This window comes from Nicotiana sylvestris, chromosome 5 (genome assembly GCF_000393655.2).
Source record: "Nicotiana sylvestris chromosome 5, ASM39365v2, whole genome shotgun sequence".
Classification (NCBI taxonomy): Eukaryota; Viridiplantae; Streptophyta; class Magnoliopsida; order Solanales; family Solanaceae; genus Nicotiana; species Nicotiana sylvestris.
In genome coordinates, this window is record NC_091061.1 from 89,769,115 (window position 1) to 89,841,203 (window position 72,089).

General features: G+C 36.1%; 4 protein-coding genes across 4 annotated transcripts; 3 read left to right on the plus strand and 1 right to left on the minus strand.

The window, feature by feature from the left end:
* The first annotated feature begins 3,536 nt into the window (after positions 1-3,536).
* On the plus strand, positions 3,537-10,635 carry LOC104230090 (hydroxyacylglutathione hydrolase cytoplasmic). Its single transcript, XM_009782826.2, has 7 exons — positions 3,537-3,784; positions 3,884-4,006; positions 6,179-6,340; positions 6,650-6,728; positions 8,584-8,697; positions 9,165-9,341; positions 10,369-10,635. Exons 1-7 carry the CDS (start codon positions 3,738-3,740, stop codon positions 10,441-10,443), a joined length of 777 nt encoding a protein of 258 aa, XP_009781128.1. The 5' UTR covers positions 3,537-3,737; the 3' UTR covers positions 10,444-10,635.
* Positions 10,636-19,646: 9,011 nt separating this feature from the next.
* LOC104230088 (uncharacterized) lies at positions 19,647-30,442 on the plus strand. The gene is made up of 8 exons (XM_009782824.2): positions 19,647-20,308; positions 23,159-23,235; positions 23,366-23,534; positions 24,408-24,496; positions 24,592-24,756; positions 24,934-25,011; positions 25,993-26,096; positions 29,766-30,442. Exons 1-8 carry the CDS (start codon positions 19,825-19,827, stop codon positions 29,869-29,871), a joined length of 1,272 nt encoding a protein of 423 aa, XP_009781126.1. The 5' UTR covers positions 19,647-19,824; the 3' UTR covers positions 29,872-30,442.
* Positions 30,443-37,194: 6,752 nt separating this feature from the next.
* On the minus strand, positions 37,195-42,620 carry LOC104230087 (autophagy-related protein 18d-like). The gene is made up of 5 exons (XM_009782823.2): positions 42,360-42,620; positions 40,531-41,336; positions 38,204-38,459; positions 37,792-37,915; positions 37,195-37,507 (listed from the first exon to the last, which is right to left on the minus strand). Exons 1-5 carry the CDS (start codon positions 42,601-42,603, stop codon positions 37,414-37,416), a joined length of 1,524 nt encoding a protein of 507 aa, XP_009781125.1. The 5' UTR covers positions 42,604-42,620; the 3' UTR covers positions 37,195-37,413.
* Positions 42,621-60,347: 17,727 nt separating this feature from the next.
* Positions 60,348-68,827, plus strand: LOC104230086 (uncharacterized). The gene is made up of 8 exons (XM_009782822.2): positions 60,348-60,885; positions 65,657-65,804; positions 65,900-66,050; positions 66,140-66,265; positions 66,358-66,438; positions 67,356-67,548; positions 67,631-67,901; positions 68,211-68,827. The coding sequence occupies exons 1-8, from the start codon at positions 60,688-60,690 to the stop codon at positions 68,483-68,485; spliced, it is 1,443 nt and encodes a 480-aa protein (XP_009781124.1). The 5' UTR covers positions 60,348-60,687; the 3' UTR covers positions 68,486-68,827.
* Positions 68,828-72,089: the final 3,262 nt, after the last annotated feature.

Below are 72,089 nucleotides of genomic sequence, written 5' to 3' on the forward strand. Positions count from 1 at the left end.
GCCAAATCACGAGTCAGTATGTCATCTATGGGCAACTGTGTAAGGTCAGGAACATCAAGTTGCTCGTTTTCACTGCACAAAAAGAACAAAATGATAAGTTACTCAACTAGATAAATACTTTACATATAGCTATATCACTTTACTTACAAGTTATACTGTGTTGACGTTTCATGATGGATATTTTCTTATTAGTGATGACTCCCGGATGGACTACCGTGGTCCAATACGTCAGAACTACGCATATTCCAACTAGGGGCGGGGCATTAACTTGTAAAATTCATATCCGGACGGTACCCCCTATGAAAAATATGAGTGTTAATACAAATCCAATTCAAACATAAAATAAACATCGTTAAAGCGTAGAAAAATTGAAGTTTACCAGTTGTCTTGTGGATTATATAAAGTCGAAAAATTATATTGTGGCTGCTCATTCGCCGGTGGTGATAAGTTTAAATCAATGCAAGCTCTTTCATCAACAATTTGTCCGACAAAAACTGCTCCAGAATAACCACTCAATGACTGGGGGTTATCCCTACTATGCACACCCTCATTATTGGGAACGTCTTCAACCTTGACGTACATTTCCAATAATTTTATTACAATAAATTCTCTACATTCATCTGGAATCCGCAAAAAGTCTCTAAAAGTTTCATCATCTTCGATGTTAAATTCAGAATAATAAGCAAACCCCCGCGGAGTCATAGAATACGAAAATCTACCAGTTACTTTAAGGTTCACCGAACGTTTTCTCACACTCATTTTTTTACATAACAACGATACCAATTTATCGTACTCCATTGTAAGCGGCAATTTAACATGACACTATGGAGGTGAACTATACCTCACAGAGTTATTCTCCATTACAACCTCAACCCCCCCCCCCCATATAATAAAACCATTATTTTTGGCTTTTCAGACATTATAAAAAAATGCTTGATAAGAAGAAGAGAGAAGTATGAACGGAAGTCTGAAGGAAAGTTTTGAATAGATTTTCATAAAATTCTAACGCCTTTAAATAAGGCAAGTCCGAGCTTGGGGTGCAGAATTTTTTTATGTAAAACGCAGTATAATACCACGTTTTATGTATCTAAATTATTGTTATGTCAGTTATCCGCATAACACTTATTGGTGGGCCCAAAAATTAGTGTAAAACACAGTATAATAATACGTTTTAGTGTAAAGCATAGTATTATAATACGTTTTACCTAAAAAAAAAATTATTTTTTTCAGTCCTGCAGAACTCTTATTATTGGTGGGCCCAATTTTATAGGGAAACGCAGTATAATACTGCATTTTCCTTAAACGTAGTATTATACTGTGTTTCCCTTCAAAAAAATTTATTAAATAAAACGCAGTATTATACTGCATTTAACTTTAACGGTTAACTTTCCATTAATGTAAAAAGCAGTATAATACTGCGTTTTAGTTAGAAATGTAACTTTTTTTTAAATTGTATATACGTATTTTATGTCCAAAAAGTCATCATTTCAGTTTCGGACTTTTATAATAATGCTATGTGGTGCACATCATCCTTATATGCCGACTCACTGTATTAGTATGAGCTTTTGACCATTCTTTATCCGAAAACATGTTATTATCTCTGTTAATTGTACCTGATCATCTTATACATTGTTCTGCTAGATTCTAGTGTAGTATTTATTTTAGAATATTGTATTCTGACATACTTTAGTTAGAGCTTATGTACTCGTTGACATAAGTTTTTGGGGTTGTATTATTGGTGTTGGTTTTAGACTTATTTATAAATTTCATTTAGATTTGATATAATGCTTCATTTCTGTCATTTGTTTGATAGTTGTGTGATTGGTTTGCTTAATCGGCGTGTTAGGTGCCATCATGATCGTTGGTGGGATTTTGAGTCGTGATAATTAGAGGAGCAAAGTCAATAAAGGTCATGCAACTTCAAAAATATATATGATATAAGACATTTTATTGGATTTCCTAGTATCTATACAAAATAATTAGTGATGAAATTGGACAAACTTTTGTATCCCCCTCTGCTATCTCAATGTTGTTGTTACTCATCAATAAATGCTTTACTTGTCGATAAGAGGGGTGGGGGAAAAGTGTTTCTTGTTTATGTCTTTTGTGAAGTGTTAATTATGCGGAGGACTTTTTACCTCTTAGTTCAATTAGGGACAATTGCCTTTTTTTTTTTTTTTTTTTTGGTCCTTAGTTATTAGAAAATTCTAATTTTTGTTATGAGCTCATTGACCATCAATTTGAGGAATATATATTTTGGTCTCTATTGCAAAATTTCTTAAATTTAATAAACTTAAAGTAAAGTAACCAAAATAAATCTATTTTTTAAATACTGAAAATGTTAAGCACGTAGTTTAAGGCCCTCCGAAATGATTTTGCTTCAGATTGCTTCTTCTAAAGAGTGCCTCAATTCCATAAATTCATGTAACAAATCATAAATAATTTTAGATGAAAAATCTACTTATTAAGGGTGTGTTTGGTACGAAGGAAAATGTTTCCAATTTTCCCATGTTTGGTTGGCTTAAATATTTTGAAAAATATTTTCCTTATGAACTCATTTTCCTCCATTTTTTCCTTATCAAGGGAAGGGAAAATATTTTCCAAAACTCCTCCTCAACCTTCCTCACCCTCACCAACCCATCCCACACCCACCCACCCAACTCCACCCCACCCCCTACCCACCCAACCCCCTCTCTCCAAAAAGGCTTTTTTCCTTTCAAATTTCAGTTTTTTTTCCGTCACCACCCACCTTGCCTCCCCTCTCCCCGCACGCGCAAATTTTTTTTAAAACTTTTTTTTTGTAATTTTAAATTTCTGTTTTTTTTGTTTTTCTGCACCACCCCTCCCCTACCCCCAAAAAAATATTTTTTTAATATATTTTTAGTTTTAGTTTTTTCATCTTTCGGTTTACAGGTTCGAAATTTTACAAGTTGCAAAGTTATAAGTTTAGAGGTTTATGTGTTTGGAAGTTTACGGGTTTAGAAATTATAAAGTTTATGGGTTCGAAAGTTCGCGGTTTCTGAAAGTTTAGCAGTTCGGAAGTTTATGAAATTTGTGGGTTCGGAAGGTTGTTGGTTCGAAAGTTTAGGCTTCATGTTTATTATATCTAAATTATTTATGAATACTCTTAAGAAGTTATTTTCCTTAATTTGCGTACCAAACACCGAAAAATAAATAAAATTACTACTTGTTTTTCAAGAAAATATTTTCCGTTATACCAAACACACCCTAAATTTCTGTTATTTCACTTGGTACACAGCGATGCTCCAAACCACCATTTTAGAATCCCAACATTTATTTTCCACAAAAAGTTTGATAATGAAAATGCACACGAATTCTTAAAATACATTTCATTATCCGATTTTACCTTTAAAATATCTTTTGAATTCTAAAACTTAAAAAACAATTAACAATCCAAGTTAGGTAGAACTTCAAAATAACTATCCTAATTAGGTAAAACTTCAAAATATGTCTTAATAATTTTTATTTATCTAACTTGGATAGTTAAATGCTTGATGCTTCCAATTGTAGGAGCGGCGCGAATCCGAATATTTAACAAAAATTATTTTGGCCCAGCCAAACATACTTACTATTTTCCTTGCCACGTCAGTTGCACAAACGCTGTACGTCATTCTAGTCTCAAGAGTTTAACAGTTATCTGCTACGCGCGCTCGATAATTGCCTTTTTCCAACTTGACAGAACTGAACTGAGTGGTATTATCTGATCGGCGCCCGAGATGAAAGTTCTTCACATTCCATGCTTAGATGACAATTATTCCTATATGTATGTTTCTCAAATTCAGATGTCTATTTTAAATTTTGTTAAATTCATATCAGGTTTAGGGTTTATGTTTATTGTATGAATTTGTGATCTGGTTTGCAGGATCATAGATGAAACAACAAAGGAAGCTGCAGTAGTGGACCCAGTGGAGCCACATAAGGTCCTTAGAGTTGCTCAGGAGAATGAAGTTGACCTTAAGTTTGTTCTCACAACTCATCACCACTGGTCCGTTCCACTTCTCTTATCTTTTTTTTTCTTTTAGTGTTCCGATAATAATGCTCGCTATCTGAAACCTCTTTTTTTTTTCATTTTTAAATTCTACATTTTGTTTAGTTTTCTATTTATTTCCCATTTGATTGTTGAATTTGGCTGGGTTGTGAGAATTTCTTGGTTTTTATTTTAGTTGTTTTTAATTTCTTTGTTTCCTGAGGCTAGAAATCGAGAGCACATGTTTGATCGTTTTTACCATATTAGTGACAGATCAAAGTTCTTATAAAGGCACAGCGGAGGCGTTTGGACAATTTTTGAGTTATAGTTGAAAAAAAGAGTGTTGGAAGTTGAAGTTGAAAAAACAGTTTGTGGAAATCGGTGTTTGGACATGAAATTCACTTTAAAAAAGATGGTTGTGAAAGTTGAAACTAATATGAAACTTGAAATACACCTTTACACTAGCGTTCCAATATTTCTCATATACTGAATTACAATATGCAAATACTGAAATAGGAGTTGTAATCATATATCATACACAGCGGGCCCTTATTGACAGAGTCAAAACAGTTTTGGGTGATAGTCTAATGCTATGTTGCGCGGACTCTCCAAAATGTAGCCGCACCCGTGTCGGATCCTTCAAAAATGCACTACTTTTGGAGGATCCAACACGTATCCGGCCACATTTTTTCGGAGAGTCCGAGCAACATAGGCCTAATGTATGATGATGGATCCATTATCCTGAAATGTAAATTGGAATTTTCAGAAATAGCTATTTCTCAAGTTTACTTTCTTAGAAAAAGCTATTGTCAAGTTTATAAAGAAGGGCAAGTGAATTTTCGCACCTCGCTTACTGGTCGGACGACTGTTGGTGAAGGCATTGTTTTGTAATTAGAACAAAAACATGTGGGACCATTTGGTCATATGTGCAGTTCAAATGGCATTAGTTCTCTTTGAAGAACATGTTTAATTTTTGTTTGTCAGATTAATAAATGGACAAAATTGCTCATTTGATAGAACTTGAAAATCCCAAAATTCTCTTTGTTTCAACCCAAGAAAAGATGTTGATAATAGATGTAATTAAGTCCTAAACACAAATGTATAATCTTGCTTAGTTTTCATTGCAGCGGCAAACTTCTTAGAGCCTGAAGCTATGTTGGACTTTATCTGTTCCTTACATTCCCTGTGATGAACCTTCCGCAGTGTCTGCTGGTTTACGCCAATAAAACTTACCCAAAAAAAAAAAAAAGAAAGGATGCTGATAATAGATACTCCGTCCATCACAATTTATATGATACAGACTTTTAAGATGTGCATTGACTAGTATATTTTGTTGGTGATAGTAGAAGAAAACACTAAAATTGAAAGTTTGTTCGGTAGAGAACATCATATCATAGTATAATTTTGAATGCTAATGAATTTGAATCCTTGAAAATTGTGAAGAAATTGAACTTTATCAAACATTTTTGGGACGTCCCAAAACAGAAAGCCGAAACTGCCTCATCTAAAGGAGGAAGGAGAGCAGTAGTTAATAATATATGGATTAATAAAACAAATAAAAAAGAAATGAGATACTGATAGAAATGATATGTAGCTAATATATTTTGTATTATAACTAAAATGGACACAATCACATGAGATTGTAATATTGCAGCGGGCCTCAACTTGAGCCGTGCCGTGGAAGCAGCCACTAATGCTTGCATTAGGGTAGGTTGCCCACCACACCCCTTAGGGTGCGGCCCTCCCCCGGACCCTACATGAATGCAGGATGTCTTGTGCACTGGGATGCCCCCTTTTCAGCAGGCCTCAACTTAAGGCGTTGAATGTAGTGCATCTGTGCTAGTATATTTATTTATTTTTTTTTTTTTTTTGGGGGGGGGGGGACTCGTTCTTTTAATCTTATTTGATGGTTTGTCATTTAGGTTGTTTTCTCCTTTTTGCATTTGTTCTCTGGATGTTTATTGAGTTTACATGTATCCCAAGGGGGGAAAATAACACGAGCTTGCTCGATGGCTAGCATGAGTTGAACAATCCTCCACAGAGATAAATGTTTTGGGACAAATACATAAATCAGGTCAACTTTAGGATGTTTCTTAACTTTTATCATTCTGCATATGCTGTATAAATCTATTTAGGTTCATCTACGGATTCTGCTTTTGTCTGATCTTGATGAACCCAAACACATTTCAGGGATCATGCCGGAGGGAATGATAAAATGAAGCAGCTTGTTCCTGGAATAAAAATTTATGGTGGATCGGTTGATAATGTGAGGGGTTGTACTGATAAAGTTGAAAATGGTGACAAGATATCCCTTGGTGCTGACATCAGCATATTATCTCTTCACACTCCTAGGTAAGTGATATTAAGTTTGCTCTCTTCCTTTTGTTACTTATTCTTAATTCAATGTTCTTAATACTGATTTTTTGTCAAGGACTCGGCTGCTTTCCTTATTTGGATACTCTTGTTTGATGACCCCGCTTCCTGATACTAATGGAAAAAAGCTATACTCATTTTGGAAATATCTCTTGAATTAGTTGCAGTAGACTCAATGGATATTATGAGGCACCATTATTATCTCTGATACGTTATAGAAAATTGTATGTCATCTCGTTCTCCTACAAGGTCGTTTCGCAAAATTAATTGCTTTTCCCCTCCTTTCAGTCACACAAAAGGTCATATAAGCTACTATGTTACTGGCAAGGAGGGAGAGGATCCTGCTGTTTTTACTGGGGATACATTGGTGAGTGGAGATCTCGACCTCCTTTACACAATCTTTTAGGAGCAAGTGGAACTTAATTTAATAGTTGGTTCCCGTACAGTCTATGTTTTGCTTTGTGTCAACTATTGTGCCTCTACTTTAAGAATTTGTTCGAATCATATTTCCTTATGCAGCAAGCGCATACTTTGTCTTCAGTGTTTCCAGATTTAGGCATTTCATGGTGCACCTTTCTTCATTTTCACCTGTACGATTGCTTTCATAATTCTGTTGCTGCCATTTGTTTATTAGTTTGTTATTTTCTTCATGTTGGGGAAGGTGCTCCTTCCTCATGAACATTATTGAGGAAACAGATGGGTGCAGTGTTCAGTTGACAAGAGTTCCTATTCAAAGAAAAATGAAAACAGGAGTATGGAGAGGAAGGTACTTGAGATTCTATGAGAGTAAAGCAGAGCCGATGCAAAAGAATAGGTCAACTGCCTTGGGTTACTTTCCTTTTGGTGTAGAAATGAATATATAGAGAGTGCTAACAATCTCATATTTAGTTAGCTCCCTGCAGGATTCAATGGGAATTTGTGTCTGTATTTTGTTATACATACTGCAGCACCAACTTAGTGCAACCGACTTAATGAAATTATCTTTTATTGATCAAACACAAGGGAATGGAAGGAGAAAACATTTTGGGAGCCTAAAACAGTGGAGAATTTTCAGAGAAGACGTTTAATATATGGAGTCAACTTAAAGGCTTCTAGGTGTTTTCCAAATAAATTAAAATCATAGGAGTAGCTGTTGATTAATGAATGAGGTCCTCAATTACTGACAAATTATTCGGGCTACTCAAGAAAACACTTTTGCATTATCATCAATCTTCCTATCTTGCTTCACTTTCTATCTTCACTCTCTTTCCTCAGCCATCTCTGTAACGCACGGCACAAATTTTTTTGGGACATCACAGACTTGCAATCACAACAAACCATCTTCTGCTTCTCTCTTCTTTCTGGTAAATTTCTCATGTAGGTATTATGGTAGATAGCACAAGAATATTTTGGTTCAAACTCCTTTTGCTCAATAAGTTGTTCACCATAACGCTAAGTTGCTCGGACTCGGGTACGGGTGCCAATATGGGTGCAGGTTTAGAGGTTGGATCCTTCATGATCTAAATTTTAAGATTCGGGGTACAGATCTAGGTATATGGGTGCGGTGATTCTGCTAAAAATATTTGAATTTCTAAAAATAGAGGTAATAAAAATATGTCTAAAATTATGAGACACTATGCGAAAAACTTATAAGGTAGTCTGAGAAGGAGAAAATATTGATCAAGAGGAGAATTCAAGAAGGAGATAAAAGGAAAACGACTAAAATAGAGATTTTTATATACAATGTATTCTATTTTCTTCAATTTCACCCTAGCTTTTGTTTTAATTTCAGAAACTATTGTATCTGTATACCCAAAATCGGTTGACCAGATCCGATAAGGAACCGACGTCGTGTCGACACGGATGCGGCACTGAAAGTAAAGAGTCCGAGCAACTTAGCTGTAACGTAGTCCAAAATTTGGAAGGGTGGTGGTAGACTGGACCACTTTTGGTTTATCTGTTTACTCTTTCCAGTTGGCTTTGCTCTTTCTTGGAGCTTCTCTTCATGAATTTGAAATGGTTTTATTTTTGGGAGAAGATGATGGGAACTCTAACCACCCTATTCAAGTTCTGTTAAAAGTGGAATAGAGCAACAAATCAGTATGTGAAACCAGAAGATTGTGTGACAACGCGAGTAGGAGGATTTCCTCTGAACTGACAGTCTTCTTTAAATATTTTGTGACTATACTGTTGGATGATCAAAATAATTTTGTTTTAACATTATTCGTCTTTTTGGCTTGCAGTTTATTGCTGGTTGTGGTAAGTTTTTTGAAGGCACTGCAGAACAAATGTATCAGTCACTGTGTGTGACACTAGGTTCTTTGCCAAAGCCAACTCGGGTGTATTGTGGCCATGAGGTAACATATGCATGCTCTTGTAAATTTTCTAAAGAAAAGAATTACTCTTGTATCACATAAAGTGTTCTCAGGATGGATTCTTGATTTTGAGCATCAACGGTTAACTCTCTAATGTACCACATTTGAACAGTATTTTAATAGGACTATTAAAGAGAGTTTAGAACACTTGAGGAAAAAGTGGAAAATAAGCAGAACAAATCATCAAGTTACCCTTTCTTTGTCCATATCTTAAGGACTAGAGCAACTTTAGCCCCTCAGTTCTAGGTTACAGCACAGAGATGTGATATCTCTTTAAATTTTCCCCCTTCGACTGGGTATACCAGATACAACTTCAGTGTGATGAGCACTTTAGTTGAAAGCTTCATGTGGTGTTAGCAATTTTTCTAAGATGAATGTTACCTTTTTGTGTTTTAGCAGCAATCCGCTACTTTCTAAGGGAATCCTAATGCGTGTTAAATGATTTGCAGTACACAGTAAAAAATTTGCAGTTTGCTTTAACAGTTGAACCTGACAATGCCAAAATTGCACAAAAGCTGGCATGGGCTGAGCATCAGAGAAGAGTAGGTCTTCCAACAATTCCATCAACCATTGAGGAAGAAATGGAAACTAACCCATTCATGCGGGCTGATCTTCCAGAGGTTCAGGTAACATTAGTTCTGTACAACACCTATCTTATTGCATTTTAGAGGAGAAAAAAGAAATACTTCTGATAAAATTAGCATAGAGTTAAGTTAAGGGTGTGACCTAGCCGTTAATGAAGTGAGTGAAACCATGGGAGACCAGGATTCAAATTGCAGTAGAGACAGAGGTGCTAGGTGATTTCTTTTTATTTTCTAAGCCGTGATGGCTAAAGTTACCCGTGTAGGTCGGAGGTAGTAGGTATTTGGCAGAATAGGCAAGATGTGCCCAAGCTCGCCCCGGCACCTACCTTTATCCAAGAAAAAAGGAGAAAAATATTAGGATGGACTCACTTCATGGGCATGAGATATGAAAGTGTATCTGCTACAAGTAGCGATGGCAATGGGGCAGGTTCGCTCTTTTGCGGGTAAGGGAGGGGGGGGGGGGCAGGTTAAACTGTGAACAGGAAATTTTTATGTTTTCCTCCTATTTTACACCCTACCCAGTTCCATCCCATCAAAAGCAGCCCCACAAAATAACCAACCTTGTGGTTAAAACTGCAAAACTCAACTCCATGCTATCTACTCTTCTACCATTATATATTCCAGGGAACTAAATAAATTTATTTTTATGTATAGCATCTCAAGCACAGTATTTTAGTATTTGACAACAGCATCGAATTGTCTTAACTCACTACTATCTCAAAAATCATAAAATAGAGATGGACTGTTTTCTCTTTTAAACTATTGTCGTTTTAGTCTTTAACTGAAAATGATATAGTCACACTTTCATATTCTTCAAATATGGAGTACATCCTTAACAGGAAAACATAAAAACTTTTTGGGGGCGGGGGCGAGGAAAAAACATAAAAAAATGTTATGCAAGGTAGGTTAGAAGGTTTGCGGCATAACTCCATATCCGCCCTGTCTTGTTTACCATCTCTGTCTGCTTGCTTTATCCCAAAAAAAAAGTAGGGAAGAATGAATGTCTTATCTGCTTGTCTCCGTGTGCCACGAAGCCTTTTTAAACTGGGATTTCTTGCTTGCCAAACAGGAAAAGGTGGGATTCAAGTCTCCTGTTGAAGCCTTACGTGAAATCAGGCAACGAAAGGATAACTGGAAGGGCTGAATATTAACTTGAGCATAAGAGTAATGCTTTTATAGTTTCTGTTTTGTATCTGCAAAAAGGTGGAAATGTTACTGGCGGAATTGATGTTAACTGTGCTGAAAGTGTATGCTTTTTATTGTGATGTTGTGTATTTCAAAATCATAACCTAAACGCTTTATTTGAAATGTATTTGAGCATGAGAGAGTTCGCGACTTTCCTTGGCTTAGACTCAAATGCTGGTTAACTTCCGGTGTGTAATGATGTCATATTCACCATTCAAAACTGAGGTTCCGTCCAATCAGGCTTTATTGAGCAAGTCATTTATAGGAGGAAATAGTTTGTTTGGGCACGGAAGCTAAATCTGTTGTTTTTTAGCACAGAAAAATCAAGTAATTCTCACAATAATTCCAAAATCAATCCCCCGAAACAAATTGAAATATTCACACGTACAAAAAAAAAACAAATTGTTTTGTAGTCCAAAGGTAACCATAATTTTGTCTCAAAGGTGCATTACAGGTATGAAACGCGTTTATCTTTATTTCTCTTATTCTTTTTTCTTTTTAGTTAAATTTTCTTTTTTCAGACAGTATTACTATTCACTAACGAAGAGACTGGTCATTCCTGTATTTTGTGCAAGATTATTTGAAAGCAATTATTTGTGACGACCAGGATATCAAGGTAATCAGCAACATATTCATCTGCCAAAATTATTAAATATAATAATTAAGCATCATACACGTTTGCGATTTCTTAAGCAGAATTATCCTCCGGAGCCGAAGAGAAGATAATGTTGCATGTGACCAGCGATTTCGCTTTGCGGAAAATAGATTTCCTCCTTTTTTCCAGTTTTTAAGTCGTTCTCTTCTATGAGACTCAACCAACAATAATAGTTGTGTGAGGTCATATTCTATGCTTGAAAAAGTATATTATATTAGGGGAAAAAATCCAGTCAAGTACTTTTGCCTCAAGTAATATTCAATGGCCTTTTAGATTTATGTCATGTGGAGTATAAAATAATTAATGGCTAAGATCAATTTACACTTTATCTATATTATATTAAAAGCACGAAGGCCCTTAGCGAAATGTTGTTCGCTTTTTTTATCCTTTAAAAATTAATATTATATTAAACAAAATTGTACAACAACAAACTCAATTTGATCCCAACATGTGGGGTGTGGGGAAGGTAGTCTGTACGCAGACCTTACCCCTACCTAATGTAGGTAGACAGACTGTTTCCAATAGACCCTCGGCTCAAGAAGGGCAAGAAGAGGAAGAGGGAAGCAAGGAAGGAAGAAAGATGGAAGAGAAAAAGGGAGAGATAAAGGATATGTAGTATCAAATAATAGCAACAGGGAATACAATACTTTAGGCGAACAAAATCACATATCGTAATAAAAATCTAAGAATATGAAGGGACATGCATGCTACTAAGCATATCGGTAAACACTATAAACTACGTACTAACCGTCTACCTTAACCATCGACCTCCACACTCTCCTATCAAGGGTCATATCCTCAGTGAGCTGAAGCAGCGCCATGTCCTGCCTGATCACTTCTTCCCAGTACTTCTTACGCCTACCTCGACCCCTTCTCAAACTCTCCATTGCCAACCCCTCACACCTCCTGACAGGGGCATCAATGCTTCTTCTCCTAACATGTCCGAACCATCTCAGCTAAAAGTTATTTTAATTATTTTCCTAATATTTAGGACAATAAAATCAACTAAAAGTTTGATTATTATATCTTTCCTTACGGGACTAAGTAAGAAATCCTAACATTTTGGTTAAAATTAATTAAAATGTTACCAAAAGAATCCAACTTTTTAGATACGGGGAATAACGTGATGGATAGGTGGTGGAAGATATCTATTTTTTAACTTTTTTTTTTCTTCTTACAATTAATATTCTTTTTGGTAGGTAAAAGAATTTAATTTCCCAAGTAATATTTACAAAGTATAAAAAGACTTTACAACATGGACATAAATCCCCGCATGCCGTACTCTCAATTTAGCTATAACTACAAATCTATCCTACTTTGTAAACAAACTAAATTGTACAATTAATGTTATTCTTATCTTTTAACAATATATTATAGCAAATAAAAAGTTTTTTTTGGGAGAAAAAAGGGAACTACAAAAAGCTGAGAGCCCCTAATTGTAATTTAGTTTGATGGTAATATATTTTTTCGTAAAATCCTGTATCATTTTCAAGTACTTCGGTAATATTTTTATTGGCTAGAGGCCTGCAATTCACTTGAAAATTTATTTACTTTTAATGAGTCAGTTAAATTGGATAAATATTTTTTAGAAATTTAAATTATTTTTTTAATTTTATTTTATAACTCAAAATAAATTTTTAACACATTTAAGTGATATTTAAAATTTGCGCTCATTAATTCTAAGTACAAATGTACTCTTAATGAATTACCAGTAATTATTTTTTCTTTTAAAATATGTATTCTAAATGAGTTGTCCTTTATTATTATTCTTTTTTGAATTTATTCCGACGAAGGACAATTCTCTATATTTTTCACATTTTAAATTATTTGTCGTAAAATATTAACTCAACATTAGTCAATTTTAAGTATCTTACATTTTCATTATTAATATTTAGGAGGTACAAGGCCAATCTTTTCATTCTCAAATTCTAGAAGACCAAAAGATTAATCTAAAAATCGTGAAAAAAATATTGTCATATTTTGTTTTAGTATTAATCACGAAATAACAATAACTTTCATAAAATATTGCCACATAAGTCCTCATAGATCACAATAAGAAAAAACAACAACAACAACAACAACAACAACAACAACAACAACAACAACAACAACAACAACCTAGTAAAATCTCACCAGTGGGGTCTGGGAAGGGTAGACTGTACGCAAACCTTACTCCTACCCCCTCTGGAGGCTGTTTACAGGAGACCCTCAGCTCAGAGATAATAGATCTGTGACAACAAAATTCAAAAAATAATATCAACAACGTGAGAGACAACAAATAAATGGAAAAGTAGTTACACAAATATTATGCAAAAGTGTGAAACACAACATACACCGGTAGCAGTGTTAGACAAAACACTATCATACTCGTCGGTACAAAAAGTGAAACCGGGACAAAGAAGAAAACCGCTCGACTACTCTTTAACCTACAAACCTAATGCTCGACCTCCACAATTTCATATCAAGAGCCATGTCCTCGGAAATCTGGAGTCGCGTCATATCCTGTCTGATCACCTCGCCCCAATACTTCTTAGGTCGCCCTCTACCTCTTCTCGTACCTGTCAAAGCCAACCGCTCACACCTCCTAACCGGGGCATCTAGGCTTCTCCTCTACACATGTCCGAACCATCTAAGCCGCGCCTCCCGCATCTTATCGTCCACTGGAGCCACTCACCCTCTCCCGAATATCTTCATTCCTAATCTCATACAGCCTAATGTGCCCACACATTCATCTCAACATCTTCATCATCAATTGGACATGATTTCATCATCTATTGAGCTAGCTAAATACAAAAATATCTACTATTTTCAAAAAAAAAAATCTTTAACTTTTATTTTGTAATGTTATATAAATATCTAATAATATTTACATAATTTTAAAAAAAAGTTTATATTCATTAATATGGGTACACGCGCAAAGCGCATACACCAAGACTAATACCTATAAAAAAACATGAAAAATGACCAAAATTATACTAACGGCACTAATTAAAAACTAGCCCTTGTTTCTTACTTCTTTTTTTCTTTTTAATTGTTTCTTACATTCAACAAAATAAAGCACTATAATTTGTACTCAGTTTAGGAATGTTAAATAGTTTTCAGAAAAAACACTACTACCCCTATCAAAAAGCAATACTCAACTTCTTTTTAATTGGTCCAACTCCACGAAATATTTGCAATATCGCAAAAGTTCCAAATGATCATAAGTTGTAATTACTTGTGCTCAAGCTATGAAATATTTAAATCTAAGATGTAAAACAAAATCAAAGTTTAATACTCAGTACCAAAATATTCTGCAATATTGTAAGTAGGTTGCTGAGAATTCATAGCCTTCTATCACCATTTGTGTGAGTACAGTATGTGGGAATAGGAGAAATATTCTCTATGCGAACCAATTAAGTTGACTAGGGCTAATTAACGAGTAATATCAATTTTCAGAAAATATTTGACATTTCGAACCTTGAAATTATGGTGCTTTATTTGGCAAAAGCACGAAATATATCAAAGGAAAAAAAGAAGTAAGAAATGTGAGTTGGTTTTTAACGGGTTGTATTAGTATAATTTTTGTCATTTTTTAGTTTTTTGATAGGTATAAAATATAACTAGATCTCAATCATTAATTATTTTATAGTCCACATGGCATAAATCTAAAAGGCCATTAAATATTACTTGACGTAATAGTACCTAACGAAAATTTTTATTTTGTGTCTCACACAAAATTCTTTTTTTGTCTCACAACTGTGTGGGTCCCAAAATTTCGTAGACCCAGGTATAAGATATGTGTCCACAAATAGGGGTGTTCATGGTTCGGTTTGGATCGATTTTTCCCTAAAAAGAAACCAAACCAAGTAAGTCGGTTTTTCAAATATTAGAACCAAACCAAACCAATTATGTCGGTTTTTTCTCAATTCGGTTTATGTCGGTTTTTCGGTTTTTCCGGTTATTTGTCGGTTTTTTCTTAAATATAAGACATACACTACCAAACACACATTTCGGCGACCACATTTTCAACGTAACACTATCAAATCAATTGTCCTTTGAGAAATATATTATTTACCAAGATATATTGATGATAATTGAATCAAATAGTGATGAATAATTTAAGGACTCAATTAAAAATATATTATTTTTAACATGGAATAGATTCTTACATTTAACAAAAGAAAACTACCAATTAAACTAGAATGTAAAGTTAAAGAACTGTACTAAAAGTGCAAACGATTAATATTTACTATAAAAAATTTAAAACTTTGTATAAAAATATACATATATATAGGTGTAATAATAAATTTAAAATAGCTACTACTATATTCGGTTTGGTTCGATTTTTTTTAATTAAAACTAAAATCAAACCAAATTTGATCGATTTTTAAATTTTAAAACCAAACCAAAAAGTATCGGTTTTTTTTGTCGGTTTGGTTTGGTTTTCGGTTTGGTTCGGGTTTTCGAATTTTTATGAACACCCCTATCCACAAATATGTGAGATAAAAAGAGGCCTCACACAATTAATGAATCACTATAGTGGGTCCCACAAGTCTAGAAATAAATGATGTCAAATCTCTCTCTCCTCTTCCAAGTACTAAGCCATCTTAATCCCCGTTCCTTCTTTATCTTTTTTTTTTTTTGTACTGCTCTTTCTCTTGAGTAATTAAAGAGGAAAATAAAAATTTAAAATAATTTAAATGGGTGTGGAGTTTTGAAAATTTTAATGAATACCTACAACTTTTTCTATTTTAATCTGACCCCAAAACCCTTTAATTACTCTTTTTTTTTTTTTGTTAACCAAAAAAGATGTCCTAAATTCTTACACAAAACTTGAAAAGTCTTTTTTAACTCATTTTTCGGAAAAAGTTTAGTCTGCACACAGTAGTAGTAGTAGTAGTATCTCCAGACTTACGAATGCAAAATGCAATTTAGAACAATGATTAGTATCTAAAGATATTTCAGGAATAATTATCTTAACAAGCACCTTTAGACTAAATTGCATTTTGCATTCTTAGAAGCGCTTTGATACTTTCTTTGGAAAAACGATCTGACGTATTGAGATTCGATCGGATCTATATAAGATTCGTTAAAGAGAGAAACATTTTTCATTCATTTTTTTTTTTAAATTTCTAAGACTTGAATCCCTTGTAGAGAGAACCTTTCTATCCTAATACTCCTTCCGATCCAATATAGTTGTCATTTTAAAAAATCAACATATATTAATTACGTTTTTTCTATTTTGCCCTTAGTGTTAAATGTTCTTGAAAGATTTTTTTTGGACAATATGACATAAAATTCTTAGAAATGAAGAGTATTAAATAAAAGTATAATAGTCAAAAAATTATTTTACTAATAGGTTCTCAAGTGAGGTGTAAAAAATTATTATTATTATTATTATTATTACTACTGCTACTCAAGTTTCCAAGTCAAAAGGGAAAACTAAATTTACTCTTCCTTTTGTTATATATATATATATATATATTATGGATGTTCATTCAGTACTCCGTTGTAAATAAGCTTCCTGAAGAAGCTTATCCATATGGGACTCCGCCGTAAATATGTTTATCTATTCAGTACTCTATTGGAAATAAGCTTCCTAAAGAAGTTTATCACTCCAATACCCGATTATGGATAAACATTACTCTGGTAGAAGATTATCCATATTGGGTATAATGAGCTTATCCATTCAGTACTCCGTTATGGATAAACATTGCTCGCAGTAGAAGATTATTCATATCTGGTATAATAGCAGCTTACACAACAGCTTGTAGTAGCAGCTTACATAGCAACTTGCAGTAGTAACTTACACAGCAGCTTGCAGTAGCAACTTACACAGCATTGCAGTAGCAGTTTCCTTTCTTCTATAAATAGAAGAGATTTTAGTTCATTATGTACATGAATTTGAAGTTGAATAATATATCAGTTTCTCTCTATACTTGTCTTTACTTTACAATCTTTATTTTATAACACGTTATCAGCACGAGACTTTGTCATTTTGAGCACTTACTTCAAATTTAATTTTTATTTCAGTGTTCATCTCCGACACTCTTACATCCATGGTTAGATCTTGTTCATTCCGAGCATCATAAGGCAGATTATATCCTTGAGGTGGTGAGCTTATCTTCTTGGCGTTAGAGATGTGGCTATCACTTACGTCTGGATTGGCCAAATTTGTATAAAGTAACTTGAGTCTTTTGCTTATATTTGGTTTAATATCTTTATCATCGCTTGCTTGGTTATATGCTATGTATACAGTACCTATTTTGATATTTATTTTCTTCATCCTAATTATCATAATAATAAAGGATTATGAAGTGGATAATATTGTTAGATTCACTTAAACTCTAGTAGAGTTTACAAGAAATATACAACCACCAGAAGTGGTTATGTTTCGTATATCTCATTGTAACTAAATTTTGTTAACCACCAGAAGTGATAATTTAGGCTTTCTATGGTTACAACTGAAGATAAGCTAGAGAAAATTTCTCTATATTACTTGCATGCCTCGATTTGCTCCTAAAGTAACATTATCTTAAAAGAGGTTGAAGCATCACACGATTTGGTGCGATTAATGCACGTTCAGATAATTCCGTTCCCTGAAGGATGAGAACTTTTGATAATTATTAATCCATTCCCCGAAGTGAATGTGACAATATTAATAAAGCTCATAAATATGAACGCGCTTTTGATGTAAATAAATTACAATTCACCTCCAGAAGAGGTAATATGATTGAGAGAATATATACTCATTTTTTCATATTTTAAAATTTACTCCTGAAGAAGTAATACAACTGAAATTTTCTCCTGAAGAAGGAAAATATTATGAAACTTTGTCTTTCTGTGCTTAAATAAAATAACAAGTTATTCAAAGTTATTTTTGAAGCACATTTTCATTCTCTGGAGTGAATGAAGAAATACCACAACTCACCTCCTGAAGAGGTAGAATAACAAATGATATAAATCTTGTTTTTGTGACATAAAGATCATTGTCGCACGTACCCGTTGTACGTAAAATATCTTGAATAATTTTATTAAATATCATTCTAAGACAAAAGCATTCTTGTAGAATGCTTTGTACTACAACCACATTAATATGTTATGGTTAGTTATCAAGTTCCCCAAAGGAAATAACAACTCATGTATCTTTCCCTAAAGGATGTAATGACTATGTGGTTGCCGTTTTGATATAAAATATTCAGATGTTAATGGCGTTTCTCCCTGAAGGAGACATTTGTCACAAAGTTGGTGGTAAAAATACTAAAATTCTCAATTTCTTACATTTATAAATTTAGAATTGTCTTTATAATGTTCATTTTATTATGATTTTCTCTCATGATACTAGAAATGTCTGAGTAATATTTGATAGCACAAATATATCAAAAGCTTCCGAAGAGCTATCTGTTTGTCTAGAAGACATATGACACCGGTAGTGTTCGATAAATATTAGATTGTGAATAATGAATGAAGGCTTTTGAAGAGTTTATATATAAATATGTCATTCATATTATATGATTATGGTCAAAACACATGTTGTAGTAAACTTGAAGTTTACTAATACAAATAACTATCGTATTGAGACTACAAATGATTGGAAGATTGAAAATCTTCATGTTTCCACAATCATAGGGGGTAAAATAATATGTATGTGAGAAGTTACTCGCCTTATTCTTCAATTTTGTACTATATCATGTATCAGAGTAAACCAAACGTTTACTAATGCAAAAGCAGTCACAGTGAATCAAAAATTTACTAATGCAAAAGTTTATGCCATAGTAAACCAGAAGTTTACTAAGAGATAACACATGCCATGATAAACTTGAAGTTTTCATTTGCCATTTTTAAATGAGTTATTTGAGAATTCAGATAAGCATATACTGAAGAACTAGAAGATTCTTCAAGAATTCTCTTGTGTTGCTTGTTCTCATAATAAATTGATTATACCAGCTAAAGTTAGGACTAAGACCCTAATCTGAAATATATAAAAGGTGAATATGGGCTCATTCACCTATCATGTGAACCACTTATAGATGCATATATGAGCTGGTTACATATATGTTTATTGTCAATCTGCAGTTTGGCATTTGAAAATGATTTTATCAATTAAGAGCATAATTTTCAGATTATGAAATCAAGATAATTCATCTTGATGATGCTGGTTTATATCCAAACTAGTTTAGCATTGAATACCTCCTATTAATGACTAAACTATTGCTTATGAGAACAAAGCTTCATATGTTGGTCTAAGATTTACTAAATTGCATACAGCAACACTTGTATGCATCAGACCAATAATATATAATAAGTCCTCCCGTCACAATTGGTCTAGGATCAAAAACCAAATATGTTTACTATCTAATAACTTTTTATGCGTGGTATATGATCAATTTATCTAGCACAAACAAGAAAGATAGTGTATTATTATTATTACTACTCAAGTCTAAAGGGAAAACTAAATTTACTCTTCCTTCCTCCTTTTGCCATAAATTTATTTTTTCTCTAATATTTCTTTCTTCTTTAGCCTTAAGTTTATGACTGAGCTTTCTCCCTCATCTGACTTCTCTTCATCTTCCTCCTCCTCCTTTTCTCTTTCAGCTACTAAAAATTTGCATTCTCCAAGCAATACTCCAAAATTTTATAGCAACAAGAACCCTATATATTGCCTTGTTTACTATTTTTCCTTTTATTCAAAGTCTCGTATTGATGGAGACTTCAAGTGTTGGCACAAATCCGAATTCTAATTCATCATCTCCACCTACTTCTAATTCAAGCACCTTCGGATTTAATCTCACTCCACTTCGAGTCTTGAGGTACCCGCTTTCTACTTTCCTTGAATACTCCGGTTTGCTCCGGGTCCGACCCGACAACCCTGAAGCGGATTTGCTCATTCCTGATAATAGCCGTATTCCTGATAACTCTGAATCAATATCTAGTAGTGGTGACAGTAATCCTAGTAGTACCGGCGAAGTTTCAATTAGGATAATTGAAAATGATGGGGTTAGGAGTGAGGGTGTTGGTGTTGATGTGATGGAGGAGAGGGGTTCTAGTTCTACGGGGAGTGGGGGTAATAGGGATTCTTCTTCCTCATACCAAAGGTATGATATACAGCAGGCTGCAAGGTTGATTGAGCAGATTCTTCCTTTTTCTTTGCTCCTCGTAGTTGTTTTCATCCGCCAACACTTGCAAGGTATACTCTTTTGTAGTCATGTTTGCAATTCTACTTTACGTCCTATGCTTTTATAATACTCCGTAAGATTTCTGTGTCACTAGATTATAAAACTTTAAATAATTTGTCTTACTTTTGTTTATATTATTATTCTATTTTGTATATTATTGGCTTAAAATGAGTTTATATGAAGTAACATGGTCAATGAGGATTCATATAGCTGACCCCAATTTAATTGTGACTGGGGCTTAGTTGTTGATGTTGTTCCATCATGTGTGGAGTTGCACAATATTTTTGCTACTTTGTGGTGGTTAAAGGTTTGAAGTTGAGACTACACCGACTGGTTCTGATTACTCAACGGTTGTGAGAGAGAATGTGATTATCAGTAGTAACCTAAGCATGTTGTTAATGTGTAGCAAATGTTACTGAACCAAACTTAAACTGAAGAAGAGTGTGAACAGTGAAACAAAAGTTCAAATGAAAACTGGACTCAAAGAAGAACGCCATCTTCCAAATGAGTGCAAGCAAGGTCTTTGTACAATGCAAAAGAGAAGGCAAGTCATGTGGAAATGACCTCATCGTCCTAACAAAGCATACAAAAGAAATATTGGCATTTAACTATAATGGACGAAATCTCAGGGAGGATTAATCGGTTACTTAAAAAATATAATAAATGGAAACTCTATAGATACTGTATTCATTTTATATATTTTTAGTGATACATGTGCTTTGTGTGATATGCTGTCATATGGTAATATATACCTCTACACTCTGCTAAAAGAAATGGTAATGTATTGTATGTTCTTTTAGATTAATATGTGTTTTAAGACTCTGCACTATCTGGCTATGCTGGCATCTGCAATTTGCTCAAGGCCGAGTCCCTAGGTTGTCTATGAGGGGTCATTTGGTATGTGGAATAAGGGAAAATAATCCCGGGATTAGATGCGAGATTATTTTATCCCACTGTAGACATTGAAATTTTAACAGATCAAGATAAATCATAAATTCAAGATGACTTTTGAAATATTAGGAGTCTATTAGGGTTACTTGGTGGCTACTCCACCCAAACCCTTATTCATGCCTATAAATAAGGCTATATATGTCTTCCATAAATTACCGGAATATGCACTAAGGGATCAAATATACAATCCCCGAAATTCCATAAAACTCTTGGAATATTCATTAAGAGATCAAAGACATGTTAAATATTTCTTGCTCAAACTTCTAGCAACATTCAAGATCCAAATGGATTGCTGCTACATGCTTCTTGATCATCAAATACATCAAGGAGATGCATATCTCTCTACGTTCGAGAAATACGCCGTTATGACCCTCGAATTACGGATAACAAATCGGAGGGAAGAATCAAGGATAAACAGAGTTGTAACCCGCAATGTTTATCAATAAAATCCTTTTTTATTTATAGTTGTTTGTGATTGCAGTTTTATTTTTCTGCACAAATTTATTGCAAACACCCGCGTTTGGTTGAATTTTTGTATTCGAGATTGGTAATCCCGGGATTAATTAATCCCACAATGTATTTATTCTATCTCACATTGAGGGTGGGATAATAATCCTGGGATTAGTTAATCCCGGGATAAACACTAAAACAGCAAAGATATACTTCTCTAAGGCTCTTCCCCAAAGTCTTTTAAACATTCCAAGGTTAAAATTGAAAATAAAAATTTATCCCAACTTATCTAGTATACACCAAACACATGCTTATTTTATAACCAATATATCCCATTTTTAGGTCAATGAACCATACATCTACCAATAAATATATATTCACTAAATAATCTGGTCATTATTTACTCCCTGTATTATAATCCCATCATTATAATCCCGGGATAACTTGTTCTCCTACCAAATGACCCCTGAAGGCTTGAGGCTTAACTCACTAGCTTCACTTGTCAGCTGCAGTTGGTATCCTCATGTCGTGTTGTGGTGTTGGTGAAATCTAAAAGCTGGCAATCCGCCATTCTATTACCTAGGAATCAATCTGGATATGGGCTCTATCATTTTTCTCTTTGGTGCTTCTATTGATTGATAACTGTTACCGGAATGTTATGTGATGTTTGATGTAACTGCTGAAGGGGGGGAGCTTTTTGATGATGAGAGTAATACATTTTTGTTCTATGAGACTATGACCACTCCTACTCATTACGAATCTGTTGTGTGCTCACTTCTTAGAGTCACTGAGGCTAATGAAAAGAAACGTGAAGATAGAACTCTAAAAATATGTAGGAAAATGCCTTTGAACATGATAAACAGTGATATTCGCATAGCTCTTTGCCTTTTTAACTTATCATGTTATTTTCTAAGATGTGATTGGCCTGTTTTCTTTTTCCTGATATAAGGTTATATTTTGATGAACATTCCCCTAGAGACGTTTGACGGCATTATCTATTTTTGCCTTCTGGCAACATTTTCTGGAATATTCGGAAGTTCCCGAGAGTAATGTATATTGTAACAAATGAAACTTTCAATTAATCCTAAATGAAGTTTCAGCAATGGAAAGCAGTAAATGATAGAAGTGGATTATTGACTAATCCTAGGTTTATAGATGGGGATGAAAAAATGATGGTGCCAATTTTCACCTTCGTCATGGAGACTAGTGCATCATGATGCATGTTACTGAAGTAAAGTTGCTGACAGTATGAATTTGGTGCCCGATAAAGTTTGACGAGTGCTGCATAACTCAAGCTGGCTTTCAAGTTTCAATTGGTTTTTTCATATATGGACGCTTATCAATATTGGCAATTCTCGTTCCAATTTCATTGCTAAAAGTTTGATTATTCACATATACATGATAAATTTCTTTTCAGCTGCATGAGTCCTTTATTTCATTCTCTAATTCATGTTTTGCAGGTTTCTTCGTCACAATTTGGATCACTGCCTTCATGTTCAAGTCAAATGACATTCTTCGAAAGCAGACAGCTCTAAAGGTGCAATTGTGCTCCATCTTTTAGTTGTATTTAGTTTTACTTGCTGTGCAACACTTATCCTCTTTGAAGCTCGATACAAAGATTAAAATGGACTCAGAATATGGTCATACTGAAGTGCTGATATTTGCAGGGGGAGAGAAAGATCACTGTCCTTCTTGGTTATTTTCTGGTGTATATGCTTCATGTTATTGGAATCTATTGGTGGTATCACAAAGATGATCTTTTCTATCCATTACTTATGGTTCCCCCGAAAGTTATTCCACCTTTTTGGCATGCTATTTTCATCATCCTGGTAAATGGTATGATTTTTTGATACGCTTCTACTCTTTGTTATGCATACATTTGTATTATGCTATACACATCTGGTCACCTTCTAATAATTTGCCAATTTTTTTTTGTTGTAACATGAATAATTGCCCTGAAAAATTAAATCAGAGTGCTTTTATGAAGTGTTGACTTAAGATCGGAAATTTCTTCTGTTTCTGATCATTATTCTAGTTTCCCTCAAATTAAATTCACATGCCATTGCATATTTTTCCTACTTGAGGGTTTGGGAGATAGGATAATCCACTGAAATCATATAATAGAAAACCTACTTCCTTCACAGCCACCTCCCCCCCCCCCCCCAAAAAAAAAAAAAAAGAAAAATAAATAAACAAGAAAAAGAAAGACCCCTCTGCTTTCATCACTAGGGATCTTTCTCCTTTTTGCCAATAAATAAAAGAAAGGAGAACTCTCTGCTTAGCTCCAGACCCCTTAGAAGATGAAGGAGTGTGAAAAGGAGAAGGAAGAAATATTATACATGAAATCATACAAGGGAATTATTCATGAAATCATACCAGGGAGCTATTCATGAAATCATATCAGAAAAAATTGCCTAGCGGCTTAATTTCCTCCTTGATGACCTTTTATCAGGTGCCCTTTATGCTTTAATAGTTCATTTTTGCCATGTAGAAAGTGATTGTTCCACTCTATATTGTTCCACATTTCCAATGTGGTCCGGCTCTTCCACCCCGCCATAGTGGGAGCTTAGTGCACTGGGCTGCCCTTTCAATGTTTTACTACATAAATCTATCTTCTTCTTTTTGGGGAGCTATGAAGGCTCTTAACTCTAGGCATCTCATAGGAAAGAGCATCAGTCCTCACCTTCTCCTAAATGTTGTTATATCCAGATACAATGGTGCGACAGGCAGCAATGGCGTTGAAATTGGCACTGCTTATGTATTACAAGAATGGAAGGGGCCACAATTTCCGCAGACAGGTATACTATGAAGCCAATGTTTTACGTTTTATCTGGCGATTTGTTGGTTCCTCTATGTTTTTTGCAAAGAACACTGAACTTGACTGGTCTCTTAGGGCCAAATGCTGACTTTGGTGGAGTATACCCTGCTTCTATATCGTGCATTATTACCGGCTCCTGTCTGGTATAGGTTCTTTCTCAACAAAGAATATGGAAGCCTTTTTTCATCATTGACAACAGGATTGTACTTGACGTTTAAGCTTACATCAATTGTTGAGAAGGTAAGGTCTTTGTGGAGCTAATTTCTGTTGGTGGTTACCAGAATTAACTGGAAAAGCCACCGTCCTCCCCAACTCTCCCCCCTCTCCCCGGCAAAAGGGGGGGGGGGGGCATCCCACAATTTTTATACAAATTTGGCATGGTTTCCCTCTCCGTTACACTTAGTTTCTGGTCCGCAGGTTCAGTCATTCCTTACTGCTTTGAAGGCATTGTCGATTAAGGAAATCCATTATGGGTCACATGCCACACCTGACCAGGTATCATTTTATCATTGGCTTGCAATGTTTCTTCTCTATTTTACAGTTAGAAGCAGTTATATGTATGACAAATCGATGCACTAAAATTGAAAAATATACTTGTGTAAGGTGGGAGGAAAAATTATTGTGCTTTTCGTGGATAATGAGAGGGTAGCATCCTGATATTATTTTTTCGTCACTTTTCTTTGGTCTGAAGATAAATTTCATGTTGCTTCCTTATAGCAACTTTATTCCTGTATAGACTGACCATATCTTTTTTGTAAGCTATTGAGTTGTGTTACCAACATTGAAAGTGTGTCGTACAACCTCTATGTTGTTTGCACTCTTCGTTTCTTTACCTATCTCTAAGCTACGCACTCTTCTTTTTCCAAGTAGGTAATGTTGGTTCAACTTCTAAATGACCATTGATGCAGTGGTTTATGCATACGGACATGTCGTAAATGCCAAAATTCTGAATCCTCATTTATAGACTTTAATCTCAGTTATCTAAGGACAATTTACATTCGTAAAACTTTTGCCTTTTCTTGGTGTCTAGGTCAAATAGCGGAAAGTGTGCTCGGGACTACCAAATGTAAAAGTTGTGAAGCTGAAGTTGGGGTGTTTTGTGACAATTTCAACTAGAAGCAATCTAAAGCAATCCCCAGTTTAATATACTAACAGGACAGATCTGTGAGACATAAATAGCAAATGCAAAAGATTAAAGTGACACTAGGTCTGAAGCTATAAATGACATAAAGATCCACTCTTTTATGGCGTGTCCTTAGATTCGTCCGCCCTTTTTCTATCAGTTAGATAGTTACTACTTTCTTAGAGAAGCTGTAAAGATTTCTGTGCTTAGAATTACTTATATGGAACGAGCAGTAAGCATATTATCGCTCATTTTGGCAAGGAAGAGAATTACCTAATTAGATATCTTTCCTTTTCCTTATATCTTTAATTTGCAATTCTCTCATGTAATTTTACCTTTTATGGTTCAACCAGGTAACTGCAGCTGGTGATCTATGTGCTATTTGCCAGGAGAAGATGAATGCACCAATTTTGTTGCGTTGCAAACACATCTTTTGTGAAGACTGTGTCTCAGAATGGTTAGTATTTCCTTTTCAGTTATAATTGGTAGGTAGTCATTCTCTATTCCTAACAAGGTAATTAAATACAGAATATCCTAAAGTATCCTATAGAATTCCTATTAACATTTTTCTTATTCAAGTTCGATGAATCTAGACATATGTTGATCTAGACGCATTCGAGTAACGTTCAACACGCTCCCTCAAATTGGCAAACCAATTTGAAATCGCTAATTTTGAAGACCGCCAAAATGTTGCTGGGATAGTGCACAATCACCAAAGGATTGCCACCAAAATCTCACTGGAATAGTGCACAATCACCAAAAAATTAAGCAGTGTTGGAATTCTTTTGTCGCAAAATTCGTTGGAAACTGCACGGTGAAATAAAGTGCTTCATGGACAACATATAGAGGTTTGGTGTTGTAAATCTCCAAGGAACTATTAGCATAGCTTGAATTGGCAGAACAATAAAAGAAAACATTAAGGTTTAGAGCAGGGTCATGGAGGGTAGAAAATGGAGTGGCACCGGTTGTGCGTAGAGAGGAAAGACGTTGATCGCCAGAGAGAAGTTTTTTCTAGTTCCAGGGAGAAGATGACGCTGATTGTTTGAGAGAGAAGCACCATCATTCACCCAAAGAGGAAAGAAAGAAGAAAAAACATTAGCAGGGCATGTGGTGTAAGGCATTCCGGCCGGTAAGCGGAAGTCACTTATATCTTTACCAAGATTGTAGAGGCTCTTGTACCATGTGAAAATCGATGCGGAAACTCTTGTTGAATTTGGTTAACAAGCAATTTATAAGAGGGGCTTCTTGCATAGGAATCTTAAGTTACGTACAAGGTAGTAAATAATCATACTCTATGCCCAACAAGAGAAGTAAATATATTATCTATTCTATATTAAAAGCACGAAGGCCCTTAGCGAAATGTCGTTCGCCTTTTTTACCCTTTAAAAGTCAATTTTATATTGGATAAAATTGTAATTTAAATTGCTTTCCTAATATTTATGACCTTAAAATCAAGCCAATTTGTTTTACTAAATCAAAACTTATTTGAATTAGGTAAGAAGTCCTTAACATTTCCTAAATTTTATGATCTTTTCAATTAATAAAAGAATAATGGCATTATATCAATTTATGGTAAACTTCTCTATATGCACAAAGTACACGTAAGGTTTGTCTACTTTTTCTTTTTTGCTTAAATATAATTAATCATTTAAATTATATTAGAATACATTTATTAGTAGTAAATATACAATTATGAAAAGTAAATATATCAACAAAAATATACATTCCATGTTAGATATAATGATAACTGCCATTAATATTTTATATGTTGGATATTTCAATTGATTTTCTAAATTTTCAATGAACTAATATCTTAATGGTGTATAATTTTAGTATCTTAATAAAAATAATATAAATTTTTTTTTAAGGAAAATGATATTGTATAGCCGCTCTCAAAATAATAATCAAAATATATATATTTTTGTATATATATATATAGTATTCTGTATGTTATATACAAAAATTATACAAATTTTATATACTTTTTCGGTTACCAAATGTAAATAGTTTCTGGTGCGGTACCCCTTTTCCTTACTCTTAGTTATATAAAATATTATATTTTATCTTGATGTCAATTGTTATTTACACATAATTCATTCTTATTCTAAATTTTATACACTTTTTATTAATAGATGTAAAAACACGTGCAGAAGGATTTGACAGTTGAACCATATCTATTATTTTAACATAGTTAAATTTGCATATAACCTCATCCAATAAAAAAATTCAACTTTAATGACATCACTAACTATAAGTCAAGTTTGTGGATGATTTATTCTTTTTAAGATTATGAGGTATAATTTCTTAGAAAAATTAGATTAATAACGTAGCTAAGTGTAATAAGCAAATAAAGAAAAATAATTAAGAAAGAAACAAAATATGAGAAATTATGTAGACGGAATTTTCCAAGATTATATACTCATTACCCTAAGACTAGTTTATTAAATACATGTTATCCTATAGAATATTTTAGTATTTTCTTATTCAAGTTGGATGAATCTACACATTTGTAAATCTATACACATATTCTCCTAGCTTCCATTGTTTGATGTCGCTCCCCTCTCCAACACCCGCCTCTCTACTCTCTAAAATGACCATTCAGTTGTTGCTCCTCTCTGAGATGATCGTGCAGTTATTGCTCCTCTCTTCGACAAGGAGATGCCACTCTTGTCGGGACTGTTCTGGCGCCCGTCCTTTCTCAAATGATCATTTAGGCACGGCTTCTCTTCCGTGATCATGTAGGAGCCATTCTTCTCTCCAGCAACCGACTGGATTCCTCTCTCCTGCGTTAACCTTGGCACTGTTCCTCTCTCCGGCAACCAGAGCCACACATCTTTACAATGACTGATCATGCACCGCTAATTTCTGCGGTGAATGTTCTGGCATTGCTCCTCTCTCCTATGTCCGTTTAGGCACTGTTTCTCTCTTGGATGGTCAACTGCTCATCTCTCCCGTGATTGGCTGCCCTCCTCTCAGGTGCCTTCCTACAGCGACCGAGGTCTTTATCTGATACTTGATTATTTTTATAATTAAAATATTATTGCTATACAGAATAATATTTACCTAATCTAAGGTATAATATTAGATATTCATATCATTTAAAAAAGAAATTGGTATATCATATCTGCAGATTCCTTAGATTCTCACCATAATCTAGCCTTATCAAAAAGATTCTTACCATAATATAGAGATTGGTAACATACTAAGGTTTCTGGGCTTACATCTCACCGCCATCCATTATTTAAAAAAATTATCACGTGCTTGGCCCAGCAAAAAAGAGTCTGACCCGCACTTATAGTTTGGACTTTTTAATGAGGTGGTCAGACATTTCAGACATAATGCTGTGATTCATGTGTGCTTTTTTCTCATTGGTCCCGCAAGATTAATTACTAAGTGCTTTATAGCATTTTGCTTCTAATAAAATATTTGAAATGCACCAAACTATCATCAGCATTTGTGTTGATCCTGCCATGTATTGCTGGTGAAGGCCATAGCCCGTAGGTAGCTATTAGAACAAGGGAACGCCTACTGGAATATTTAATGGATGCCATAAGTGCTACTAATTGGGCAATGTCCGGAAAGAACTTGCTGAAATTGAGATTGTTGCATTTGTATTTGAGAGGCCTTTGTAACTCTCTGGACTAGTTGTCATGACCATTAGCCAAAGTAACTGTAGTTTGCTCTCAGAGTGAGTTTTTATCTAATTGAAAATAGTCGCAAGTCCCTAATTCGGTGGAAGCATATCATGTATCACAAATGAATTCGTCTTGCCCTCCGAAGAAAAAGAAAATTGTGATTGAGACTGCTGTCATTTTCAATTTTAGTCTAAAGATGTTTCCAGTGGCTAATCTGGTCTATCAAAGCAGACCTTAATGCTGAAAATGAGAACCAACGGAGGAAAAGGAGAGAGCGCTGTGTTCACGTGTGTTACTTTTGAAGTAGGAACTGCTCAATCATTATTATGTTCTCGCTTTCCTCTTGAGAAAAAATTGATCTTTAAATCAATTTGCTTCTCTGCCTTATTGCTCGACTCTTGCCTATTATCATGGGCATATTCTGAATGCTAAAAAAGTGTTATGTCTATGCTTGTGCTAACAGTTAGTGTCCTCTAAACACCATGTTTCAGGTTTGATAGGGAAAGAACTTGCCCTTTGTGCAGAGCCTTGGTCAGACCTGCTGATCTAAAATCTTTTGGAGATGGATCGACTGGCCTTTTCTTCCAGTTATTCTAAATATAGATGTTACACCAGAGTGAATATCTTTCCGTGGTAGTGGCATTATCCTCGACTTGGCCTGTTCCTGAGTTATGAAATTACCTGATTCTGGGGGTGTTGCCCTGTTAAGGTTTCCACAAGGATGTTGCGTAAGAATGGGCTGTGCTCTTGATACAGTTTCTCTGAGGATTTGGCGGGGATGAGAGGATGTCCTGATCCAATATCAGTACATATTGTGCTTCATTTTTTAATACAGAAAATATTCGTGTAATGTTATGTAATTCATAAAATTTAACCACAAGCATTAAAATTTTGTTTCCTTTTTCAGGCCAGTACAGTTCCTCATCATTATTTCAACTTGAGAAAAATTAATATCCTAGTATATTCCATGTATCATACAGCACTAATGAAATACAAATGATGGTGATGGGGCCGGTGAGACTCGCGTCTTTATTGGCTATCACGAGGCAGCCCTGTGATCAATTTCCAGACCTCTGGGCTCTGGCTGATCCTTCCCAGAGAGATATGTTATGAATAGTTTGTACATTGGATGCTCATGTTGTGAATAACTTAAAGATTAAATTTTCTACTTTATGTCCATCATCTTTATTTTTTATGCCTATAAAACGCCATGTAATTGCAATGGAAAGATACACCAAAGTGAAAGAAGAAAACACTTCTCTCTTCTTTCTATCTTTTCTTATTTATATTTTACTGCATTGCTTTTATTTTATAACACGTTATCAGCACGAAGCTCTAATTTTATTCTTAACTCCCGCTAAGTTGAGCCATATTTTATTAAGGTATGTATCATTATAATCATTTTATTTATGGCGGTACATATCATATGCTCATTGTTTGCAGATTATTTGTGCGCTTGGGCATCTTAAATAGTTTAAGTACATTGCAGTGATAAACTAACTATTTCCTTCCGTGCTCAACTCTTAGAGGACCTCAAAGTCATCAAACTAGCTATGCACTAATGTCATACTTATAATATTCATGGACTCCCTGGGTCAAAATATATCTTTAAGGCATTTTGAAGAACTGTGAGAAATGAATTGACAAACAATAATTTTATAGTTTAATTACTTTATATTTATTGGAACATATAAATAATGTTAGTCACGTTCAATTCTATTAACACATATATATCAATAATATAAAGTGAAATGAAACAAGTATGTAATTTCTACTTTATGGCAAGAATAAAATGAAATAGTAGATTGTTAACATGATATAGCTCTATTTTCATTTCTTTTACCTTAATCGTTTTGTTTTCATTAATTGTTTATTATTATAATTATTTCTCTAACTTATTCATCTTTTATGATAGTTTTCACTATGTCAAATTTATCAAAACTTGAATTTGTGGCACTTGACATCACCGGGAGGAACTATTTATCATGGGTTCTTGATGCTGAAATTCACCTTGACGCTAAAGGTCTTGGAAATACTATTATACAAGGAAATGAAGCATCAAATCAGGATAAAGCGAAGGCCATGATTTTCCTTCGTCATCATCTACATGAAGGGTTAAAAACTGAATATTTAACCGTAAAAGATCCACTTGAATTATGGATTAATTTGAAGGATCGATATGACCACCTAAAACTTACGGTATTACCGAAAGCTCGGTACGAGTGGATACATTTAAGGTTGCAAGACTTTAAAACCGTAAGTGAGTATAATTCTGCTATCTTTAAAGTAAGTTCTCTATTAAAATTATGTGGAGACACTATCATAGATGAGGACTTATTGGAAAAAACAGTTTCTACTTTTCACGCTTCAAATGTGGTGCTACAACAACAATACCGTGAAAAAGGTTTTAAGAAATATTCTGAGTTATTCACATGCCTACTTGTGGCAGAGCAGAATAATATTCTATTAATGAAAAATCATGAAGCCCGTCCCACTGGGTCAGCTCCATTTCCGGAAGTGAATGCTGTAGCAGCATATAATAAGTTTGAAAGAAAACAAAATAATTACCGTGGTCGTGGACATGGTCGTAAACGTGGACGTGGTAGGGGGCGAAACAATTATCGTCATTATGGTGGAAATAAATTGGAGAACAATAAGGGTTCTCAAATTAATCATTCAAAAGGTAAAACTAGTATGTGTCACCGATGTGGTATGAGAGGTCATTGGGCACGCATTTGTCGTACGCCAGAACATTTTGTCAAACTTTATCAAGTCTCCCTCAGGAAAAAAGAAAATAATGTGGAGGCACACTTGACCTTTCAAAATAATGATGATGAAGCAGGTCCCTCAAACAAATATGATTCTAAGGCACATCTTGCATATAAAGATGATGATTTTGAAGGCCTAACAAATATTACTCATTTAGAAGCTGGAGACTTCTTTGAGGATATTGACTGAAGAACTAATCATCTTACTGGGGAATGAAGCTATACAAGTTGTTATTTTTATGTTTGCAACTAGTTTATTTTTCTTGAGTGTATTTTCCTAATGCATCACATGTTGCTAGTTTCTACATTCCTAATGTATTTCTTAATGTTTTTCTGCTTGTCTTTCATATTTCTTATGATGTATTATTTGTCTTCTTTTATGAAGAATATGAAAATTCCCCAGTCTTCAATTGGACACAAGATTAATAAAGATGATATATGTCTTCTGGATAGTGCTATAACACACTATTTTAAAAGATAAGAGATATTTCTCTTATTTGGTAATGAAAGAAGCGAATGTTAATATAATATTCGGTAGTACAAGATTAATTGAAGGTTCTGGAAGAGCCAATTTATTACTACCAGGAGGAACAAATTTGGCTATTGATGAAGCACTATATTGTAGTAAATCTCAAAGAGACTTACTAAGTTTCAAAGATATTCGCCAAAATGGCTATCAGATTGAGACTACAAATGATGAAAAGATTGAATATCTTTTTATTACTACAATAATGTCCGGTAAGAAATATGTGCTTGAAATGTTACCTGCTCTTTCCTCCGGCTTATACTACACAAGTATTAAGAGGTTTGAAGTAGTAAACGAGAAGTTTACTAATCAAGATAATTTTATTATTTGGCATGACCGGTTGGGCCATCCTGGTTCTAATATGATGCATAAAATAATTGAGAATTCACATGGACATGCAATGAAGAATCAGAAGATTCTTCAATTTAAGGAATTCTCTTGTGTTGCATGTTCTCAAGGAAAACTAATTATTAGACCATCAATTATTAAAGTTAGGATGGAATCCCCTGCATTTCTGGAACGTATACAGGGTGATATATGTGAGCCCACTCACCCTCCATGTGGACCATTCAAATATTATATAGTTTTGGTATATGCATCTACAAGATGGTCACATGTGTTCTTACTATCAACTCGCAATATGGCATTTGTGAGATTGTTGGCTCAAATAATAAAGCTAAGAGCACAATTTCCAGATTATGCAATTAAGACAATTCGTCTTGATAATGCTGATGAGTTTACATCCCAAGCCTTTAATGATTATTGTATTTCAACTGGGATAACAATTGAGCATCCGGTTGCTCATGTTCATACACAAAATGGTCTAGCAAAATCATTGATCAAACGCCTCCAATTAATTGCTAGACCAATGCTTATGAGAACAAAACTTCCCATTTCAGTATGGGGTCATGTTATTTTGCACGCAGCAACACTTGTGCGGATAATGCCCACAAGTTATCATAAAGTTTCCCCATTGCAATTGGCTTTTGGTCAGGAGCCAAATATTTCCCATCTTAGAATCTTTGGTTATGCGATATATGTTCCAATTGCTCCATCACAACGCACAAAGATGAGTCCTCAAAGAAGGTTGAGGATATATGTTGGATGTGAATCTCCTTCTATTATAAAATATCTAGAGTCAATGACTGGAGATTTATTTACGGCAAGATTTTCTGATTGCCATTTTGATGAATCCGTATATCCAACATTAGGGGGAGACAATAAGCAGCTGAAAGAGAAGATAGATTAGAATGCATTATCACTGTCTCATTTAGATCCTCTAACAAATCAATGTGAATAAGAGGTTCAAAAGATTATTCATTTACAAAATATTGCAAATCAATTGACAGATGCATTCACTGACCTACCAAGGGTGACTAAGTCACATATTCCAACTGCTAATGCTCCAATTCGAGTTGATATCCCGGCAGGACAATTAATTAAAGCAAATGAGTCTAAGTCATGCTTGAAACGTGGTAGACCAATCGGTTCTAAAGATAAAAATCCTCGAAGAAGAAAAGGAGCAAGTGATCAAAGTGAACATAACACAGAGGTAGTGGCTCAAGAAGAGCCCCAAGACGTAACAAATGATAAGACCTTAGGGGAGGTCCAGGTACCTGAAAATAATGAGAATGAAGAGATATCAATAAGTTATGTCTCAACCGGGAAAAGATGGAACCGAAATAATATTGTTATCGATAACATTTTTGCTTATAATGTTGCTGTTGAAATAATGTAACAAGATAAGGATCTTGAACCAAAGTCTGTCAATGAATGTAGACAGAGAAATGATTGACCAAAATGGAAAGACGCTATCCAGGCAGAGTTAACTTCACTTGGAAAACGTGAAGTCTTCGGACCCATAGTTTGAACACTTGAAGGCATAAAGCTAGTAGGGTATAAATGGATTTTTGTGCGAAAACGAAATGATAAAAATGAAGTCGTTAGATATAAAGCGCGACTTGTGGCACAAGGGTTTTCCCAAAGGCCTGGAATTGATTATATGGAGACACATTCTCCTGTAATGGATGTTATCACCTTCAGGTATCTCATAAATATGTCAGTGCAAGAAAAACTTGATATGCATCTAATGGATGTTGTTACAGCCTATTTGTATGGATCATTAGACAACGAAATTTTTATGAAAGTACTTGAGGGATTTAAAGTGCTAGAAGCATATAAAAGTTTTCGAGAAACTTGTTCAATAAAGCTTCAGAAATCTTTATACGGATTGAAACAATCAGGTCGTATGTGATACAATCGCCTGAGTGAATACTTGTTGAAAGAAGGGTACAAGAATGATCCAATTTGTCCTTATGTCTTTATAAAAAGGTCTGGATCTGAATTTGTTATAATCGCCGTGTATGTTGATGATTTAAATATCATTGGAACTCCTGGGAGCTTCCAAAAACAGTAGACTGTTTGAAGAAAGAATTTGAAATGAAAGATCTTGGAAAGACAAAATTTTGTCTTGGTCTACAAATTGAGTATATGAAAGATGGAATATTTGTCCATCAATCAACATACACCGAAAAGATTTTAAAGCGATTCTATATGGATAAAGCACATCCATTGAGTACCCCGATGGTTGTGAGATCACTTGATATAAAGAAAGATCCATTCCGACCTCATGAAAATGATGAAGAGCTTCTTGGTGCCGAAGTACCATATCTTAGTGCAATTGGGGCATTAATGTATCTTGCCAATAATTCCCGACCAGATATAGCTTTCTCAGTAAGCTTATTGGCAAGATTTAGTACTTCGCCAACACAAAGACACTGGAATGGTATTAAACATATATTCAGATACCTCCAAGGGACCATTGATATGGGTTTATTTTATTCAAATGAATCCAAGCCATCATTGATTGGTTATGCAGATGCAGGATATTTGTCTGATCCACACAAAGGTCGATCTCAGACAGGCTATTTATTTACAAGTGGAGGTACAGCCATATCATGGCGTTCGACAAAACAAACTATGGTTGCTACTTCTTCAAATCATGCAGAGATAATAGCCATTCACGAAGCAAGTCGAGAATGCGTTTGGTTAAGATCTATAACTCAACACATTCAGCAAACATGTGGTCTTTCTTCGAAAGAGAATATTCCAACAATATTGTATGAAGACAATGCTGCATGCATAGCTCAATTGAAAGGAGGATATATCAAAGGAGATAGAACAAAACACATTTCACCGAAATTCTTTTTCACTCATGATCTTCAGAAGAATGGTGAAATAGATGTACAACAAGTTCGTTCAAGTGATAATTTGGCTGATCTGTTCACTAAGGCATTACCAACCTCAATATTTGAAAAGCTGATATATAAGATTGGAATGCGTCGTCTTCGAGACATTAAGTGATTTTTCATCAGGGGGAGTAACTACACGCTGCACTCTTTTCCTTAACCAAGGTTTTGTCCCACTGGGTTTTCCTGGTAAGGTTTTTAATGAGGCAGCAAGCAATGCATATTATAAATAACTATGTACACCCCAATATTTTTTTTTTGTAAGTTCTTAATGAGACACATTATCTTACATGGACATCCAAGGGGGAGTGTTATGAATAGTTTGTACATTGGATGTTACATTGGATGTCCATGTTGTGAATAACTTAAAGATTAAATCTCCTACTTTATGTCCATCATCTTTACTTTTTATGCCTATAAAAGGCCATGTAATTGCAATGGAAAGATACACCAAAGTGAAAGAAGAAAACACTTCTCCCTTCTTTCTATCTCTTCTTATTTACATTTTAATGCATTGCTTTTATTTTATAACAAGATACTTATTTTGTTTCAATTTTTATGAGAACCTTTCATGTAATATTAAATATGACACTCATTCTTTTTTAGTATTTGCTCTAAACTATTTGACACTGTTTTATTTTTGTATAACAATCAAATTGTTCACGATACAACTCTGATTTGATGTTTTTTTTTTAATTTTAATTTTATCTTTTAACTATCATCTTTGTGCAAGGGAAATTTGGATCATTTCTCGATTTGTGCATGAGGCATGCTAAACTTCTCTATATCGTTCTCTGATTTGATGCTTACTCTCTTTTTACAACCACAACCTTAGTTTTCTCCTCCATAATAAGTACTCAAGTATATTATAGACTATCAAATTAATAAGTTAAACTTGGTGTCCAGATAAATGTTACGGATGGAGGAGAAAATAGAAACATGTATAGACGCTGCGTGCAAACACTTGTTATCAGCATTAACAATCAAATGTGGAACGGCTAGAGTTGTGTCTACATTCGTACTGCTTCTTAGCTTTTCTTCTTTTTCCCAATCGATGATCCACATGCAGTCAGCTGCGGAATTTATTATAAAAAGGACCCTTTTATCAAAACTAATCAAACTGGTTCTGAAACCTGGCAGTGAGATTAAGCCATTGCCACCCAAAAGTTCCTATAGCATCATTTTTTGCTTCTATCAGGACAGGAAAGTTGGTAATACAAGGTCATAAATGTTTGCTTTGAGCAGAGATTTCTAAACTATTGAACCAGAAACAATACCGAGTAAATTCAACACCATCTAGCTCAAATGATACTTGAGAACAGGATACCACCTTTGAGAATCCAGTAAAAGGAAAGCAATCACTTATATAGAGAGACGGTGCAAAAGTTCCATGTATTAGTACAGAATAAATTACATTAGTATAAACAATACAGCAGATAATCTGAAAAATTTATATAGGGAGAGTTGCAAGAGCCATTATATACACATTATCAGCAAACATAACTTATTATTTACTTGCGTTTTACTCCCTCCTTTCAATTTCGCATGAGAGTAAATCTGAAATTTATTTACAGGGAAAGTACTTCTAGAAACAGAACTATCTCTGCCTACTCTCTGTTTTCAGAAAGCGGACATATTCCTGCTGTACCATTTCTCCTCCATTCACAGGATCAAAGCAGCACCTATAGAAACTGACAGAAGTCCAAGAATTAAAAGAAAGGAGAACATTTTAGAAACGGTACAAACTTTTTAGTTCTAATGCCAGAATACCTTGAACAAATGCTAAATATCTTCTTAATTTTTATTTTTGGGGGGGTTGGTCATTGCTAAATTCTTACACCCTATTTTATCTACTCAATTACTCCAATCTCCACCCAAAGCGCCAAAAGAACATATGCCAAAAGGTTCAACTGAATTTGCTGACTATAGTTGCAATAGAGTAACATATTAAGCCAGAAAGAAAATTATTTAGTACCTTCCATCAGTGCCAGCAGTAACAACAGTGTTCTGAGAACCAAACGCAACAATGTACTGGGTACATTCTGGCAAGTGAAACTGAGCAAATGACCATTCAGAGCTAAAGTACTTTGGCAGAACTCCTGAAAATTTGTATTCAGAAAAGAAATCAAATTAGAACAGTTCCAACAGAAAATTGACAGTGTCACCTCACCACTATGGATAAAGAGGTAAAATTTTGTGAGAATATCAAATCAGTTTCAGAAGTCAATCAATTGACCTTATTAAACTTGGCAGTTAGAATAATACAGCATAGCCATTACAAAATCAGTTTAAAACACTATGGCATATTCCTATTAATGTAATTACAATTGTCAGGGAAACATTGTACAGGCATTTCGGGTTGATGTCTAATTTCACAACACGCTCACCTTTCATAAAAGACAACGATGAACCAGGGTTGGCTCCAGTACTTGGAGAAATAAGTGCATCAAGAGAATTTGATGAATTTTGACACAATAATGTTGGAGTTCTAACAGCAGAATCAGCTGCAGCATCCTCGCCAACAACACGTACTCTTAGGCTGTACACATGGATGGTACCTTTGTCGCTAGAGACGGCCAACCACTGCACATTTGGTGATAGTGCAATACTATAGATATCTGCTTTGTCAACCCCTCTACGCACCTAATGCAAAGCATTGTAAGGAATTAAGCAATCTATGCTAAAGGTAACATATTATCATTCAGTATTAGAGTCACCATTAGATGAAAGGAGAGCCAAAAATAGAAAAGGAATCATATAAAGCATGCTTTTAATCTAATAGGAAGAGGAAAACATCTCAAAATCAGTATCCAAAACCAAAAGGTGGCCCCATTAATACCATTTTGTATTTTGTAGACAATTAGAAGTCTCAAAGATTTTCTAGATTGTCTCACAAGAGTATTACAGGCCCTAAAGTACTCTTAAGGGAGAGATTCTTAACAAACTAGCAGCAGAGTGAAGAGCTAAAGAAGACTCAACTATCAGGAGACAACAATTAATTCTTAAAGCTAAGTAGACTTTTGATGTCCTGTCCATTCAGCAATTCTATTTTCAACCATCAGAAACGAGGATGCTTGAGAAATATTACCTCCCTAAAGCATGTAAAACCATACCTATACAGAAATTCAAAATATTCAGCATCATACATACATACATACAACAACAACTACTACGCCTCAGTTCCAAACAAGTTGGGTTCGGCTATATGAACCCTCACTAACCACGTTATTCATTTAAATTATCTCATGAAAAGTATTAAAAGTTTTGAATATTTCAAGGTCATTCCATTTTCAGTATCATACACAGAAATGAAATTTGAAGGTCGTACCATTTTCACCTATTGTAGTTTTGTCTATAAGCAACACTAGAGGGTTCATTTTGATGCAAAAGGATCCCATCTACTTAGCAATACCGAGTCTAAAATACTTAATATTATACCCCTTTCTCCGATTAAAGTGAAATAGTTTGATTTTTACACAAAATTTTAAGACTACTTCTCAATTACATGTGAACTAGATTTAGAAGGAAAAACCGAAACTTGTTGAAGCCGTGAAGAGGACTTTAGATAGCAACTGAATATATATCTATCTCTTCTCACCCTATGAAGATAAGAAATTTGTCAAGTCTTGATTTCGATATCGAGTTCTCATCAACTAACCAAGTATATCTCATAATCCAGCCTTTTTCCAGTAACCTAATTGCATGGAGATTCCCATCAATTGCCCGTGGAATCTCTTGCCACCCACATCCACCCTGAAACTTCCTACCGAAACTCCAGTTTTGATCCCTCACCTATGGCCTATAGACTCCCATAAAGGCCCACTAAATAACAGGGCCCACATTTTATTAAGGAAATACCAATGGAATAACTCCCCTTCCTCACATCCCAAAGTACCAACGCCCTCTTATTCCCTAGCACTACAATACCTCCCATTCTTCCCCTAGTCAGGGTCATGACGCATTTCTCACAATTGACTCTGGTACTTCTTCCACTTCTGATTCTGGCAAACGCAGGAAACTTGCACCTCTGCTAAACTCATTTTGATGAGGGTTTTTTTAGCCGAGTAATTCATTTCTCTCACATTTCACGATATTATTTTACTTTCTACATGCAATACCCACTAATTCTCTCCCGCCTCTTTTGCTTCCGTCCTCCTCCCAATCGCTACTAATGAGAGGAAACTTTTAATTACTTCATTATACGTGTAACACTTACGAATGTATGTTTATAAATTGTTTCACATTTTGCAATTACAACCTTTGTATGTATCCATTTTCCTTTTTGTGCTGGATTAGAGACGAAATGGCCTCCAAGTTAAGCTTTGATGAAAATAAGTACCTTACCATTCTTTACGGCCCATTAACTAAAACTACTTTTCCTATGGCTCATCCCACAAGATTGACTTCTTTTACTAGGCAGCTGAGTTATACAATTACGTTCTTATATGCTAGTTTGACCTCAATATGATCTCTGTTGACCTTAGAAACTTTACAAGTATGTACCTTAACATGTCAAAAATAATCTCCATGCTGGAAAAGCTAATTCAAGAAAAATGGGAACGGGAATATTTGATGACAACGCCTGACTTTTATGAGAATCCGGCAATAAGAAAATTGCAAAAGGAATGAGCCAGCTTTGTGCTCATCCCTTCCTATCACCATTTGAATCTCTAGTTCTTCAACAAAATTCCTCAGAAATGAGAGAAGAAACTACCTCTTGCAACTGAGTTCCATCCATGGTGTTGAAGAGTCTTATCAAAGTTCCCCGAGTGCTTGCTGTTGCAAGAAGCAGCCCATCCATAGTCAAGGTTAAGCATGCTATCTGAGAATCATGCGCCTTGATCAACTTTGTCATGTTCAGGCCAAAATGCTCAACCCGGACCTGTCCTCTTCGAACACCTGGGCAAGCCAATACAGATGTATTTAAATGGTGTGAGAGGCAGCAAAGTCCCCTGGGATTGCCCACAGTCTCTATCTGATGAAGAAGCTTTAGATCCATAAAGTTGTAGACATATATCTTGTGTTCAAGGACTACAACAATACAATCCCGTCTTAGTTTCACTGCACAAACATCAGACCTAAATGAAAATTCACCAATGCATCGGCTCTGATGATCATCCCATATAATAACTTTATTAGGTGGGTATTGGGCGTTAGTCCTGGCACCGACAAGTGCTAAAATGTTGCATCGGAACAACATCTCTACTATTCCAAACCCACCACTTTTCAGATCACGTCTGAAAGTCTCTTTGAAAGGATCACAGTTATATACACGAAAGCCACGGCTAGTGCCAGCAGCAAAGCAACTGTAATCCTGATTCCATGACACAGAGTGTAGCTCTGTTTCATCATTGTCACTGATCTCTGGTTCAGAATGGCCAGAATGAGAGGCCCCGGGCATGGGGGATTCATATGTCCCATAGGCTGCTGGTGAAAGTGTCCCTCGAGATGGTGAGACAGCTGAACCCGTTGGGGATGATAGAGTAGTCATCACCAAATGCAAACAGAAGCTATGGAAATCTACAAAATCAAATTTGAAAAAGCAGTATTAAGTCGACAAACAAATGTAAAACTATTAGTGCATACCTTAAGACAGTAAGGAACAAATGTAAAAAGCTCGTAAGAAGTGCGTGAGTAATAGCACAGAACGCAAAAATACATAACTACCAAAGTAGCATGAGTATCTTTTTGGTTTTCCACCATCGTCAACAACAAAATTCGCTGTATAAAGTTTACTTCTTAGCCCACAGAAGAACCTCTATAGATCTAGAGAAACATTTATGGTTTAGCGGGCAGACAAACAATAACATTAATTATATTGGAATTAGAAATGAAAACTAGTTGAAGCTAAATTTTAGAAGACACTTTTCTTATAAGTTTTATATTTAAACAGTCATGAACCATATGAAAAAAAAATACAAAACTTGAGACACTTTCTACGTGTTGTTCTCTGCATTTTTTTTTAAAAGTTCTAACTTTAAAACGTCTTGACCCTCTCCAAGAGCATGTCTTTGCAAATGCTACCACAAATTAGTCGATCACTTGCTGAGACCAATTTGTCTCTAGGAAAATGTTCACAGTTTAAGAGCTTGATTCTTTGCAGGCTAAATTAAAGTGGCTCAGTGCATTTGTGTAAACAACATTCTGGACATATAGTTGCAAGTTGAAAAGGATTTCACACTATAATCTTTCAATCAATTCTAAGTCGCAGTTTTATCTCTGTAACTAAATTACTATTTGGCTTTAGACATAAATAGAGGAGCATCACTAATAAAGCCTGTTTCATCTACATCAGTCAATGATCTTGTTCTCTGATTTCCTGAAGAAGCTCAATTTTTTCAGCACAGTATACTCACTCTTCAAGCAAACCTCAGCTCACGTCAATTATCATTAGAATTGACTGGATTTTAAATCGTACAGTTTAAAACCACCTAACGAAAATGACAAAACCAGGAAGATAGTATCTTAAAGTAAACCCTAATTATCCACATTCGGGCATGTACAATTGAAAATGAAATAGAAAAACATAAATAGGAGTAAAACCTTTGTGTTGGTTCGGCAGCAATTGGTGAAGCTCAAATTTTGTGCTAGCGACTGCGATGTCACGATCAAAGAGAGAGATGCCCAGATGTTTGGGAGGGTGATTTGTGATATGTGACTTGTGATTGAAGGGAAAGATTGGAGAGGAAAGCACGACTGAGGAGAGAAGAGTCCGACGGGTTATTTCTATTTTTGGGTGTGCTGATTCGAGGGGATCTTTTGTTTTTGACACCATCATCGTTCGCATACATGTTTTCTTTTTCTGTATTTTAATTTAAGAAAATCATGTTATAGTCAAAATCCCATCTAAATCAAGTTTTGCTTTCTACGGAAACATAGTTCATAATTGAATTGTCTATAAAGATTACTTAAACTTGTACCCATTTTTTAACTCAATAAAAAAACTTACGCGTTTTCTATTTGAACACTTCAACTTAATAAAAACATAAAAAATAAACACCTCAAACTCAGCGTGTGGCTCAATCGCTTATAGACATAATTGACACATCACTTTCTTCGCCTATTATTGTTTGACAGGTATAATTTGTAGATCTTAATCTTTATTTAACCATTTTTATTAAAATTTCTGGGAATTTTTTTTGTTTCTTCTTCCTCGGGTGACCAACACCTTCCACCATGAACACCTCATTCCTCTACTCTAAAACCCCCAAAATCAATTACAAAAATCAGTGAAAATTCATTAATAGGAGTGATTGTAGGCCTTATTCCTATCAATTTCCACGATTCTTCTTTAATTTTACTATCGCCGATATCACAATTCAGATTAGTATTTCGCCGAATTTTTTTGCAAAGTGTTGTTAGCCCTCTGGTTCCTTCTCATTTTTTAACTCAATAAAAAAACTTACGCGTTTCCTATTTGAACACTTCAACTTAATAAAAACATAAAAAATAAACACCTCAAACTCAGCGTGTGGCTCAATCGCTTATAGACATAATTGACACATCACTTTCTTCGCCTATTATTGTTTGACAGGTATAATTTGTAGATCTTAATCTTTATTTAACCATTTTTATTAAAATTTCTGGGAATTTTTTTTGTTTCTTCTTCCTCGGGTGACCAACACCTTCCACCATGAACACCTCATTCCTCTACTCTAAAACCCCCAAAATCAATTACAAAAATCAGTGAAAATTCATTAATAGGAGTGATTGTAGGCCTTATTCCTATCAATTTCCACGATTCTTCTTTAATTTTACTATCGCCGATATCACAATTCAGATTAGTATTTCGCCGAATTTTTTTGCAAAGTGTTGTTAGCCCTCTGGTTCCTTCTCATTCAGCGAAAAATTCAATTTTTTTTGTTATATTCCCTTCGGAGATAGATCCCGAATCTCTTGAAATTGGATTAGCCATTGTTCAAAGTTTTACCGGCACCAAAAGATCGCCAGAATTATTTGTGGGATTGGGCAAATTTCAAACCTTCTCTACCCATAAAAAAAATCCCTAGCATGGCTATTCCGACCGACCCCTATACTTCTTTCCTCAATTTTGCATTTGTCGGTGTCCTTATTCTGCCCGTATACCCTAAGGATCTGTTCGCATCTTATAGCAAAAGTGTACTCTAAAATGCTAATGGTTGAAAATGGTGTTTGGGTTAGTAGTGATAAAAGAGGTGATGATGGTGATTTTGAATATGATGTTTGAGCAAGAGGAAAGGAATAGAGGAAAAATTTGGAGAAGAAGGAATGAGATAGAGATGACGGCGGAGAAAGGGGGTTCTAGAGATCCTTTTTCCTTATTTTGTTTTTAATTTTATCTTTTGCTTTTACTTCATTTTGTTTATTATTTATAATTTTAATATTTCTCTCTCTCATATTCAATGTATACACGCGCTTCACAAGCGTGATTAACACATATTTTTGCCACGTAATCATAGTCCATGGTCAAAGGGGTTAAAATTGTGCAAATGAATTAGTTAAAGTGTTTAAATTGGAAACGCGTAAGTTCCTTTACCGGGTTGAAAAACAAATACAAGTTTAAGTGGTCTGAATGCCATTTTACCAAGAAAAAAAGAAGAATAAGAAACTATGGTTTCCATTGATCTACAATAAAATTTCATTAGATCATTCGTGCGTGACCTTTTTTTAGGAAAACAAAAAGGATTTCTAATTAATATTAGCATATTAGGGATAAGGGTAACCGCGGTTGAGAGTTCTCTCTCTTCTATCTCATAGAGTTGTTTGTTGGCTGTCCTAATTCAGTAGAAGTTTCTTTTATTTCTTAACAAGATATTCTTTTCTTCTACTCAAATAATAATTATTCACATTATATTTTTCTCAAAAATTTCCTTCGCGTGTTCATATCTACACATCTCCCACCATGTTCAATCATTCACATTGACAAGGCTGAACAAATATCCAAACAAGATCTCAGAACAAAGACTATCGTCAAACAGTCTCGAATGGAAGGCAATTGGATCTGCAAAGGAGAGGTAGTATGAAAGGAGAATGATGGATGTGATGGAGTAGTTAAAGTTATCGGGGCTCGTTCATTGTTAGTTTCAACTTATCAGCGGTAAGAACATCGGAGAGGATGTTGGTATTGCGCGAGTACAAAGTATATTTCAAAAAAATAATATTCGGCGATCTATTGCCTTCGATAGTGAGAATTTGTACGTTTGGTCCTCAACAAGAGAAGAAAATGATTTTCACGATACAAAATACCCTCTTAACTCTGCATAAAATAAAAATATCTCTATCCCAAAGATATGTAATGTTGTTTGCAAGGTTAAAGGTGATAGTCGGATGGGTCGCCTGCCAAATAGATTTCAACTAGAAAAAAAATTGATTTTATTTCTGAGTCCTCACATGGGTACAGTTGCAACTCTTTTTGTCATGACTAAAATCTCACCAAAGGTCGTTATGGCACTTACTGATGATGTCCAAATCCACTACTAAAAAGTAAATAGACACGGTCGCATGCAATATAATTTATCTAACTATGAGTTGGGGTCGAATCCCACAGAGAATAATATATAGGCGATTAGGAGTATAATAGAATTATCACTTATTATGCAATGCCAAACACTAAGAAGGGTGATTGTGAAAATATTATAGCTAAATAAAAATATGCAAACTAACCTAGAAAGCAAATAAAATGATCAATGGCTACAAGTATGGATACAAGAAAAATTACACTCAAGTAACGATCCAATGTATTTCACGATTTTACAAATATGAGCGAGTTTATATTAATTAGCCTCGGGTAATAATTCTATATTAGCTTCTTCTGAAGACTAACAAGACTTTCTAACTGAATTATCCCTAAAACAATTAAGAGATTAAGCACATTCGAATGTGGCTACAAGTAGTTCAATCCTATCTCTAGGTAGAATCTATAAAGTGAGAGTTAAAGCCTCAAGTTCTTGTTAATTAATCTTTCCCAACCTCAAATAATCTTTTCCAAAATTAATTCGAGTTAATGGGAGAGTCCTAGGGTTAGCTAATCCCTTTGAAAATATTAAAGAGCAAGAATAATTAAATAAACAATAACTCACTTCATAAAAGATAAAAATCATTTAATAGATAAACACAATAAGATATTTTGTAACGACCCGACCGGTCGTTTCGAGAGTTATAACCCCATTTCTCCATTTTCTGCTTCATTTGTGTTCTTCAGCTGTATTATGTCTTACCGGGTCACTTGGTTTAGGTCCGGAGTATTCTTGGAGTGAATTGAGACACTTAGTCTCTTTTGTGAAGGCTTAAATTGAAAAAGTTGACAATATGTTGACTTATGTGTAAACGATCTCGAATTTGAATTTTGATAGTTTCGTTAGGTGATTTTGGACTTGGGAGCGCGTCCAGAAGGTGATTTGGAGGCCCATGGTAGAATTAGGCTTGAATTGGCGAAAGTTAGAATTTTGGCATTTTGGTCGGCAGTGGAAATTTTGATATCGGGGTCGGAATGGAATTCCGGAAGTTGGAATAGGTTCGTGGTGTCATTTTTGACTTGTGTGCAAAATTTAAGGTCATTCGGATGTGGTTTAGCGGGTTTCGTCATTGCTTGTGAAATTCAGAAGTTTAGAATTTTTTAGGTCTGACGTTTGCATGATGTTATGGGATGTGTTGGTATGTTTGGTTGAGGTCCAGAGGGCCTCGGGTGAGTTTCGGGTGGTTAACGAATCATTTTTGGCCTTAGGATGTTTGCTAATCTAATGGTATTTTGTTGTTGCTAGTTACCTCTTATGCGTTCGCGAGACAGGTCCCGCATTCGCGAAGAGCATCTGGAGATCGATGGAGAATTGTTCTTTTGGTTCGAGAAGGAAGGGGCACATTCACGAAGGTTCAGGAGTTCAGTGCATCGCAAATGCGAGAGGAGTATCGCGTTTGCGAAGAAGAGAAGAGGCAGCTGGGAACCCCAAACTTTTGGTCTACGCATTCGCGAGGCAGTGGTCGCATTTGCAAGGAGTGGGGTCGGCAAAGCTTCGCGTTCACGAGGTCGGGTTCACGAAGCGTTAAATTGAGGGGCAGTCAGAATGGTCTATGCGAACACGAGAGAGAGGTCGCGTTCGCGATGAAGGCATCACTGGGCAGTATAAAAACGTTCAAAAATGAGGATTCCGGGATTTTTCACACTTCTAACATTTTTGAGCTCAGGTTTGGAGATTTTTGAGAGGATTTTGAAGGTGATTCTTGAGATTCGGGACGTTTGGAGGCCGATTCGAGAGGCAAAGGCATCGCGAAGTAGGATTTTGCTCGAATTGAGGTAAGCAACAGTTGTAAATCTGGTCTTGAGGGTATGAAACCCCGAACATTGTGTTTTGTGACTATTTTGGAGGTAACGCACATGCTAGGTGACGGGCGTGTGGGCGTGCACCGAGGTGATTGCGACTTGGTCCGCCCCGTAGGACTGTAAAGTTGAACAACATGTTGTTAGCTATATGTTTTCTATGTGTTATGAAAGATTGATTGTAAATCATGTTAGAAATCATGTTTAGGCTATATGTTGGCACTGTTGGGTCCCGTAGGGGCTGCGTTACTTGTTGAATTGCCTGTTAAATGTTATTTGTACTCAGTCACAGTTTTTACTCGCATATCATATCTCAGTCTATGTTATTCTATTTGATGCGTCATGTTATTACTGTTTGGGCTGATTTTCCTGATATTTGAGAGCCCGAGAGACTGGAGATATTGATGACTGAGTGAGGCCGAGGGCCTGATTGTGAGGATATTTATGGGATCATATTGCACGCCTAATCACATTTTATTAATTTATGCTTGAGTGAGGCCAAGGGCCTCATTGATTTATGTTATGATTGGCTTTTATAGCGCATGGGCAGAAAGAGCCCTTTCGGAGTCTGCACACCCCTAGTGAGCCCAGGTACCTACTAAGTGTGAGTGCCGAGTGCCGAGTGCTGAGTGATTGTGAGGAATGAGTGACTGTGAGGTAAGAGTGATTGTGAGGTTGAAGTGAATGGGAGGGCTGAGCGATGATTGCCCGAGCGGTTGTATCTGATTCCATTATTGATGCACACAGTAGCCTGTTATCCATGTTTTGAAAACTGTTGAAAGATATTCTATCTGGTTTTACTTGAACTTGACTAAAAATAAACTAATTTGACCTAAATTACCGGAACTTGGGAAGCATGAATATTTTCCTTTCTGAAATTATTGAAAATTAACTAATACTGCGTAGCTCGTCACTATCTTCAGTTCCTTATTTATTATTGTTACTTACTGAGTTGGTGTACTCACGTTACTCCCTGCACATCGTGTGCAAATCCAGGAGCTGTTAGACGTGGAGGTTGTTGATAGTACTCGTAGCTGGTCATTGGAGATCACGAGGTAGCTGCCGGCGTTTGTAGCGCTGCTTTCTTCTTCCCTATATTTTTTTCTTCTGTATTTTGGATTCTAGACTATGTTAGTCTTGTTACTTTCGGGTTGATTATGTTAGATGCTCATGACTAGTGACACCCTGATGTCGGGCTTTATTTCTGCACTTATGTTTTGGGGTTCACCCCGTTTTATGGCAAAGATTTAAGTTATTTTAAAAGTTTTGATTTATTCATGGTTATTGTTGAAAACGTTTTGGTAATGTCGGCTGGCCTAGTATCATCGATAGGCGCCATCACAATGGGTCGTGTTTTGGGTCGTGACAAGTAGGTATCAGAGCCTAGGTTACATAGGTCTTACGAGTCATAAGTAGGTTTAGTAGATTCTTGCGGATCGGTACGGAGACGTCTTTACTTATCTTCGAGAGGCTGCAGAACCCTTAGGAAACTTCACATTCTTGAATTCTTATGGTGCAAACCTGTCGATACTGGTAACTAAACTTCTGTTATTCTATTCTCTCACATATGGTGAGGACACATGCTACTGATCAAGACGGACAACCACCAGTACCACCAGTTGGGGTCGTGAGAGGCCGAGGTCACGGTAAAGGCTGTGGTAGGGGCAGAGGTGTAACCCGCACAATAGCTAAGGCATCACCAACAGATCTACCAGTTGCCTAGTACAGGATCAGGTCCTGGTTGCAGATGCACCAGCGGGACCAGCTCAGGAACCGGCTGTACCCTTCGTGATTTCAGGTCTTCAGGAGACCTTAGCTTAGATTCTGACCGTGTGCATCGATCTTGCTCAGACGGTCTTTGTTTCTACTACAACAGCCACTTCCCAGGCCAGGGGAGGCACTCAGACTCCCACCGCCTGCACACCCGAGTAGGTTGTACAGGGACTCCAGACACCGAGGGCACCACCAGCCTAGCCGGTTGCACTTGCTCAGGACTATGTGATTCCACTCATGCCTGATGATGAGCAGCGTATATTGGAGAGGTTTGGTAGACTTCAACCTCTGACGTTTAGCGGTGCAGAGGGCGAGGATGCCTAGGGTTTCTTGGATAAGTGTCAGAGGATTCTCCGTACAGCAGGTATTCTGGAGACCAGTGGGGTCTCGTTCACTACTTTTCAGTTCTTTGGAGTTGCCTTCACTTGGTGGGAGGCTTATGAGAGGTGTAGGCCTGTTGGTGTAGCGCCCCTTACCTAGTAGCAGTTCTTCGTTCTCTTCCTGGAGAAGTATGTGCTGCAGTCCCACAGAGAGGAGCTGCGCAGACAGTTTGAGCAGTTGCGTCAGGATAATATAATGGTGATGCAGTACGAGGTGAGATTTTTTGAGTTGGCCTGTCATGGTATTAGGCTGGTTCCCACAGCCATGGAGAGGATCAGGAGGTTCGTTGATGGCCTCACATAGTAGCTGCAGATTCTTCTAAAACGATTAGGAGGTTCGTTGATGGCCCATTTCTTGATAAGTAATACACAACTGATGAACTCAATCCTGGATACAGATGGTTACTATGATATAAATGCAACTAATTTGGTCTGGGACTGAAGGAATGAAATCATCGATTATCTTGAGCATGGGAACCTACCCGAAGACCCTAAAGCATCCTGGGAACTGCGCACCAAAGCAGCATAATATAGCTTCAAGAGAGGCCAATTGTATAGAAAAGCTTTTGCAGTCACGCTGGCCCAATGCTTAGGGTCATCCGAAGCTGACTACGTCATGCGAGAAGTCCACAAAGGGATATGAGGTAACCATCCGTGCGCAAATTCCTTAGTACTGAAGTTGGTAAGGGCATAATATTATAAGCCCCGCATGAAACAAAATGCCAAAGACTTCGTACGAAAATGTGATAAGTACCAACGCTATGCACCACTGGTGCATCAACCGGCAGAACCATTACATTCGGTTTTGTCCCCATGGCCGTTCATGAAGTGGGAAATGGACATCATCGGTCGATTGTTATCGGCTCCCGAAAAGGTAAGATTTCTTTTAATTTTGACTGACTATTTTTCTAAGTGGGTGGAAGCGGTTCCTTATTAGAAGATCGACGAGCGCGAAGTGGTGGATTTCTTGTGGGAAAATATAATTTGTAGGTTCGGAATACCAAAAAGATAGTGTGTGATAATGGGCCACAATTTATTGGTGCAAAAGTCAAAAAGTTCCTCGAATATTTAAAAATAAAGAGGATCACATCTTCACCCATTTATCCGAGCGCAAATGGTCAAGTGGAGTCAATGAACAAATGATTATACAAAAACTCAAGAAAAGGATGGAAGCAGCTAAAGGTAATTGGCCTGAGGAGTTACCCGAAGTTTTATGGGCATACCGGACAATGGCCAAATCGAGCACAGGAGAAAATCCCTTTTCCCTTATGTACAGTGCAGAAGCTTTAATCCCGATAGAAGTAGGGGAACCACCTTGAGATATTTCACAACAGATAAAGAATCAAACAACAAAGCAATGTTAAACAACTTGGAGCTACTCGATAAGCGTAGGGACTTGGCTCATGTAAGAATGGCAACCCAAAAGTAGAGCATGGAGCGGTATTATAATCGAAGAGCCAACCTCTGTTATTTCAAAGTAGGAATATTGGTCCTAAGGAAAGTAACTCAAAACACCAGGGAGCACAACGCAGGTAAACTAGGTCCAACATAGGAAGGCCCCTATCGGGTTTCAGCTGTCACCGGGAAAGGTTTGTATGAATTGGAGATTCAAAATGGAGAAAAGTTGCCCATCAATTAGAACGTGGCACACCTCAAAAGATATTATTGCTGATGAATATCACTAGAACTGAAAGTATGTGTTGCACTCTTTTTCCCTTCGTCTCGTTTTTGTCCCAATTGGATTTTTCTGGTAAGGTTTTTAATGAGGCAGCAATAGAAAGCATACTACGAAGACAACTGCAATAAGACCTTTAATAGCAAGGCACACAAGAAAAGGTACACTCTGGGGCGGTTAGATAATCTTTTACTCTATAGCAAATTCCCACCGGGAAGTTAAGTTTGCTATTAAGCAAAGGTTACCCGACCGTTCACGAACTCAAACCACTAGAGGGTTTTTAGATAGTCCTTCACTCGATATCATAAATTCCTGAGGGGAAGTAAAGTATGTTACCGAGTTAAGGATTATCTAGCAATTAATTAGTGGAATCTTCGGAGATACAAAACTTTCAATGTTCCAATTCGCATTCTTCGCATTCGAACATTGGGGGGAATGATATGAGGATAGGCAATAATAACTGCCATATCGACCGGAGAACAAAAACCCGAAACATAGTTGTAATATCAGGGCCGGGGATTGCACGGGTAGCCCCGTAGAAATAAGTTGTACAAATTAGCCACAAGTAATGGTAATTTCTTTTCAGCACAACAAATGATTATGTACTTTTCTTTTTGAAAATAGAAGGAATAAAATGAAATCCTTTTATTTTTATCTTGTATCTTGTCTGAACGATGAATTGACTTTGTTATTTGAAAGTTAAACAAGTACTTCAAATGCTAGTGCCGTAATGAACAGGAGACGTCCTCTTCAAGAGCACCGTAAACATAAGAGGGCCCTCTCTTATATAAAACCTCACATTAAAAGGTTGGTTTCGGAAGAATTTATGCCCGAAATCAAAATGCCTTCGGAGAAAAATACACCTGAAGACTTGCACAGAAAGTCGCAAAAACCAAACTTGCATAAATACTTAACCCTCACGATAAAGTTTTGATTTTTGACGAGTTTGTTCCCGTAATACAAATGATTTTGGGGAAAAGATTACACCCAAGGTCTGGCATAATCAGATGCAAACAGGAAAACTTGCGCAAAACTCTTAAGCAAAAAGAAGATAACGCAAAGAACTTGCATAAATAATCAAATGAAAGAAAAAATCAAACAATACTTGAGATAAAAGACATTTTTATTTACCGTCACATGCTAAAACGACATAGATACAAGAACTGGAAAAAGAAAAGAAAAGCTAAACTGCAGTATCTTCGGAACCCGGAGGAAGAGAAGTGTTCGCGCCCCCGGGAAAAGTAGATGTATCCGCCGATGGCTCAACATTTTGGTCTTCATCAGTTTGGCCTTAAACATCATCATCCTCCGATTCTTCTTTAGTTCCCGAGAACTCGGAACCGGAACCAAAAGGACCAGAAGCATCAGACCCCACCGAGAGACCACTTTTAGCAGCCAACTCAAGCTCATGGGCCTTAGCATTTTAGCATCAAAGTCAACGATACCAGCTTTGGCCTCTTCCAAGTTTTTTCTCCTCATGTTGTACGTAGCGTAAGTTTTATCAATAATGAGGGAAGCTTCTCGGCGCTTGAGTTCTTCTTTGAGTCGGGTTACCTCGGCAGAAAGGCTTTCCCGGGCGGATCGAACAGATTTGAGGTTAACATCGAGGTTGCGGATAGTAGAGCTAAAAATTCTATTATGCTCAATGGTCCTCTTATGCTTCTCCTCCATTTGGGAATATTTCACCCCGCAGCAGCAAACTCTTCAGCTTTGGAACTCAGGTTGTCTCCAAATTATTCAGTCTTTCAGCGGAGTCAGGCTCACAATCGGATGCAACAAGAACGACATTATGTACTTCAAGCCATTTAGTTTTAGCTTCTTCAAATTGAACCCTCAACAGGGTGATATCTTGGTTAAGGGTCTCCACCTCTTTCTCGCTTTGCTGCGAACGAGCCTCCATCATAACAGCCTCAGTGGCTTGGCTTCCAATTCCGAGAGGCAAGCGACACTTTGCTCCCATTCTGCCAAAAGCTGATCCTGTGTGGAAGTAATTTCTTCCTTTTCACGAATCAACCTCTGAAGGCCCTTGGAAGCAAGAAAGTTAGCCTACAAAGCAAGAAAGGCAAGATTCAGGTTATGTTTAGGCAAAAATAGAAGAAACAACAAAAAAGGTAAAGAATATACCGTTGTGGCATTATGCATGGCATTATTCAACAAGCAATCTCCTGAGAGAGACTGAATCTTTTCCCAATACTTCTCTGAAGCCAAAGGCTTCAGATAATTAGCAAGCTCCACCGGCCGGGTAACAAGTTGCATCCGGTGGAGACCAAGAGAGTAACATTCCTCCTTCCATGTGGATTTTCAGAGGGGGCAGCATAATTTTGCACCAAATTCCCATGAACCGGGGACTGGGGAAGAGGAACGTCTCTTTCATGATCAAGCGCGACCAGTGGAGATGATGTAGCAGTTGTTGGTGGAAGAGCTGGGAAAGATGGAGATGAAGCTGATGGTGGTGAATGAGAAGCAACTGCGATAAATGCAATACTGGTTGTTGGGTGCTCGCCAACCAAAGACGGCATGGACTCGAAAATCAGTGCCGCAGTACCAAACACAACAATTGGGGCTCGGAAATGGGAGTTGGAATTTTCTACTAAATCAAACTCCCCCAAAGTGCCGAGACGTCGTCCTCAGTTGGTGTAACTAACTCAACAGATTAAGCACTCTATTGAGTTGATGATGATCGCCGCCTTCTGTGTAGAGAAGCTCCATCATCACTAGCTTCGCCATCATCGTCGATCATCACGGTGTTTATGACCTGCCTGGGAGGAGGGCTAGTGATCATAACTTTAGGAGACGACTCAGGGCAATAGTCTTCGCCCTCTTATTCTTTTCCCCCACCACGTAAGAACGCCTTCTTTTTGGCTTCTTGTTCTCCGGCCGGGGACTCCGTAGTGAAACACCTATGCTTGAAGCAGGCCCGCAGAAACCTGTTCAAGTGAGCGCTGCTTGAATCAGCCTTGCCGCTTTAGCAGGATCAGTCAAAATATCCTCCTCGGGAATATCAATTGAGCTCGTGGGTAGAACTGATTTCAAGGAAAAAATAGAAGGGATCAATCAATTTCCTCACACAAAAAGCAGAAACAAGGTTAGTCTGAATTACCAAGATTTTTTTCCTTCCACCCATATTTGATGGACAGTTATTTCCATATATGCATCTTGAGCGTAGTGATGTCCAAGATCTTTTTGACCCACTGGCCCAAGCCTTCAACTATAGGAGGAACCCATCAAGTTGCTTAAATGAAGGATCAATACAGATATGGAAGAATCCCTAATCAACTAATTATTAAAGAAAAAGCTTACGAGTGCGGTTTCACGCCTCCGGAAAGGATGAAGCTGTTGGCGGAATGATGTTATTGGTAGCAACTAGAATAAACCGCTCCATCCACCCATGGTTGCTGTCATCATCCATGCTAGATAATAGGGCATGATGGTCGTGTTTGCTGCAATTTATCATTCCCCATACGGAAGATTTTGGGGGAGTAGATATTCATAACATGGGCTAAAGATAGCTCCTCTCCCGTTTCCTGGCACAGACGTCGAAGACAAGTAATCGTCCTCTACACAGAAAGACTTACTTATGCCAAACACACTTGATAGCGGAGGCAAAAATCTGCAATGACGGAGTCAAGCTCTCCACTTAAGGGAAACACACCCAAAGTAAAGGGATACATGTAAAAGTATGTAAAACCCTTCTTGGGAAGGGTCACTCGCTCTATTAGATCAAGAGCAACAATGTCCAAATCATGGCAACGGTAGTCTTCTTTCACAAAAAGGAATATTGGAAGGACGAATGGAAGAAGGGTATCTGCCAACAACTCATGTACGAGGGAGAGCCGAAGGCAGTTTTTCTTTGATGTCTTTTGTTGTAACAAGACTTCTAAGAATAATAGAATCCACTGTTGGAGGAACAACACCTTCAGCTGTGCTCTTACCCTTTGAAGAGCTAACGTTCTTTGAAGAAGAAGCCATTGGGATGAAAGAACAACTTTTCATATTAAAAGGAGTTGCAGAAAAGATTAATTAACAACAAGGAAGATTTCAGAAAGTTTTAGAAAGTTAAGGGGAGAAGATTGATGCATATAAGTAAAAGTTTTAGCGGCTAAATTCATGGCCATAATTGCCTCGATAGCCGGCAAAAGCTATGCTGAATCGTGGGATGACACGTATTCGGGGCATTAAATGTGGAGAGACGTGCGTCTAATCAACCGTCAGAAGCCTTCAAAAAGAATCATAGCAATTCCCGCCAAAAGAATATTTTTACCAACTTCTCGGTGTCATAAAGTTATGCCAAGCAGGGGGACTATCTGTATAGGGTAAAATATGTTATGCCACGTGGCTGTCCAAAAAAGAGACGCGTGGAACCTAAGACGGGGGGATGTCCAAGACTGAAGGCAACTGTTCCATCTGTCACCGAGAAGAATAATGCTAAGAAGGATGTAATAAATACTCTTCGCACGGTAGCATTTAATAGGAAATATTCCATGGCATTAAGTACGAATGCCCGTTACAAAAAATTTGGCATTTATGCTCACTGTTACATCTTCATCAATGGCCCTCATAATTGACATTAAAGAGGGACACAATTCTAGGACCACCTACCCTATACGTAGCTATAAATAGTGAGCTCAACTATCATTATAGGGGACATAGGAGTTTTCTGGCAAGCTTACACTATACTCTATCCAAAGCTTAATACAATTTTATCTTCGTGCTTTTTGATTTCATTATTGTTGTGCCCGGAACCACTATTTTTGCTATTTCATCTCCATCTCAAGGCTAAGTGTTGGATATTTCTTCAATTATCTTATTATTGTAAGATCAAATTCATTCACTTGTCTAGAAATCACGTACAGATGCAAGTGTACTCTTTTACAAGTAAACAAGTGTATTTCTTTTCTACAATATATAAGAAGCTAAGGTGTACGAACACTGCTCCTCATATTGTACTAAAAACATTGTGAACTGTACTATCAATTTGAACTTATTTTACGGGGTGATATAATTTCTTTGCACGTGTGTACTGCAATTCAATTAGAGTCCTTCAATATTCCTCTTTTAGGTACACGTGTTTGCCTCTTTTGGGTACCTTCTCTATTTTCACGTATATTCTGTCACATTTTCCTTCTCATTTCAGACTTTTATGTTCCTTATTCTCACTCTTCCCCCCTCTTTCTCACAATCTCACTTACTCTGCAAAATTGATGCATTCATTCCGATGGGTCCTTCTCCGGTGTTTCTTGCTAAGCTCTCTTTGGTCTCTCTGTGTTGCTTATGTTTTTTTTCCTTTTCGATCAAATATTTTTAGTAGAATTTTTATAGGTCTTCAATTAAGATGGCTGGAGTGAATAATGGTACATAGAGTTCTGTGCCTTTTTCTGTGTAGATAATTTAGTTTAAAGGTACAAACAACAACAACAACCCAATGTATTCGCACAAGTGGGGTCCGAGAAGGATAGAATGTACGCAGCCTTACTCCTACCCTAGTAGGGCAAAGAGGTTATTTCCGGAACACCTTCGACTAAAGAGAAGTTGTAAGAAGCACTAATAACAAGTAATAACAATACATGATATTTAGAAAACTAAATCCAAGATAACAAAGGGAAAGATGAAAGAAGTACTTATCACAAGTAATAACAGTGTAAGATATATGATGATATCAAACTAAAGGGATATTGATGACAAGTAATAACAATACAAGATATGTCAAAATAACAAACCAAGGGTAAAAGTTATCATACTAACACTAATATTGTTTAACTAAGGACGGCAAAGGGAAACACTCAACTACATACTAACCTTCTACCATAATTCTCAACCTCCACACCCTCCTATCAAGGGTCATGTCCTCGGTAAGCTCAACTTGCGCCATGTCCCGCCTTATTACCTCTCCCCAAGACTTGTTCGGCCTACCTCTACCCTTCCTCTTACCCCCCAAGGCCAACCTCTCACACCCCCTGACCGGGGCATTTGTATTTCTCCTCTTAACATGCCCGGACCATCTTAGCCTCGCCTCTCGCATATTTTCCTCCATAGGGTCATTCTCACCTTGTCCCTAATAACTTCATTCCTAATTCTATCTAACCTAGTGTGCTCACACATCCATCTCAACATCCTCATCTCCACTACTTTCATCTGCCGGACATGAGAGTTCTTAACGGGCCAGCACCCTGCCCCATACAACATAGTCGGTCTAACCACTATTTTGTAGAATTTCCCTTTTAAGTCTCAACGACACACTCTTATCGCACAAGACACCGGAAGCGAGCCTCCACTTCATACACCCTACTCCAATATGATGTGTGACATCCTTATCTATCTCCATATCACTCTGAATCACAGAACCTAAGTACTTAAAACTCTCTCTCCTAGGAATGACTTGCGTATCAATCCTCACATCCTCGTCAGCTTCCTGGGCAATGCCACTAAACTTGCACTCCAAGTATTTGACCTTAGTCCTCTTCAGTTTGAAACCTTTAGACTCAAGGGTATGTTTCCAGACCTCTAACATCTCGTTAACACCACCACACATCTAATCAATCAGAACTATTCCATCTGCAAATAACATGTACCAAGGTACATCCCCTTAAATGTATCGCGTCAATGCGTCCATTGCAAAGGAAAACAAAATGGGATAAGTGCAAATCCCTGATGCAACCCCATCTCAACCGGGAAGTATTTAGAGTCCCCTCTTGCTGTCCTTATCCGTGTCTTAGCTCCATCATACATGTCCTGTATCACTTGAATATACGCTACTGGCACTCCCTTAGCCTCCAAACATCTCCATAGAACCTCTCTCGATATTTTGTCATAAGCTTTCTCTAGGTCAATGAACACCATATGCAAGTCCTTCTTCATCGCCTATACTGCTCCACCAATCTCCTCACAAGGTGAATGACTTTAGTAGTCGATTGATCCGGCATGAAACCAATCTGGTTCTCAAAAATAGACACACTCCTCCTCATCATCCCTTCTATTACCCTCTCCCAAATTATTGTCGTATGGCTCAGCAACTTGATACCCCCAAAGTTGTTGCAGTTTTAGATATCCCCCTAGTTCTTGTACAACGGAACCATCGTACTCCACCTTCACTCTTCAGGTATCTTCTTCGTCCTAAAAATTATGTTAAACAACCTAGAAAGCCATTCCAAGCCCCCCTTACCCATGCTCTTCCACAATTCTACAGGGATCTTGTCGGGACCAGTTGCTTTACCCCTACTCATCCTACTCATAGCCCCTTCAACCTCCCCCACTCCTATACATCTACAGTACCCAAAATCTCGATGTCGCTCTGAGTACTCCAACTCACCCATCACACTGCTCCTATCGCCCTTTTCATTCAAGAGTTTATGGAAGTATGACTGCCACCTCTGCCTAATATGTGCCTTCTCCAACAAAACTCTACCCTCCTCATCTTTATGCACCTCACTTGGTCCAGATCACGAGCCTTCTTCTCTCTCACCTTCGCCATCTTATACAACTTTTTCCCCCCGCCTTTGTCCCTAAGTTTTCATATAAATGACCAAATGCCGGTGTCTTAGCAGCAGTAACCGCTAACTTCGCCTCTCTCTTAGCTTTCTTATACCACTCCCTGTTAGCCCTCTTCTCCCCCTCGTCTATTCTCTCTAAAAGCTTCAAATACGCCACTTTCCCTTGAACCACTTCATTCCACCACCAGTCCCCTTTGTGACCACCATAGTAACCCTTCGAGACCTCTAACACCTCTCTCGCCGCCTCTCTAATATAATTCGCTGTCATAGTCCACATACAACTCGCATCCCCGATACTCATCCAGGACCCCATAGCCAACAACTTCTCCCCCAACTTCTTGGCTTTGTCCTTAGTCAATGCACCCCACCTGACCCTAGGTAGACCAAACATAACCCTCCTCCTCCTCGTCCACTTGATCTCTAAGTCCATAACCAAAAGCCTATGCTGGGTCGTAAGATTCTCACTCGAGATGACCTTATAATCCGCGCATAAACCTCTATCACATTTTCTGAGGAGTAGATAGTCAATTTGGGTCTTGGCCAATGTACTCCGGAAAGTGATCAAGTGCTCCGCCTTCTTCGGGAACACGAGTTTAAAGGCATTTCTCTTATTGATTTGGAAGAAGTTTGTATCAATTTTGTGTGTATCATTTTTTAGTTCTTCTTACCATTTGTTTTATGTTTCTTAAACTTTATAACTATCACGAGACTCAGGACTACGAAATGGCTATTCAAAGTCACTGCATATGAGGTTTTTTCCATTCTTTGCTCATATATTGTTTGAACTTTTGTTGAAGAATGTTGTATGCCCCAAATTTATATTGTGTTTTTCACTATAAAATCTTGAATGCATTGTAGGGGGGAATTTCCTTATGATAGTTTACATTAGTATGCTAACCGCAAATTAACATGAAACTTCAATTTATTTTACATTAATTTCTGTTCATAACTTTTCTTGGTATTCATTTGTCGATATAATATCACTTCAATTTCTCTTGTTTCTTTGTTCAATTAAATGAAATTGCACTATTTTTAGAAATTTTGCTTTATTTTTAATTAGGAAAAATTTGGACTCTTGATTTAACTTTGATTGTCGGACTTTTCTGCAAATGATTTGCTGATGTAGCAGACAGAGGTAGGATTATTATTTAATTATCACTTTATTCTTCCAAATACTTAGGTTGATTTTTATTTTTATTTTTACTCTCTTTTCATGATTGAGTATGGGGAAGAATTTATTAGATAAGTATTCAGTTGAGTATGTGCATTGCACGAGCATCACTTCTAGTATATATTAGATAAGTATTCCTGTTATATGTCTAGCTTAGTTGTTTGATAAGAATTTTATTAATATTTATGCTGATAGTGTAAAAAGATTTTTATACTATTTAAAAATATCTTTCAGTATTTTGGATGACCTAATGGGTAAAAGTTTCTTTACATCAAATATTTTGAAATCAAGTCCCATGAAAATAAGAAAGGTGAAATTATCTGCAAGTAAAATATACTCCTATATTTTTTGCTTTTCTTTCCCTGTAATTAGGGGTGTTCATGGTTCGGTTTGGATCGGTTTTTTCCTAAAAAGAAACCAAATCAAGTAAGTCGGTTTTTCAAATACTAGAACAAAACCAAATCAATTAAGTCGGTTTTTTCTCGATTCGGTTTATGTCGGTTTTTCGATTTTTTCGGTTATTTGTCGGATTTTTTCTTAAATATAAGACATACCCTACCAAACACATATTTCGGCGATCACATTTTTAACGTAAAACTATCAAATCAATTGCTCTTTAAGAAATCTATTATTTACCAAGATAATCGTATCAAATGCATGTGAGAAGTTTATTTTGAAATCAAGTCGCGTGTCAAGCTCTTTCAAAACTCCGACATATTATTTTCAAACACTGTTTTGCCCCTTGTCTCTCTTCCAAAAATCCAAACACTGTTTTGCCCCTCACTGGCTGGGATTTTAACTGTATGAACTGAGCTCATATGCACTGTATAACGCTGAGGATTATTCATTGATACACACAGTTTTCAAAAAACAGTGAGCAACAAAGTTCCCTCTCTTAATTTCTCTCTATCCGTACAAGTTCTGTACCTTTTTCATGGGTATTTGAAACTTAGGGTTTTAAACACTTGGGTTAACATGTACTTTAAACCCCAAAAGACAGTATATTGAACCTGGTTATCTTCTGTACATATGTTGCAATTCCCGTGTTAGGGTTTCGGGTTTTGTAGAGTTGCTTTTAGAGATTTATTAGGGATGGATGGGAGGAGAATAAGTGCAAGTCCTCGGCCATGTAGTGGGAGGAGGGTGGTGGCAAAGAAGAGGCCACGGGGTGGCATGGATGGGTTCGTGAACAGTGTTAAGAAGCTTCAACGGAGAGAAATTGGTTCCAAGCGTGGCCATTCGTTCAGTATGAACGATGCCCAAGAGCGTTTTCGGAATATACAGTTACAGGTTTGTTTGGATCTTCTGTTCCTTTTTTTTTGAATTATTTCTTAATTGAGTTTATATGCTTATGAGTTGTGGTTACAAACCCATAGTTGAAGTAGATATGGGTTTGTTTTGGAGGGAATCCAATAGATAAATAATGAGACAAAGGCAAGAACTTTAGACGGTTCGGGTTGAGTACATAGACCAAATTTTCGTTAATCCTTGAACAGGATAATACATTTTTATTATTGGAAGAGGATTAAGAGAAAAAGAAAGAATCAGGATTGATCAAAATAAGAGAGGAAGTGAGAGTACTGCTGCGTTATTTCTTGAGTTTATGACCTAAAATAAGGTTGCTTTGGTGCTAGATCATTCTAAGGGTGGCCTAAGAAACACACAGATCGGTTCCTAATTTAGATTTCTTTTTTGGATGCTATATCACTATTAAAGATTCTTATGGAATAGGATATTTAGAGAAAATCTAATACTACATTTTCGTTCCTATTTTTTGTTATGTTTTCCTGAGATGATTTTATATGGTGAAACATGATCAATGAAGGTTCATATAGCCTACCCCGACTTGTTTGGGACTGAGGCATTGTGTTTTTTGGATGCTATATATAAAAAATAACTCTCTATTTTTAAGGCCTCTCTACCCCTTCGGGGTAGGGGTAAGGTCTGTGTACATTCTACCCTCCCAAGACTCCACTTGTACTTGTGAGATTTTACTGGGTTGTTGTTGTTATTGTTGTTTATTTTTACATGAGTAAAGAAGAGATTTTTGCATATTAGCTTGGTGATCGTAGTATGCAATTGTTGTTAAAGGTCTGCACATTGAACTGTATCAAAAGTTTGTCGTTGAGGCTTTATTATGAAAACTGAGAATAGAAGTAAAGAAGCTGTATATTATCTTTGTTGAAAAAGTGTGCTGTATTGTACAATTATCCTTTTTGTGGGTGAAATCAGAGAACTGGAATTTTGCATGTAAAAAAATTGTAAACATGTACCAAGTTGATTTAGAATTTATTCAAGCGAATAGTTCAGCACTAATCTTGATCAAAATGTAAGTAAGAGGGACAAGCATGGGATTTAGATCGAGGATAGGCAATGATTATTCACTTTGTTTCATTAGGGAATTGAAGCTGGATGGGAGGAAAAAATATATCTCTTTCGCTTACTATCCAGTCATATGAACTGGTTGTAGGGGGAAGATGAGTAGTTAGCATAAGCTAGGTAAATGAACAAGCTCCCTCACTTCCCCCCTTATGCTCTCTTGAACAAGCATAGTGTTGAAGAAAAAGAGGCGGACCAGTGTGAGAAAGCCCCCGCTCAGGCTGGCTTGGGGCAGGCGAAAGTAAGATAACCTTATCTCCTTATTGAGGAGAATAAACACAGTGTTAGCTGCAATATTAATTGTACAGTTTTTGTGAACTATGCTGCAATATGTAAATGTTGAATGTGAGTGCAGATTATCATTTTCCTTATTGAAATAGAATATAAATGTGAAGCCTTGCGTATTAACAGTCAACATTTTTTCTTTTAAATAAGCACAGTAGATACGGATATGTAATAGTATGTGATGCAAATGGTAACCCAAGAAGGTTTAGGAAGTATTATAAGGGGAAATGAATCGAATTCAAGGACAGGTATAAATACAAACTCTACCCTTGAAGTTGCTCATTTTATTTACTTAAAGTCATTAGCTGGACAATATAGTTATTTAGGATTTGAATTGTCATTAAGATCGCCTCTTCTTGATGAGTCAATGAAATGGTCTAATTGCGCCCTAAACTTGCTCCAATTTTTCAAGCCGGCTGCTAAACTTACAAATTTTTCATTTTAACACCTCAATTCGACGGTATGAGTACTGGGAAGCACCCCCAAGAGAGCGTGTATATCAGTTGCTCTGGCATGTGTAACACGTTTGAAGCTAAACTGGTTATTGCTTGACATGTAATTTGTGGGTCCCACAATTTTCAACCAATTTATCAAAATATTAATTTCATATTTTTCTTTTCTTCTTCTTCTTCTTCATGTCTACACCAGCTCATCCATCAATAACACCACCCTTGTCCACTCTAAAACCCCCAAATCCGTAAAGAAATAAGTTGTCGCCGGAAAAGTCCCTCTGATGAAACGCCCAAATCCTAGAATCAATGCTGTTGCAGCAACTACAACAACAACGAGCAAAATTCAGCTGAGATAGTCTCAACAAGTGGCACCACACTACACCGCACCTCATCAACTCCTCACTCCACCAGGCTTTCCGCCAGCACCACCACAAATAAGCCAAGATCAGGGGGAGTCATTGCTTTTGAAACCCAAAAAACTCATCAGTGTTGACTGCCTTTTGAAACCAAAATGTTCCAGAACCTCCTCCAAGAAACCAAGATCTTCGCTTCTCCATTGTCTACTTCTACCATCGGTGGTCTGAAGAAAACCGGAGAGGCATCGTCCCCGTCATCGTCATAATGATCTTTGCACCACCACCAACAAAAAAGGCCGATGTTTAAATTGACATTCGGCGACGGCCACTGTTTCAAAACCATTGGATCCCGATTGATTTTTACTGAATTTCCATGATTGAATTTTTTTTTTGCTCTTATCTAGTCGTTTGGATTTGATTTGGAATTAAAAGGGAGAAAGGACAAGGAAGAAGAAGAGAAATGAGCTGGGGGAGGTGGGTAGACGAAAGGGGAGAAGGGGGAAGGAAGAAGAAGAGCAGTTGGGGGGGGGGATTAGCGAGGTTGTAAGATGGGGGAAGAAAGGGGATAGGGCTACTGGTGAAGAAAAGAAAGGGAGGGGGAGGGGAGAACTGTCAGGGTCCTTTTTCTTTTTCTTTCTTCATTTGTAATTTTTTTTCTAATTTAGTATTTGTTTAAATCAAAATTATTGTATTCACATGTGTTAACGGCGTGATTCGCACGCACGTTATCTACATCACCTATGTCACTGCCACATAAGCATGATCAATGGTCAGAGACGTTTATTAATACTCATACTATCAAGTAGAGGTATTAAAATGAAAACTCATAAGTTTGGTAGCTTGCTTGAAAAACTGATGCATGTTTAGGGGGCCGTTAGGCCATTTTGCAATCCTTAAAACCACCCACCAGATCTTGACTAACTAGCAAATCCGATTTCTTTCATGCCTCTTCAACTTTTTCCTATAAAAGTATATAATTATCCTTTGTTTTTAGGCAAAGTAGGATGAATAACAATTCAGAATCCTATGTGATTCTTCTCTTCCTTTCTTCTTCTCCTTTTTTTCTCAGTTCTTCAACTCTATGCTCAATTGCTCATTCCTCCATGACTCTGCACTTCTCTTCGTCCAGCATTTTCCCTTGCAATTCAGCTTCAGTCCCCTTGTTTTCGTTAGGCCATTTTGCAATCCTTAAAACCACCCACCAGATCTTGATTAACTATCAAATCCGATTTCTTTCATGGCTCTTCAACTTTTTCCTACAAAAGTATATAATTATCCTTTGTTTATAGGCAAAGTAGGATGAATAACAATTCAGAATCCTATGTGATTCTTCTCTTCCTTTCTTCTCCTTTTTTTCTCAGTTCTTCAACTTCATTCCTCCATGATTCTGCACTTCTCTCCGTCCAGCACTTTCCCTTGCAATTCAGCTTCATATTAGTCAGCTTCAGTCCCCTTATTTCATGTGTTTAAGTTCAATTATTGTTTCCTTTGTTGAACTCTTGTTTGTTAGAGTCTTGGTGCTGAAGTTTTAACATTTTGCATCAATTTGACTAACATATAATGTAAATTTTTTTTGCTGCTCCTTCCATTTCATTTTTTATTGTGGTGTTTGACTGTGCATGTAGTATAAAAAAGAAAGGGTTTTGGAACATGTCATGATATTTTTATCACTATAAGTAAAGAATTTTCAAATAAAGAAAACGTCAGTCTTTTTGGAACGGACTAAAACAAAAATAATGCTATATAAAAGGGAATGCAGGAGTATTTATTAGGCAAAAGATATGTTTACTGGATAGGTAAGCGATGTTAATCGAGATGTGTTGCATCAGAATTGTGATATCTTTTGTCTACAATTTATTGGAATTTAATATTACGTGATGTAATTATAGTTGTGCAAGACATCTAGTTTCAAGTTTTCTTCACGCTTCCAATTTCGAATAATTATGTTAACAAGCAGCTCTCCAGTTGCTTCCTTATTGCTTAAGTTTTTGAACCAGCTATATTAGGCAGTTAGCGGATTAAAAACAAAGGGGAAAGAGATGCCTTTTGCATCCTTTTTAACCGACTTGTTTTCCTAGGATGAGGTTGCTGCTTATATGTCTTATGGTGCATTTCCAGACAGCAGCGTTCTGTTATGATTTGCAGTCTGTCTGATCTTCATGTCCTGAGCAATTTGTAGGTTTTTAATAGAAATTTTATCTTTTATTTTGCCTAATTCAGTTTGGTGGTCAGATTTCCGTCAATACTGGACAAATGTTAGTTGGATTTATGTCTTTCATGTTGCTAGAAACTTGTGAAGTGCTATAAAGCTGTGAAAAACGTATTTTGTATATTGGATTAGTTGGGAGATTTTTTATATGGTTGTTTTTTTATGTGTCCTTATTTGTTATAATCTGGACTGTTGCAAGTGAAAATTTTCATTATTAGTTTCTCAAGATGTGCATCCTATCTTTTTATGATCTTGCATGTAGTAATTGTTGGTTGCCTGAAAATAAAAAACTAAAATATCCTTAGTTGAATTAGTTGTTCATTATTTTAGGATGCTGCTCTCACTTATTAGTAATGACAGTTTTTGTACGTGATCTGTAGGAGGAATATGATACCCATGATCCGAAAGGTCATAGTGCCATGGTACTTCCATTTCTTAAGAAAAGGTCAAAGATAATTGAGATAGTTGCTGCACGTGATATTGTTTTCGCCCTTGCACAATCTGGTGTCTGTGCAGCATTTAGCCGAGGTAAAGAACGAAGATTGGTAATTCTCAATGTTATATTGCTTCTATGAGCACCTTTGTGATTGAAAGGTAATTGATATACATTACTGGTGGTGCAGAAACAAACAGGAGGATATGCTTTTTGAATGTCAGTCCAGACGAAGTCATACGAAGCTTGTTTTACAACAAAAACAATGACTCGTTAATCACTGTTTCGGTCTATGCTTCAGATAATTTCAGTTCCTTAAAATGCAGAACGACAAGGATTGAGTATGAAATTTTAATATTATTGTTTGATCAGATTCTGTTGAATGTTTTTATTTGGTAGTAATACGATATCTTTATATCAATGAAATTAGATACATAAGGAGGGGTAAACCAGATGCTGGATTTGCTCTATTTGAGTCGGAATCATTAAAATGGCCTGGTTTTGTGGAGTTTGATGATGTAAATGGGAAAGTACTTACTTACTCTGCCCAGGATAGGTAAAATTTCCTGTACTGAAGTCCTTTCTGGATGATGTGATTAATTTTGGTAAAAAAAATTCAATGTTACAATTCCATTTCATTTTTGACAGCATATACAAGGTGTTTGACCTGAAGAATTATACGATGTTATACTCGATTTCGGACAAAAATGTTCAAGAGATTAAAATCAGGTAACTTCATTGCTTTTGCAAGTATGCGTTAGCATGCTCATTATTGCCGTGATGAGTTGTGTTATAACTTATGTGCATGGAAATGCTCTACAGAATCTTGCGCGGCAGACGCCTTTAGAATATGGAAATGTGTTCTTATATGTTTGCTAGAGTGCTAACTCCATTTCTTTCTAAGTTTTGTTCTCCTGTTTTACTTGTCTCTGTTTTTTTGTTTATCTTTAGTTTGTTTTATTTTCTTCGCATATCTGTATATGTGTTTGTTTATGTCTGGTGACAGTTTTTGTTTGTTTGCTTGTTTGTTTGTGTCTGCTGCTATTATTATTCTTATGATTCTTTTGAGGTTCCTGTTGTTTCTGGGATTAACAATGCTCTCTAAAGTTTCAAGAGCTGAAAGATTGTGATGAAGTGTAGAAAATGATGCTTTTAGTAGATAGAATAATGTACTAAATGGAAGTCTGGTTGTGTTTTTCATATGTACTCTCATAAACTTGCAGCAGTTTCGATTTGTCAAGAACTGGTTTTCTTGACTCGACTTTTTATTCTTATGATTCTTTTGAGGTTCCTGTTGTTTCTGGGATTAACAATGCTCTTTAAGTTTCAAGAGCTGAAAGATTGTGATGAAGTGCAGAAAAGGATGTAGATAGAATAATGTACTAAATGGAAGTCTGGTCTGTTGTGTTTGTCATATGTACTTCTCATAAAGTTGCAGCAGTTCGATTTGTCAAGAACTGGTTTTCGTGACTCAACTTTTTATTCTTATGATTCTTTCGGGATTCCTGTTGAGATAGAATAATGTACTAAAGGGAAGTCTGGTCTGTTCTGTTAAGTACTTCTCATAAACTTACAGTAGTTTGATTGTCAAGAACTGGTTTTCTTGACTCATAACTTTTGTTCTCTTTTCGTTTCCCTTCTAGCAGTCCTGGAATCATGTTGCTAATATTTACCAAAGCTAGCGGCCATGTTCCTTTAAAGATTCTCTCGATTGAGGATGGTACTGTTCTTAAATCTTTCAACCATCTGCTCCACCGAAATAAGAAGGTGGATTTCATTGAACAGTTCAATGAAAAGCTTCTTGTCAAACAAGAGAATGAAAATCTTCAGATTCTTGATGTGAGTTTCTCTCGCCTTCTCAACAATGTCTTTTATCTTCGTTTATCATCAAAATATCAAATCTAATAGCTGTTGAAAATAGGTACGCAATTCTGAGTTGACAGAAGTTAGCAGAGCCGAATTCATGACCCCATCAGCATTTATATTTCTGTACGAGAATCAATTATTCTTGACGTTCAGAAACAGAACAGTAGCTGTTTGGAACTTCCGCGGGGAGCTTGTGACTTCATTTGAGGATCACCTACTATGGCATCCTGACTGCAATACAAACAACATTTACATTACTAGTGATCAGGACCTTATTATTTCATATTGCAAAGCTGATTCTGATGATTCCTTATCAGAAGGAACAGGTATGTCAGTATGAGAATTTCATAACATTCATTCTTGATGTTTGAAAAGCATAATAGGCCTTTGGATGTGAGGCTAATCATCATAAATATGATTAGGGCTGATATACCTGTATGTCAGTTTATTCTCACAAAAATATCGCTGTACCCGCATTGTTAATTAAGCTTAGAGATATAAAGTAAATGGTGTGGTTATGACCTGGATGGTTGGAAGTAAGGTGATTGTAAATCTTGATGCTTGCCTCTTTGATTTATTTTTGATATTCTGTGCTTGTTTATAGATATCTGAAAATGACTAATCTGGTTTTACAGCTGGATCGATCAATATCAGCAACATTTTGACAGGCAAATGCCTTGCTAAAATAAAAGCAACTGACAGCCTTAGCTCAGATGATTGTAGTTGCAGTCCCAGTTGCAATGAGCATGGTGGTAGAAGTTGCAACTCTAAGAAGCGTATCCGAGCTTCCAGAATTAGTAGCACGGTTGCAGAAGCCCTGGAAGATATCACTGCCCTTTTCTATGATGAAGAGCATAATGAAATCTATACTGGAAACAGTCTTGGGCTGGTCCATGTATGGTCTAACTGAAGGTTGATTGATCCCCTTGCTCTCTGAAGATGTTTAGGAAACGCAAACATGCCACGGGGAGAATTGTACAATTAGAGTGCCATCTATTTTTCTTTTTCTTGTTTTGACAAAATGTGTCATCTTTTTACCCCCAAAAATAGGGAGATGGTTTGATTTGTGACATCGATTTACTTTATAGTGCATGTCTGTTAATAATTTGGTTTTCAGGATGATATTCCTTTTCAACTAGAGTGTTGATAATTCCTAGTGTTCTAGTGCCTCTTTAACTACTGAGTTGATAATTACCGAGTTGTACGCATTAACAAGCTTAGTCAATGGGTGAGAGCATATTATACTGTTAAACTGATTTTGCTTGTGGCACCTTTAAGTGAATAATTCAGCTATTTGTCCTTGCCATTATGCATGTGGTTTTTCTTATCGGCTTGTTTGGATAGTTGTTATGTATTGTTTCATAATATATTGTATTTTACTGTACTGTTTTTATGTATACAATGTTTGGATAGACTACATTATTTATCGTCGTTTTGTGATATCATACACTAACAATATAAAAAATAAACTTGCAATATTGCGAAGAAAAAGTAAGGGAGATGGTAGAAATATTATATAAAAACGTAAGGTAAATAATAAAATATGATTGCTTAACAATAAGAAAGGTTAAGATGAGAGAAAAAACAAGGTAACGATGCGATTGCATTAAATTAGTCATTATATATGTGGCACTTTTTATTATTATATAATGGCAAATTTACTGATACGTTAGCAATAAAATTTAAATAACAATCGACAAAACAATTGGTAATAACCATACAAACAAGTTCTAACTCGACTTGGTGGGCGATTGACATTGACCGCGCTATGCAATCGAGGACAGTGGCAAACATTGTGCATGAACTTAGATTGGTAGCCAGTTTGTCAACCTGCCATTTACAGTGCATTAAGAAACCCAAGCATGTCAAACCTCGAACTATTCGAGTAATTTTGAGTCCTTAAAATGACTCAATTACAAACAAGTTGGGTCGGCTTTATGAATACCCAATGATCATATTTTTTTTAAAAAATTCCTTTTAGCCAACAATATAAAACATAAAATAAAAATAGAAAATATTAAAAGTTTTTTATATTTTTTATTTGCATAAAATCTTAGATAGAGCAAAAATATTCCTACAGAACATATGACCTAAAATAAATGTAGTAACTATGACAACATATATCAAAGCTAATTGTATCGCATATGTGGATTTTTTTTATCAACTGTGCCTAATCTTTTGCTAAGTCTGCATGAATTTCAAGAAACTGTAAGTCTTGTAGCTTCCTTCCACGTGATTTTAGGTATACTTTATCTCCTTTTAATATTTTCACCCACTGTGGTTACACATGCATCTGGACGTCAACAACAAGACATGACCCAAAATCTCAAGTGTCATTCTCTCTTTTTTCCTACGTGTGCTTCATGTAGTTATTTTCAATCTTATCTAATCTTATATGACCACACATTCATCTTAATTAGCATCCGCATATCTGCTACTCATCTTGAGGATCTGTTATACTTTAACGGCCAAATTAAACATCTATTCCCATATAACACCCCAGTAGCACTTTTCTATTTCAAACATCCGGTTCTGTGTGTAACATTTCAAACTTATAACTAGGGGTGTTCAAATCGAACTGGAAAACTGCACCAAACCGAAAAACCAAACCAAACCGATAAAAAACCCGACTAGGTTTGGTTTGACTTGGTTTGATATTGAGTAAAAAAATCCGAATCAAACCGAGATATAAATATATAAATTTTATTTATATTTTTAGAAAATGTAGAAATATTTGGGATCCTCTCATGTATTAACCTTGAAAGCGTAAATTAACAGAAAATAACTATCATGTGTTACTAAAATCTCTCATTAGATATTTTAATAGATCATATGTTCGTCAATTATTTTTCATATTTATTAAACATATATTCACTTATCAAAGCTTTATCTATAATTTTAACAAAGTAAGATTGAAATAATATTTATGTAACAAAAAAATTCAAAAAACCCGACAAAACCGAACCAATCCAAACCGATATAGTTAGTTTGGTTTTGATAAAAATCGAACCAACCCGGTCCATGTACACTCTTACTTATAACCCTAAGCCAAGTAGCAGGAATGGCTGATCACATACTCTTTTTGTATAATATAATGGTGATGTCATGGTCAGTCTGTGCGCACAATTAATAGGTACATGCTACCTCTACTAGTATAAGCAGATGGGAAAAATCACCAAAGTTTTATTTTTGTTTGTGCTAGAATATAAATTTCTGGTTTGTCATGATTTTTATTCATTTCATTAGCTACTAATTAAGTCATAATATACCATTGGGTCTATTGTATAAAATTCAAAGGTTAACCATATAGATGAGTTCTCCAAATTTATTTAAAAAAAGCTGGTTGTCTTAAACTCGTTGTCATATTGTTAACAAGGTTTACTATGCCAAAACATGCATTAATATACACATCAAGCAAAATATCATGCATCCAGAAACCGCTAGTTAGCTTGTATGGTTGCGGCACAGCAGGAAAACACAAGTCGATAATGGGTGGAATTCATTTATAAAAAAGATTAAATTAAATGGGAAGAAGATATTATTATGCTGTCGTTGGCCTGTTATTGTCGCCATAATTCACACGGAGGAAAACATCCAAAAATAGAAAATGAGTAAGAATTAATGACTGTTGCTTCAAGATTTGAACAAAAATCAAAAGGCACACAAGAGTAAAGTGTTGGTTTTGAGAGTGTTAATCTTCCAAGTCAAGAAATTAGAAATATGACCGGCGTTTCCATGTATATTTTTATATATATATCGACCAAATTCTAGGTCCCAAACTAAATCTTTGATAGACAACCATGTTTGACGGATTCTTTAAAAAAATTGAAGTATCTCTTCAACTTTATGAGAGAGAGTAAGTTTTAAAATATCAAATTCTATCTATCTATTTTTTTTTTTTTTTGCATACATAAAATTCAACTTTAAAGCACTGAATTATACAAAATCTATAAAGGTATGGTTGAATTTGCCACTGAAAAAGAAAGAGAGGACAGGATTGAACTAATTAGGACTAGCACACTAGCACTTGAATTGTAGTAAATGACGTACCTAATCATTCCAGTAGTCATTACTTATAGCGATGACGTTAACGTGATTTCTAACATTTAATTAATTAATCCTATTCTATTAATAGGGGACTTTTCGTATATGTACTAGTTTTAAACTTATTTATCCGAGTTATTTAATTTTTTATTTACTAAAGTTTTTTCACAAAATATATGCAAAATATTACACTTGAATATAATTTTTATTTTATTTGCAAAATTTATGCAAAATATTACACAAAATATATGCAAAATCTGCTCCAAAACTATAATTTACATACAATTTGTACACAATTATGTTAGTTGTATATATTTTGTATGTCATTTCTACACCCGAAATATAAAATATATAAAATTTGTTTGTCTTTTTCTTCGAGTTTCAATCTGAAATTTTAACCAAAATCATTTTGAGTCTTCACCAAATTCTCTTAAAATTGAGATATAAACTCCAAAGAATATTTTCAATTA

Excerpts from the sequence above, each read along its gene's own strand:
- LOC104230087 (XM_009782823.2), bottom strand. The coding sequence starts at position 42,603 with ATGCGAACGATGATGGTGTCAAAAACAAAAGATCCCCTCGAATCAGCA. Across the intron at positions 41,337-42,359 it reads GCTGCCGAACCAACACAAAG|ATTTCCATAGCTTCTGTTTG; the intron begins GTTTTACTCCTA and ends TTGATTTTGTAG. Across the intron at positions 38,460-40,530 it reads ATGGAACTCAGTTGCAAGAG|GTGCGTAGAGGGGTTGACAA; the intron begins GTAGTTTCTTCT and ends GCTTTGCATTAG.
- LOC104230088 (XM_009782824.2), top strand. The coding sequence starts at position 19,825 with ATGGAGACTTCAAGTGTTGGCACAAATCCGAATTCTAATTCATCATCT. Across the intron at positions 23,535-24,407 it reads TTTCATCATCCTGGTAAATG|ATACAATGGTGCGACAGGCA; the intron begins GTATGATTTTTT and ends TGTTATATCCAG. Across the intron at positions 26,097-29,765 it reads GAAGACTGTGTCTCAGAATG|GTTTGATAGGGAAAGAACTT; the intron begins GTTAGTATTTCC and ends ACCATGTTTCAG.
- LOC104230090 (XM_009782826.2), top strand. The coding sequence starts at position 3,738 with ATGAAAGTTCTTCACATTCCATGCTTAGATGACAATTATTCCTATAT. Across the intron at positions 4,007-6,178 it reads CTCACAACTCATCACCACTG|GGATCATGCCGGAGGGAATG; the intron begins GTCCGTTCCACT and ends AACACATTTCAG. Across the intron at positions 8,698-9,164 it reads GGGTGTATTGTGGCCATGAG|TACACAGTAAAAAATTTGCA; the intron begins GTAACATATGCA and ends AATGATTTGCAG.
- LOC104230086 (XM_009782822.2), top strand. The coding sequence starts at position 60,688 with ATGGATGGGAGGAGAATAAGTGCAAGTCCTCGGCCATGTAGTGGGAGG. Across the intron at positions 60,886-65,656 it reads TTCGGAATATACAGTTACAG|GAGGAATATGATACCCATGA; the intron begins GTTTGTTTGGAT and ends CGTGATCTGTAG. Across the intron at positions 66,051-66,139 it reads TGCAGAACGACAAGGATTGA|ATACATAAGGAGGGGTAAAC; the intron begins GTATGAAATTTT and ends CAATGAAATTAG.